General features: G+C 35.4%; 5 protein-coding genes and 1 pseudogene across 6 annotated transcripts; 3 read left to right on the top strand and 3 right to left on the bottom strand.

Moving 5' to 3' along the window:
• Positions 1-21,334: 21,334 nt before the first annotated feature.
• LOC130936446 (E3 ubiquitin-protein ligase At3g02290-like) lies at positions 21,335-22,444 on the top strand. The gene has a single exon (XM_057866514.1). The coding sequence runs from the start codon at positions 21,665-21,667 to the stop codon at positions 22,349-22,351; it is 687 nt and encodes a 228-aa protein (XP_057722497.1). The 5' UTR covers positions 21,335-21,664; the 3' UTR covers positions 22,352-22,444.
• Positions 22,445-23,742: 1,298 nt separating this feature from the next.
• LOC130932398 (U-box domain-containing protein 9-like) lies at positions 23,743-25,335 on the top strand (annotated as a pseudogene).
• Positions 25,336-28,746: 3,411 nt separating this feature from the next.
• LOC130932380 (ubiquitin-like-specific protease 1A) lies at positions 28,747-31,685 on the top strand. 2 transcript variants are annotated; one of them, XM_057861699.1, is made up of 12 exons: positions 28,747-28,959; positions 29,227-29,256; positions 29,376-29,444; positions 29,567-29,856; positions 30,046-30,141; positions 30,234-30,331; positions 30,438-30,522; positions 30,617-30,712; positions 30,818-30,907; positions 30,996-31,252; positions 31,356-31,425; positions 31,509-31,685. In XM_057861699.1, exons 5-12 carry the CDS (start codon positions 30,118-30,120, stop codon positions 31,638-31,640), a joined length of 852 nt encoding a protein of 283 aa, XP_057717682.1. In that variant the 5' UTR covers positions 28,747-28,959; positions 29,227-29,256; positions 29,376-29,444; positions 29,567-29,856; positions 30,046-30,117; the 3' UTR covers positions 31,641-31,685. The 2 variants fall into 2 exon arrangements, with proteins under 2 accessions (XP_057717682.1, XP_057717681.1); XM_057861698.1 differs by having other exon boundaries at positions 29,221-29,256.
• A 235-nt stretch (positions 31,686-31,920) lies between these two features.
• On the bottom strand, positions 31,921-33,168 carry LOC130936360 (auxin-induced protein PCNT115-like). The gene is made up of 2 exons (XM_057866423.1): positions 32,807-33,168; positions 31,921-32,503 (listed from the first exon to the last, which is right to left on the bottom strand). The coding sequence occupies exons 1-2, from the start codon at positions 33,017-33,019 to the stop codon at positions 32,306-32,308; spliced, it is 411 nt and encodes a 136-aa protein (XP_057722406.1). The 5' UTR covers positions 33,020-33,168; the 3' UTR covers positions 31,921-32,305.
• Positions 33,169-33,994: 826 nt separating this feature from the next.
• LOC130935193 (protein FAR1-RELATED SEQUENCE 9-like) lies at positions 33,995-37,506 on the bottom strand. Its single transcript, XM_057864798.1, has 6 exons — positions 36,523-37,506; positions 36,349-36,408; positions 36,073-36,234; positions 34,972-35,940; positions 34,791-34,884; positions 33,995-34,521 (listed from the first exon to the last, which is right to left on the bottom strand). Exons 1-4 carry the CDS (start codon positions 37,219-37,221, stop codon positions 35,896-35,898), a joined length of 966 nt encoding a protein of 321 aa, XP_057720781.1. The 5' UTR covers positions 37,222-37,506; the 3' UTR covers positions 33,995-34,521; positions 34,791-34,884; positions 34,972-35,895.
• LOC130935192 (protein FAR1-RELATED SEQUENCE 5-like) lies at positions 37,506-41,175 on the bottom strand. Its single transcript, XM_057864797.1, has 3 exons — positions 40,874-41,175; positions 40,280-40,400; positions 37,506-38,773 (listed from the first exon to the last, which is right to left on the bottom strand). The coding sequence occupies exon 3, from the start codon at positions 38,743-38,745 to the stop codon at positions 37,582-37,584; it is 1,164 nt and encodes a 387-aa protein (XP_057720780.1). The 5' UTR covers positions 38,746-38,773; positions 40,280-40,400; positions 40,874-41,175; the 3' UTR covers positions 37,506-37,581.
• Positions 41,176-72,089: the final 30,914 nt, after the last annotated feature.

Raw genomic sequence — 72,089 nt, 5'->3', positions numbered from 1 at the left:
ACCCAGTGTAACTGAACTCATGGGATTAGTCCACAGCCGCCTGGAACAATTAGAGCAGGAGCGAGAACGACAAAAGGAAACTGAAAAGAGCCTAAAAGAGGAGATGGAACGACGAAAAGAGTTAGAAAGAAAGCTCTTACAGTTGGAATCCTCCCTCAAAAGTCGCAACTCCCGCGACGAACAAGAAGAACCACCCCTAGGTGGGGAGGATCCCTTCAGCGAGGACATCATGAGGGCTAAAGTTCCGAGAAACTTCAAAAGCCCTGACATGGACCTCTATGATGGGACCACGGATCCGAAGCATCACCTGAGCAACTTCAAAAGTCGGATGTACCTAGCTGACGCTTCCGACGCTACACGATGCAAAGCCTTCCCGACCACTCTATCGAAAGCAGCGATGAAGTGGTTCGATAGCCTCCCCCCGAGGTCGGTTACTAGTTTTGAAGACCTCTCAAGGAAGTTTTTGATGAGGTTCTCAATCCAGAAAGACAAAGTGAAACATGCACCGAGCCTCCTGGGAATAAAACAGGAGATCGGAGAATCTTTGCGAGCCTATATGGAAAGATTTAACAAAGCATGTTTGGAGATCCAAGACCTGCCCACAGAGGCAGTCATAATGGGACTAGTCAATGGCCTCAGAGAAGGTCCCTTCTCGCAGTCCATATCTAAAAGACATCCCGTTTCTCTAAGTGATGTACAGGAAAGAGCTGAAAAGTACATCAATATGGAGGAAAACGCCAAACTAAGAGACTTGAGTTGGCGACCTGGGCCCCCTCCCTCAACAAAAGAGAGGGAAAGGGAAACCAAGAAAAAGGAAGAACTCGGTCTCGAAAGGCCAAGAAAATATCACTCTTATACTCCTCTGAAAGTCTCTATAGTGGACGTATACAGAGAGATTTGTAACACTGAGAGATTGCCACCCCCTAGACCCATTAAAAATAAAAAAGGGGGAAGCCGCAACGATTACTGCGAGTACCATAAGATATATGGTCACTCCACAAACGACTGTTACGACCTTAAAAATGTGATAGAAAAGCTGGCTAGAGAAGGTCGGCTTGATAGATATCTCATAGAAAGGTCGGACGGTCACGGAAAGAGAAAGCGAGACGACATGGATAGAAGAGACCCACCACCACAGACACCAGATAGACATATCCACATGATCTCAGGAGGGTTCGCGGGAGGAGGACTCACCAAATCCTCTCGCAAAAGACATCTCAAAAGAGTCTATCAGGTCGGGGAAGAGCCATCCGACCTCCCTACCATTTCATTCACAAAAGAAGATGGGCGAGGAGTAATCCCTGGACATGATGATCCAGTAGTGATAATCATGATCCTAGCAAATGCCCATCTCCACAGAACCCTGGTGGACCAAGGAAGCTCGGCGGACATCCTTTTTAAGCCCGCTTTCGACAAGCTAGGGTTAGATGAGAAAGAATTAAGAGCCTACCCCGACACCCTATATGGATTAGGGGACACGCCAATAAAACCACTAGGATTTTTGCCCCTTCACACTACTTTTGGAAAAGGGGAAAAATCAAAGACTCTGAGTATAGACTTCATAGTCATTGATGTGGGGTCAGCATATAATGCTTTAATCGGCAGAGCTACCCTCAATCGACTCGGAGCAGTGGTATCTACTCCCCACCTCTGCATGAAATTCCCGACCTCAGCGGGAATAACAACGGTAAGGGGAGATCAAAAGTTGGCAAGGAAGTGCTACAATGAAAGCCTAAACCTAAGAGGAAAGGGCAGAGAAGTTAACACAATAGAGCTCGGTGGCGCAAGGGCCAGAGAAGAGCTGCGACCACAACCGGGAGGAAAAACCGAGGAGATACAGGTTGGTAAAGAGGAAGGGAAGAACACTCATATAGGAGCCAACCTAGGGGAAACTCTAAAACAAGGGTTGACTAGGCTCCTAAGAGATAATTCCGACCTCTTCGCCTGGAAGGCCTCTGACATGCCTGGGATTGACCCCGAGCTCATGTCCCACAAGCTCTCGGTTTATCCAGGATCCCGACCTGTACAACAAAGAAGACGCACGCTCGGCCCAGAACGAGCCCTAATAGTGGAAGAACAAGTACAGGCGCTCCTGGAAGCTGGCTTCATCAGAGAAGTCAAGTACCCAACATGGCTAGCCAATGTAGTGCTAGTCAAAAAACAGAATGGCAAATGGAGAATGTGTGTCGACTACACCGACTTAAATAAGGCATGTCCTAAGGACCCTTATCCCTTGCCAAGTATTGATACCCTAGTAGACTCTAGCTCGGGGTACCAATACTTATCATTTATGGACGCCTACTCGGGATATAATCAAATCCCAATGTATGAGCCAGACCAAGAGAAAACATCATTCATCACACCCAGAGCTAATTTCTGCTACGTGGTCATGCCATTCGGATTAAAGAATGCGGGGGCCACATATCAAAGGTTGATGAATAAAGTGTTTTCCCCTCACTTGGGGAGTCTAATGAAAGTATACGTCGACGACATGCTGGTAAAAACAAAGAAAGAAGACGACCTCTTGACAGGCCTCTCGCAAGTCTTCGACACTATAAGGCTGCACGGGATGAGACTAAATCCCGCAAAGTGCGCCTTCGCAGTGGAAGCAGGGAAATTTCTAGGATTTATGCTAACACAAAGAGGGATCGAAGCCAATCCCGACAAGTGTAGAGCCATCCTAGAAATGAAAAGTCCGACTTGTTTGAGAGAAGTCCAGCAGCTAAATGGCCGACTTGCAGCCCTCTCCAGATTTTTGTCAGGATCGGCACTGAAATCCCTTCCACTATTTTCCTTATTAAGAAAGGGATGCCAGTTCGAATGGACTCCTGAATGCGAGGAGGCATTCCAGGAGTTCAAAAAGTTTTTAAGCCAACCTCCTATTCTAACCCGACCCGTACCTGGGAAAGACCTCGTCCTATACTTATCCGTAGCAAACAAGGCTGTCTCGTCAGCCCTAATAAAAGAAGACGAGGTCGGACAACATCCAGTCTACTTCATCAGTAAAGTTCTACAAGGCCCCGAACTAAGGTACCACAAACTAGAAAAGTTTGCTTACTCCTTAGTAGTAGCCTCGCGAAGGTTACGGCCTTACTTTCAAGCTCACACCATAAGAGTCCGTACAAACCAATCCATGAAGCAAATCCTCCAAAAAACGGATGTTGCAGGGAGAATGGTTCAATGGGCAATAGAGCTCTCCGAGTTCGACTTAAGATATGAAACTCGGACAGCGATCAAAGCTCAATGCCTCGCCGACTTCGTTGCAGAATACGCAGGGAATCAAGAGGAAAAACCAACTACATGGGAACTCTATGTAGATGGATCCTCCAACAAAACGGGAAGCGGCGCAGGCATAATATTGGCGGATGAAAGAGGAACCCAGATAGAGGTTTCCTTAAAATTTGAATTTTCGACTTCAAATAATCAGGCAGAATATGAAGCCTTGATTGCTGGACTAAAACTAGCAGAAGAAGTCAGTGCTACAAAGGTGATGATATACAGCGACTCACAAGTGATAATCTCCCAGATAAGTGGAGAATACCAGGCAAAAGACCAAAATATGAAGAGGTACTTGGAAAAAACTTTGGAGTATCTCAGGCATTTTGAGGAAACCGAGGTCAAACACATAACTCGGGATCTAAATAGCAGAGCAGATGCCCTATCCAAGTTAGCAAGTACCAAACCAGGAGGGAACAACAGAAGCCTGATCCAAGAAACCCTCCAGGAACCCTCAATAATAAAAGATAAACAAGAAGTACTTGAGGTAGGCGGTTTAAACCTCGGATGGATGAACCCCTTAGTTGAATACATGAAATTCGACATCCTCCCTAACGAGGAGAAAGAAGCTAAAAAGATCTGAAGGGAAGCACAACACTACACCTTGGTGAGAAATATCCTCTACAGAAGGGGGATATCAACACCATTGTTAAAGTGTGTACCGACCTCGAGAACCACCGAGGTATTGGAGGAAGTACATAGTGGAATCTGCGGAAACCATCTCGGAGCAAGGTCACTAGCCAGGAAAGTAATCCGAGCTGGATTCTATTGGCCGACCTTGCAGAAAGATGCCACAGAATTTGTTAAAAAATGTCAACCATGTCAAATGCATGCAAATTTCCACGTGGCCCCACCAGAAGAGCTTATCAGTATCACTTCTCCATGGCCTTTTGCAAAATGGGGAATGGATTTGTTAGGTCCTTTTCCCCAAGCGCCTGGACAAGTCAAATACCTGATCGTGGGAATAGATTATTTCACAAAGTGGATAGAAGCAGAAACATTGGCCACCATCACTGCTCAAAGAAGTCGGAGGTTCCTCTACAAAAATATCATCACAAGATATGGGATACCTTATTCCATCACTACGGATAATGGAACCCAATTCACCGATGCTACCTTCAGAAGCTTAGTAGCCAGTATGAAAATCAAACATCAGTTCACCTCGGTGGAGCACCCACAAGCCAATGGGCAAGCCGAGGCAGCCAACAAAATCATACTGGCAGGACTAAAGAAGAGACTGCAAGAAGCAAAAGGGGCTTGGGCTGAAGAGCTCCCTCAAGTGCTATGGGCTTACAGGACAACACCCCAATCCGCCACTGGAGAAACACCCTTCCGACTAGTCTATGGTGTGGAGGCAATGATACCAATAGAAATCAATGAGCAAAGCCCAAGGGTAATTCTCCACGACGAGATTGGAAACATACAGGGGCACAAAGAGGAGCTCGACCTGCTCCCCGAAGTCCGAAAAGATTCCCAGATAAGAGAAGCAGCGTTAAAGCAAAGGATGACTACAAGGTACAACAAAAAAGTCATTCGAAGAATATTTGCTCCAGATGATTTGGTCTTAATCAGAAACGACATTGGAGTCAACAAATCAGGAGAAGGAAAGCTCGCCGCAAATTGGAAGGGACCATACAAAGTCAATGAAGTTTTAGGAAAAGGTTATTATAAAATAATCGACCTGAACGGCACTGAGCTCCCGAGGTCGTGGCATGCTTGTAACATGAAAAGGTACTATAGTTAAAAGCAAACTCTACTCCCTGATGTACTCTTTTCCCAACTTCATGATTTTTTCCCAAAAGGGTTTTTTCTAGAGAAAGGTTTTTAACGAGGCATCATAGTAGAGGCTAAGGGAAATAGATTATCAAAACCTTTAGTAGCAAAAAGGTACCTCCCCGATTAATAAAGATCTTTTTCATCTACGATATCTCTTATAAAATCCTTTTCATTTTTTATTTTTTAAGTCTTTCTACGAAACGCGCCGACTTAAGCTCGACAAAACGTGAAAATCCCATGAACCGACCTAAAAGGTCGTCAGGATAAAACGACGAGGTACAAGTCGGTGTAAAGAGGTTATAAGAAGTCGATCGTAAAAACTCGGGAACAAATCCGACTCATAAGTCGAAACGAGATCCCGGGTAGAAAAGCTCGGAAATACTTCGATCCATAAATCGGAGTGAAGGACCGAGTAGAAGAAAAACGCATCGCAAAAATAACCTAAGTCATAAGAACTCACTAAAACTAAGTTGAGTATGAGGGATAACGAAAAGAGATAGGAAAACCTAGGAAGAAGTTTAAAGGCTGTCCCAAAAGTCCTTAAGCAAAAAAGCTTAGAAAAACAAACAAGCCAAAAAGAAAGGTTTTCAAGAAAAGGTCAAGGGGAATTCAGAAAATCAAAAAGACATACACGCATAAGGTAACCTAAACCCTTATCCAAAAAAGGGTATTTATTTTGTTAAGTTAAAACCCTTATTAAAAAAGGCACGCATAAAATATTTTGTTTACGGCCTCAAAGGGCCAAAGAAAATTGTTCAAACTAGAAATAAATAAAGAGTTTAAAAAACGGGGGCCCACAGGCCGGACCCCAAATAGCCACAAGTCATTTTTTAGAAAGATCACCACCACCGGAATCAGGAGGAGCGCCACCAGAGGTATCCATGGGAGATGAAGAGATAGGAGGAACTGCTGAAGAACTCGGAGCGTCTTTGGAATGAGGAGGGGACTCAATAATCCTCTGCCCCCGAGTCTTCAATTCTGACTCGGAAACAATTACGGGGGCAGGAGGATCCACGATGGCACCATCAATAACAACTTTGTCAGGATGTAAAGGAGAAAGATCCAAGTCGGGAGCAATCACCCTGACTTGCTCCAAGAAAATCCTCCAAGACTCCTCGGCGCTATCAGTAATTGAGTCCTCCAACTCATCATATGCCTTCCGAGAATTCAGCAGATCATTCTTCACAGACACAAGATCCTTGAATAAGCTTTGATAGCTGGCCTGCGCCGTTTTCCTCAACTCCATCTCCATCTTGTACTGGGCCTGCAAAGCCTTCCCTTTCTCCCGGAAGGTATCTCTCTCCTCCCTCAGCTTGGCAATCTCCTTCTTCAACTCTCCCTCATGCTCCTGATATGAGCGAAGCCTTCCCTCTAGCTCCTCGACCTTCGAGGTCGTCCCTAAAGAGCTGAGGGGAGCCTTCTCAAAGATATCCAAGAGCTTGCCACAAACCCCCGCCGCCTTGAGACTCTCCTCGACCATAGTGGTAAGGTGGCCCCGAACAGACATATCATCCATGCCTATACGAACATGGGGATAGATATTCTTTCGGACAAACTCAATAGCATCCGCCTTAACCTCACCAGAAGCACCAGACTCTAAAGTCTTGCGCTTCTTTGGATCAGGGGAAGGTCGGACAACGGGGAGCGACTGAGGGGGAGCTGAAGAAGAAATTACGATAGGCTTGGAAAGAGTCCCAACGTTCCGAGGAGGAGGAGGAGGAGAGATAACCCTGGCACCACCGGCCCGAGCGCGAGACTTGGCCTTAGCCTCCTGGACTCTTTGGAAAGATTCTTGAGCATTTGTCTTAGCCATTTCTGAAAGAGAAAAACAATAGCTAAAGAATCAAACAAGTCGGAATGATCAGTTGATAAGTCGGAAATTTAAAACAAGAAAAAGCTACCTAGCTGCGCCTGGACAAAGGTCGGAGACCCTTGGAGAAACTTCTTAGTATCCAAATATGGGGCCCTCCCCCACACTTCTCGGAGGAACCCCACAATGGCAGCCTCTACTTCATCCAGGTCATCCAGACCATATTTCTCACAAGGGGAGGCCTCCAGCCAATATAAGGGAAAGCGAGGAGAAGAGTTATCATCCAGAAAAAAGGGGTGGTGACCCTCTACAGCTTGCACTTTGAAAAAATAATTTTTGAAGTCATGGAAGGATTCGTCAAAAAGGGTGAAAATCCTCCGACCTTGTATGGCTCGGAAGGACACCCATTGCTGTTTGTTGTTTAGCCCACTAAAGGGCTTAGTCATGTGGAAAAGAAAAAAGAAAATCCTCAAAGAAGTTGGGAAGTCCAAAGCTTGACTAATAAATTGATAAATTTTCAGAAAACCCCAAGAGTTGGGGTGAAGTTGGGTAGGGGCAACCCGACAGTGGTGCAAAACAGACATTTCAAAATCCGAAAAAGGAAGAAAGACACCCAGACGGGTGATCATACATTCATACATAAAGAAGAAATGAGAAGACGCCTCATTGGCCCTCCCAAAGCAAACCCGGTCTTCTGGACCCGGGACTACCAACTCATACTTTGGCTCGTCATTCTCAGAAACACAAATCCTGTGGTGAGTACGAAGATGAGTAATAAACTCCGCATCAACCAAAGGTTCCTCTCCTAGGACTGTGATATCAACCCATTGAGAAAGAGCCTCTACAGAAGACATTTTCTAAAAACACGACGAAAACCTACAAAGGAAAAAGGAAAAAGAATCAAAAACGAAAGTCCCTAAGGGGATACGACAGCCTACAACGTCACTTCTCCCTCTCCAAAGAAAATAAAAGCATGCAATCACAAAGCATGTCATAAAAGTAAAACGCTAACCTTTATCCGAAACCGAAGGTTGAAAGAAGCAGAGGTCTCCGAATGCAAGAATGAAGCACGAACAAAGCAAGAAGAAATTTGAAAAATTGCAGAAACGAAAAAATGAAAGAGAGGGAAAGTATTTATAAACATACTAAGGGGCATAATGGTAAAAGCGGGGTAGTCATTAATGAGAATGCACCGTTACCAAAGTCTACGCACATCCCTAACGGACACGACGCTTGATTAGACGTAACCGTCAGAACCGAAGAGACACGGAAAGTCACGTCGGTTTCAGAAAATCACGTCGGTCCTCCAACAAGTCGACTACGATCCCGAGTAAAATACTTGAACCCAAGTCCTATAAAGATCTTGGGCTCAAGTAGGGGCACTGTTCCTACCCTGGCCCAATAATAAAGGCCCAGGTCCAAATAAAAGGCCTAGTCCAGAGGATTGAGCCTTACTAAATACCAACCTTCACACTTAGAAGTCGGTGTCAAACCCGACTTACTCCCAAGAAGTCGGGACGGAGAATAGTTGGCAGATAAGCACTCATTCAAATGAGTAACTGCCCCTAAAATCTCTCTAACTACTTTAAATCAAGCCATATCTTAACCTCCCTAAGATAATGGGACGGTTAACACCCTAAAAATATGGCACTACTCCAACGGTGGTTATTGGCTCACCACTACAAATACACTGACACCCCTCAGGTATCTCTAAGCCCAATACTCTCTAGACCTGCTCACACCCTTGCTAACTTAGGCATCGGAGTGTCTTTGCAGGTACCACCCCCCATTCACTCACGAGCACAAGTCGGAAGGAGGCTCCAACGTGCAAACCAGCTCGGAAGCCACCATCCGCGGACGATTGGGCCAACCAAAGCCATCCATCTTATTAATCTCCGGTTACCCATCGTAACACTATCCATACTGTATATACTTATGCAAAAAAAAAAATATTTATTTCCTTATATTTATGTATGAAATATATTTTAAAAAAAATCAGTGTATATTAAAATTAGTGATTGTATTTTTATATGTATATAAATATAAAAATTTAAAAATTGCAAAAACAATCGTCCTCACTAGTAGACACGCGCTCCTCCCTTCCAACACGCGCCAAATCACCCCACCTCTATTCTGAGTCGCGATTCTATCCGTCTCTCTATCTCTGTTGCCGGAAGAACCACTTGCACCATTTGGTTCCAATTCTTCCTTCGTCTTTCTCCTTTGCCATTGTCTCTTCTTTTTGCCGAAGTCGCTGCTGGTCGCCGTGCAAGTCGTCAACGACTTGCTTCTCATCACCGACTCACTGCTCGCCGCCGCTGGAAGCCACAGGTTTCCTCTTTCTGGTTCGTAACTTAATTTCTGTTCCAAATTTCCTCTATTTTAAATAAGAAAAAGAAAAAGTTTAGGAGCCAGCAATTTTATTGTATTTTGGCCAGTATGTAACTAGCAGAAAAAGGTGAGTCATTGGATGAAATCTCACACTAATCTCATACCATCAAATCATCATTGATAGTTAGTTGATGACTACCAATCATAAATGTTGCTGGCCCTAGCATTGCTCTAAGAAAAAACTCAAAAAATACTTAGATGGTACACACAAAAAGGATAATGTTAAAGGGCATTAAAACAATAATTCGAGTTCTAATGATACAAATAGTAAGGATGAGAACGGTTTTTGTAACAAAAAATCAAACGTTGGTCCAATCCAAAGGTGCATCAGCTACTAGATACAAGTCTTTGAGTTGATGCTGTAGGAGTAGTTGGTTGAAAACTTTCCTTGTTGGAAGCTAGCTTATCAATGTGTTTTGGCATATTTTACTTTTTTCTCTTTATATTTTTATAATTTGATTATTGCATGAGTTTGATTTTTTATTTAGATTCTTGAATTTGATTATTATCTTGAGCACGTCTGATTATAATCGAATTTTGTGTGATGATTTATAATATATTTGATTAATTATAGCATGAATATAGCATTAAACTTTGATTTGGATTCTTGTGTTTTATTATTATCGTAAATGTGTTTGATTATAATAAGGTTTTTTCTATAATTTGAACCGTGTTTTATTATAGTCTCATTATAGCATTGAACTTTGATTTTGATTATTGAGTTTGATTATTACTAAGAGCTTGTTTGATTATAATCGAATTTTGTATTATAATTTAGAATGTGTTTGATTATAATCTAATGCTCTATAGTCGAAGCTTTCGTGTATATGCAATTAGTATATATTTAGATACCTTTCTTTCTGAAACTAGTATACAACTGTATTTACATTTCTATGAATAATGTAATAAAACATAGAAGAGATACAAATTTTACATCTTAGCTATGGATTATGGCACAAATACGACTCTAGAGGGGTTCCTGAACATGTTGAGGAACCATTGACATCAGAAAATTCTAGGCTGCAACACTTTGAAAATGAGAGTTATCTGCACCCTGAGTTTCTCCATGTCATACCCCAATGGCTTAACCAAAAGTCTGTAGATATAATGATCTTCTCCAAAACTGCAGAATTAGACATCACAAATTCTACAAGACAAATCTCATGCTCATCTATATTGAATCCTTCAAACTGAACAACTTTGAAGCTTGACAGAAAACAATGAGGCACTAATGCTGAAGTCAACACATCTTTGTTTACAAAAGTACAAGGGTGTCACGTGTAATATCATGTGAACCTCAAAGGAGGTTAGTCAATTTTCTTTTTCCATTTTTCGTATGCAAAGAAACTTGCTAGCCATAAAAGTTTTGTATCAGAAACTAGCAAAATTGATTTTATTAAATAATCTTTAGTATCATACAGAAATTGATATTTAAAATGATGAAATTGTTGAACATGCAGAGGTCTTGGTTTTAGGGTGATTGATCAGTCATGGAGTATTACGCTTGACATACTCTGGTAAATGGTTGAGAAGCACGATATGGTACTTGGAAAAAAGAGACTCAAGTAGAAGGAAAAGTGAAAAACCCTAGCCAAACAACAACACTCAAGTAGAAGTAGAAATAGTGGTGTTCCACTGGCCAAGGAAGAGCTTTGCAAGCCAAAACTTCCTACCACGGAGGAGGAGCGGCAACGAAGGAGGAAGGACCAATGCAACTCAGTGAATCAGATCTAGAACCAGGTGAGGAGACCGAAACCAGCAGTCAAAGGGAATCAAAACAAAGGTGAAAAAGGAGGTGGTCCGTCATGAACAAAAATGAGGCGACAAGCGACGAAAAAGCAAAAACGACCTGGAGGAGCCGCGAAAAACCAAGAATGACCAGCGTTAGCAGCAAGCCGTCTGGCCTCCAGTGTGGCGGTGACACAGGGATGATGGTGGTCGGTGATGAGAGAGACTGAGGAAGCGAATATCCGAGAGAGGCGCCGACATATGAAAGAAAAAGGGAAGGCGCGTGAAGTATAACTTGTGTGGCAGATTTGTTTTAGACTTTTATATATATTAAAACAACAATGTTAGGAACCAACTCTATATAAGCCAAGAATCAGCCAACTGGTAAACTAGAAGCACTGATGACTTTAACCGGATGTTGCTACTGATAGGCACACGTATGTTTCTTTTTCTTGTAAATTGGAAGGTTTTGGATATGATTTCTATGTTTCATATATTACGCATTAATAAAACATAATTAATTACATGAAACCAACTAATGAATGATCAAAGTATCTGTTCCGTAGTCACAAAAAAAAAAGTATCTGTTACGTGATTCTCTCCTATCACTAGCGTATCTTCCCTCATGTTTTGAACATGGTCAACAATAATTTAAAAAACAAATTAAATTATAAATTAATAAAATTAATTATAATTAATTATGTTGTTTCATTCTTGGCTGATTATTAGTTGGTTCCGTATACTTTTTCTATATAAAAAGAGGAGTGCTAGAGCTAGCAACTTTTGTGATTTGTAGTCATCAAATAATTATCAATAATATTTTTAATGGTGTGAGATTTTATTCAATAGTGTGGAATTACTCATTTTTCTTTTACTAGTTACATGCTGGTCAAAATTTAATAAAGTTGCTGACTCCTTAGACTTTTCCATATAAAAATTCAAAAATAAGCTGTTATTGATTTTTATGGCTGATTTTAGTATTCAACTAGTATTTTTGTTTAAAAAAAAATATTAAACATATTTAACTTGTTTAAAATAATTTTATATTTTTTTATCTATATGAATATCAAAAATTATTTTTTATTTAAAAATAATAGACAATTAATGCAGATAAATATATTAAATATTAAATAATAAATTTGTAAATTTTTTAAAATAATAAATAATTTTCTAACAAAAAAATTTAAAATAAGACAAATAAAAAACTCAACTTATATTCGTCAAAATTATAATTCACTAATAATATAAAATATTTAAAATAAAATAAATAATTTTATTTATATTCGTTTAAATAATTTTCATATGAGTTATCGAAATCGTCACAATCATCCTCTATTTGAGAAGACCCATATGTTATTTTGGTGGCTGCAGGATAAGAAGGAGTGGTCTAGTTGAAGCTGTGCCTCTTTTAAAACTTAAAATATTTCAGAGATTAAAAATTACAAGAAGCTAAGTTGTATTATATGTTGCATAACCACAAAAATTCATTACTTTTCAAAAGGCAATGGCACACACACACTAATCACAATAATAAAGAAAAGAAAATGTTAAAATATAAAGACTTGTTTTATTTTGTCATTGCAGAGCGCACTTAGATTTAATTTGATAAAATTTTTATTTTTTAAAAATAATTTATAAAAATGAACTTTTAAAAATTAACTTTTTAAAAATTGTAACATTTGTATTTAATAAATTAAATTAAAAATAATTTTTAATAAACATAAGTAACAACAAATACTTTTAATAAAATAACTTTTAAAATATAAAATATTATAGTAGACATTAAATAAGATTAAATTTGAATATTAATTTATGTACAAAATTATATTAGACTTTTTAATTTTGATAAGTATAAATTAATTTAAAAAAATTTTTCCATTAGATACTTTTAAAAGCACCCTTAACTTTTAAAAACTACAAGTATAAGTATATGAAAGTTTTATTTACCAAAAATAAAACGAAGCGTTTATACTTTTAAAAAGTACAAGCATCTTTTCAAAAAATTTTACTAAATTAAGTTTTATTTTAGTTAAAACTTCACTACATATTGAACTTTTTGTTAGAGTAAACACTTTTTCCATAACACGAACAACAAATCTTTTTAATCCAAAATATCGATGAAAAAACTCGACTATAGATTATTCAACAACATAAAAAATCTCAAAATAAAGAATAATTTGCAACATCGAGAGCTTCGATGAAAAATCGATGATAACTTTGTCGATTTTAGTTAAAAAATTAACATTTTATCTTTTTATCTACATAATTCATTTAATTTTAAAAAAGAATCTCTATTGTCTAAATTTATCAACGATAAATATGTCGATATTATAAATATTAAAATAAATTACATATGCATCCATCGATTTTAAAGAAAAAGCATTCTCATTTCTCAATTCACTACCCGCAGTGCGACTATAATATAAAAACGTTTTAAGGTAGCTAAAATAATGGACATCATTTTATAAAGTCCAGCGTAGCATCTAATTATTCACGTCAGTTGTACGTCTAAAATTATTCTAATGGCTAACATGAGTCATATTCACAAAGCTTGAAACTAGCTAAATAGAAACAATTAAAATTTAGAGATTAAATTGAGATTTCTTACGTACAAATTTAGATACTAAATTAAGTATTATCTCTACCTTTCTCAAATTTTATATATTTTTAGTTTACAAATAAACTATTTAAAAAATATTTTTTGATATTTCAAAAACTAAGCAAATAATTAAAAATAAATTGATAAAATTTATAAATTATATTTATTATTTATTAAGCATCAACTCTATTTGATATATAGAGTTAACATTGTTTAGAAATTTTCTCAAAGTTTGACTATTTTGAAAAACTTAGCGAAAATGATAGTATACTCACTTAGAAAATTTCTTTAGTGTTGTGATAAGGATACTTTATCATCCTTACGTGGATGCCCATTTTCCATGATATGTAGTTTCTCAAGAATGACTTCATTTAATATGAAGTTGAAAATTTACCTCATGTACGTATATAAATAGAGGCATAAGCCTTTAACAATTACACACAAAAACAACAGCAATAAAAGAAAGCTAATATACTCTCTTTCTCTCTCTCTTCTTACGAATACTTCTCTCTTTTATGTTGCAATCAAATACCCTTCTTCTTATATTACTATTACAATTCTTTCTCTTCTTTTATTTTATAAGTATTTTAAATTCTATTTTCTATTACTCTTTACATATAATATTAATAGCAATATTAACCATCTTTATTATATTGAGATAATATCAAATGCAAATTTCTCTCTCTTTATTTTTAATACTTTTCCTTATCTTTGTATATATATACACAATACAACATATAATATTATTATATATATATAATACTTATTGAGCTAATTATATTAATAATAAAGTCTTCTATTTATACATCTCTATCTTTTACAACACGTTATCAGCACGAGACTCTGATCAAATTTTTAGGAAGACTCAGGTAACAATTTTTCATTATGTCGAAGCTCTCTCATCTTGAATTCAATGCTCTTGATATATCTGGAAACAATTATTTATCATGGATATTAGATGCTGAAATCCATCTTGATTCAATGGATCTTGGAGATACCATTAAAGCTGAGAATAATGCATCCCAGAAGGATAAAGCTAAAGCCATGATTTTTCTCCGTCGTCATCTTGACGAAGGATTGAAAAATGAATATCTCACATTAAAAGATCCTGCAGATCTTTGGAAAGACCTTGAAGAAAGGTACAATCATCAGAAAACGGTGATACTTCCTCAAGCCCGGTATGAATGGACGCATTTGCGTTTACAAGATTTTAAATCTATAAATGAATATAATTCTGCAATGTTTCGAATCACCTCACGAATGAAATTGTGTGGGGAAAAAATAACTGATCATGATATGTTGGAGAAAACTTTCTCAACCTTCCATGCCTCGAATGTGCTCCTGCAGCAGCAGTATCGAGAGAAAGGGTTTAAAAAATATTCTGAGTTAATTTCTTGCCTTCTTGTTGTCGAGCGCAACAATGAGTTGTTATTAAAAAATCATGAAGCGCGCCCAGCTGGCGCCGCCCCATTTCCTGAAGTAAATGCGGCAAATCATTACCCCAGAAGAGGTAAATGGCAAGCTTTTAATAACAAGAAAAATTATGGAAGGAAAAAGATTTATGTTCAAAAGAGAGGATCTCACCAGAAGTGGGACAAAGAAAGGAATATCGGGCAGAATAAATCAACCGAGGAGAAGTGTTTCCGCTGTGGTGGAAAGGGCCATTGGTCACGTACCTGTCGTACCCCAAGGCATCTAGTCGATCTTTACCAGGCATCTTTGAAAAAGAACGACAAAGGAAAGGAAACAAATTTTATTTCAAATGATGCTGAGAACTCCACCACTCATTATGATGTATCTGATTTCTTTGAGGACCCTGAAGGAAATATTGGTCATTTGATCAATGATGGAATAGTTTAATATGTGGGATTGTGAAGTATATATGTAAATAAATAATGTAAAGAACTTATTAAGTTTTATTTTCTATGTATTTAAGTTTCAAATGTGATGTACATAAATAATGAAATATTAATATGAATTTTGAAATTATTAAATGTGTCAAATTTTAAAATAAAATTTTAGTATATGACATTATTTTATGTACAGTGTTTCTTAGAAAAATAATTCTGATCAAGTATTCAATTTAACTGTGCATATTACTCATTTTATTATTTGTTTTTGAAGAATGGCAAGGATATGTAATGAAGATGTATGCCTTGCGGATAGTGCAAGTTCGCACACTATTCTCAAAAGTGATATATATTTTACCCATCTTGTGCCAAAAGAGGAATATGTTAATACTATTATTGGCTCAGGCAATGTGATAGAAGGCTCCGGAAGAGCTGTAATTTTGTTTCCTGGAGGAACAAAATTTATAATAAATAATGCACTATTATCTACCAAGTCTCTGAGAAACTTGTTGAGTTTCAAAGATATTCGCCGAAATGGATATCATGTTGAGACGATGAATGAGGGAAATCATGAGTATTTATGTATCACAACTCATGATTCAAATAAGAAAGTTATATTAGAAAAATTACCCTCTCTTTCATCTGGGTTGTATTATACCAAGATTAGTGCAATTGAATCACATGCCACTGTAAACCAGAAGTTTACTAGCCCAAATGAATTCATAACTTGGCACGACCGTTTGGGTCATCCGGGAACAACCATGATGAGGAGAATTATTGAAAACTCTCATGGACATTCACTAAAGAACCAGAAGATTCTTAAAACTAGTGAATTTTGTTGTGCCGCATGTTCTCAGGGAAAGCTAATTTTAAAGCCATCACCAGTAAAGATTGGATTTGAGTCCCCTGAATTCCTAGAAAGGATTCAAGGTGATATATGTGGACCTATTCATCCACCATGTGGATCTTTTAGATATTTTATGGTCCTCATAGACGCATCTTCGAGATGGTCACATGTGTGCTTATTATCTTCTCGCAACCTGGCGTTTGCGAGATTACTGGCTCAAATTATTCGATTAAAAGCACAATTTCCAGAAAATCCAATTAAAGCAATTCGTCTTGATAATGTTGGTGAATTTACTTCCCAAGCTTTTGATGCTTATTGTATGGCTAATGGAATAAGTGTTGAACATCCAGTAGCTTATGTCCACACACAAAATGGGTTAGCAGAATCACTTATTAAGCGCCTCCAATTAATTGCTAGACCCTTGCTTATGAGAACAAATCTCCCAACCTCGGTTTGGGGGCATGCTATTTTACATGCCGCAGCACTTATTCGTTTGAGGCCAACGAGTTATCATCAATTCTCTCCTATACAATTAGCTTTTGGCCAGCAGCCAAATGTTTCCCATTTAAGAATATTTGGGTGTGCGATATATGTTCCCATTGCACCACCTAATCGCACCAAAATGGGACCCCAAAGAAAATTGGGGATATATGTTGGATATGATTCTCCCTCTATAGTGAGGTATCTTGAGATACAAACTGGTGATTTGTTTAAAGCCCGGTTTGCGGATTGTCATTTTGATGAATCAAAATTTCCAACATTAGGGGGAGAGAATAAGCTTCCTGAAAAGGAACTTAATTGGAATGCATCATCGTTGATGCATTTAGATCCTCGATCAGGGCAATGTGAACTAGAAGTTCAAAAGATTATACATTTGCAAAGAATAGCAAATGAATTGCCTGATGCATTTTCCGATACAAAGAGGATAACTAAATCTTATATACCAGCGGAAAATGCCCCAATTCGAATTGATGTCCCAGTAGGACAAATAGCCACGGAAGCAAATACACGCCAGAAGCGTGGCAGGCCTGTCGGTTCCAAAGATAAAAATCCTCGAAAGAGAAAAGAGGTAAATAATATTCCTGTTGAAAAAGACATAGTAAAGACACCTGCAGTTGTCCAAAATTCTGATATAACGCCAGAAGACGTTCAGGTACCTGAAAATAGTGAAAATGATGAGATCTCGATAAATTATGTCTTTACAGGAGAGAAATGGGACCGAAATAAGACAATTGTCAATGAAATATTTGCATATAATGTGGCATTAGTATCATGCATGAAAGTAAGGATCTTGAGCCAAGATCAGTTGAAGAATGTCGACAAAGAAATGATTGGCCAAAATGGGAAGCAGCCATGAAGGCTGAATTAGACTCACTTGCAAAACGTGAAGTCTTTGGACCTGTAGTCCGTACACCTGAAGATGTAAAACCTGTTGGATATAAGTGGGTATTTGTGAGAAAACGAAATGAGAAAAATGAAGTCGTGCGATACAAAGCCCGACTTGTGGCACAAGGTTTTTCACAAAGGCCCGGTATAGATTATGAAGAAACGTATTCCCCTGTAGTGGATGCGATAACTTTGCGTTATTTGGTCAGCTTATCTGCATATCATAAACTGCATATGCATTTAATGGATGTGGTAACAGCCTATTTATACGGCTCATTAGATCGGGATATCTATATGAAAGTCCCTGAAGGATTAAAGATATCTAAACCATCCAATGAATATTCGCAAGGGTTATACTCAGTCAAATTGCAAAGATCTTTATATGGTCTAAAGCAATCTGGACGAATGTGGTATAATCGTCTTACTGAGTATCTGGCCAAAAACGGATTCAAGAATGATGATATCTGCCCATGTGTTTTCATAAAGAAATCTGCATCTGGATTCGTTATAATTGCTGTGTACGTTGATGATTTAAATATCATTGGGACTCCTGAAGAGATTCCAACAATTATAAAAACTCTAAAAGAAGAGTTTGAGATGAAAGATCTTGGAAAGACTAAATTTTGTCTCGGCCTGCAGATCGAGCATATAAAAGACGGGATCTTTATTCATCAAACAACATACACAGAAAAGATCTTGAAAATATTTTATATGGATAAGTCACATCCATTAAGTACGCCAATGATCGTAAGATCTTTGGATGTGAAAAAGGATCAATTCCGTCCTAAAGAAGAAAATGAAGATATCCTTGGTCCTGAAGTACCATATCTTAGTGCCATTGGAGCACTAATGTATCTTGCTAATAATACGCGACCTGACATATCATTCGCGGTGAATTTGCTAGCAAGGTATAGTTCCTCTCCAACCAAAATACATTGGAGTGGAATCAAACAAATTTTTCGATATCTTCATGGAACGGTTGATATGGGATTGTTTTACCCCTATGGATCCAAGTCACAACTAGTTGGCTATGCAGATGCTGGCTACTTGTCTGATCCACATAAAGGGAGATCTCAAACAGGATATCTGTTTACATATGGTGGTACAGCTATATCTTGGAGGTCCACTAAACAGACGATTGCTGCAACATCCTCTAATCATGCTGAAATACTGGCGATTCATGAAGCTAGTCGCGAGTGTTTTTGGCTGAGGAGTCTGATTCAATATATTCTGTCATCATGTGGACTGATTGATCATAAGATAGCTCCAACCGTCCTGTTTGAAGATAATACAGCATGCATTGCTCAACTTAAGGGTGGATACATCAAAGGTGATAGAACAAAGCATATTTCTCCCAAATTCTTCTTCACTCATGATCTTCAAAATCAAGGGACAATTGATGTCCAACAGATCCGCTCAAGTGACAATCTGGCAGACTTGTTTACAAAGTCACTCCCAAAATCCTCCTTTGAAAGAGTGGTACATGAGATTGGGATGCGCCGATTTCGAGACGTTAAATGATGTCGGCAAGAGGGGGAGACTGTACTCTTTTTTCCTTGGTCAGGTTTTTTCCCATTGGGTTTTTCTTGACAAGGTTTTTAATGAGGCAGTCACCATCACAAAGGATATTATACTCTTTTTCCTTCACTAAGGTTTTTCCCACAGGGTTTTCTTTAGTAAGGTTTTAATGAGGCAATAATCCTAAATGGTCATCCAAGGGGGAGTGTTGTGATAAGGATACTTTATCATCCTTACGCGGATGCCCATTTTCCATGATATGTAGTTTCTCAAGAATGACTTCATTTAATATGAAGTTGAAAATTTACCTCATGTACGTATATAAATAGAGGCATAAGCCTTTAACAATTACACACAAAAACAACAGCAATAAAAGAAAGCTAATATACTCTCTTTCTCTCTCTCTTCTTACGAATACTTCTCTCTTTTATGTTGCAATCAAATACCCTTCTTCTTATATTACTATTACAATTCTTTCTCTTCTTTTATTTTATAAGTATTTTAAATTCTATTTTCTATTACTCTTTACATATAATATTAATAGCAATATTAACCATCTTTATTATATTGAGATAGTATCAAATGCAAATTTCTCTCTCTTTATTTTTAATACTTTTCCTTATCTTTGTATATATACACAATACAACATATAATATTATTATATATATATAATAATTATTGAGCTAATTATATTAATAATAAAGTCTTCTATTTATACATCTCTATCTTTTACAACATTTAGAATGATAAATCTGTGTCTATAAAGTCAGATTTTTAATTTCTAGTTAATGAAATTCTGTTCACCGTAAAATAAAATAAAAAATCAAACGGATTCCAATGAAACAATTTTTCTCTTTATATTTCATTTTTGTATTTTAATTTATTACTTCTAATTTTTTCTTTTGGACTGAAATGAGTCAGGAGACATGAGTTATCTCTCAAAGAATAAAAAAAAGAGAGATTCATATTTAAATTTTTATTCTCCACATCTTATCTCAATAATATGTATTATTTCTTAGGAATTTTTTTAACAAAGAATAAAATTAGGTCAAGACTAAAAATTTATACTTAATGGATAACTTTTTTTATAAACTTTCTTTGATTCAAAAAAAAAAAATAATCTTTACCCCTTACCGAAACCTTTTTTTTTAACATAATATTACTCTAGTTCTAAATTCTAACACATTAATTCTTTTTTAGTAATCCGCAGGTGGAGGTGGAGGTTTTGAAAAGCAACATTTTTGGCATGACTTTGGCGACATCGAACGGCAGCAAAGAGTACACCATTTAAGACTTTCTCCCACGCCTTTCATGGAAATGGATCCTTTCTATTTTTTTAACACTTGATAAAATACAGTGTAATCTCTCACTTTTAATTTTAATAGTGAGACTAGAAATAAATAAGAGAGAGAGAGAGTGATAAATGGTTAGATTAAACACTGCACACCATCCAGTTTTTTATTCACCGGAGAGGATCCACTCCCCACCTTTCATATATCCGTGTCCTTCCAATTCATTTAATCTAATATTTAATTCCGATTTTTCTTCCATATATGCTGCAAATAGATAATAATTCTTTAAAAAGTTATTGAGAAATTAAAAGTACCAATTAATTTAGTAAATAATTAGAATTTTTTAATTAAATCATCAATATTCTAAAATATTGATTATTAAGAATTAATTAGTTCGGTTCAACCAAATCTTTGTTGAAGAACAAAAATATTATATACAACTAAAAAATTAATTATCAAATCAATCAGAATATATTTATATATAAATATATAAAATTTAATTTATTATATTTTGTATTTTATTATGTATATATATTGTTAATTAACTTTATAGTTAATATTTAGTATATATTTAATATGGTTGATTAAATAAATAGAAGTCGCTTAACAAAATAATTAATGATGAAGGTGATTGAAATATTTTGTAGAAATTATATTAAACTACTCTTTTATTTTAATCCATGACAACAATAAAAAAGTTTTGTGTCCCACAAATTCAAGCTAACAAAATACATAGATTCAATTATAATTTTAATTTTTATTATCTTATCTTATCTTATCTTTTTATTATTTTTTTATCTCATCTTATTTTTACTTTTATCTTTCTTTCTTTAAATTCCACATTCTCTCTTTCTCTCATCATCAATTCATCATCATCATTCAAAAAATTCTCTTTTTTTTCTCTGAGGTGATCAAGAGAAGAAGAGTTTGCTTATCCATATTGTAGATCGTCTTAACAGAAGAGGGAGGGTACTGGTTTGCGGAGGCATTTTGACTTCTGCGAGCTTAGAATCCTCTCTCCTTTGTGTATTTATTTGTGAATATAATTCATAGCTGTTGCTGTTGGAGGCTCCTTTCCTCAAGGGGTGCATGTAGCAGCATCAGTGTTTGGTGACCTTGTTTCAATTGATAATTTGGAGGAAATTTCAAGTTAAAAGAGAGAAAAAGATATTGACTATTGAGACTGGAATAATGGGTTCTGTTTGTTGTTGTTTGAGTGTTAATGATTTTGAAGATGATATGAATCCAAATAGTCCTGTATATAGGAACGGTGGGTGCATCAATTCCGTCTTACAGAACTTTTTGAATGCGTATGCATCAATATTCCGTAGAGGGGAAATGCAGGCAATTCCTTCATCTATACAGGGGGCAGCATCTATGACTTCCACAGCATCACTTGATAATTCTCTATATGACATGTACCGCTCTCCTCCAAGGCCAATGCCTTATGATGCAGACCCAAGGCATTTCCGCTCTCAGCATGATAGACTAGTTTCACGACGTGAGAGGGGTTCAAGTCATGTGAATGATGAGGCAGAACCTCTAAGAAGTGATCTAGATGAGGATGACCAACAATCTTTAACTTCAAGCAACGAGTGGCATGAACGTGCCAGTGAAGATGGATCCAAAGAATACCATTCTAAGTCTTTAATAAGGCTTTCATCAGCAGAACCTACCACTGGAGTTGGACTTGTCTATTCGTCCTCAGAAGAGGAGGATTGCTGTCCAACTTGTCTTGAAGAATATACTGAAGAGAATCCGAAGATAGTGACAAAATGCTCTCATCATTTTCATCTTGGTTGCATTTATGAGTGGATGGAGAGAAGTGACACCTGTCCAGTTTGTGGGAAGGTGATGGTATTTGATGAAACGATGTAATCTTGAGTTAAAAGTTTTGTGTCGTAGATGAAGTCAGCAACAAAGGAAAGCAAAGATACAAAAACAAATTATAGACATTGTGAATACTTCAGATTAAGCCTTGTCATGTACATAAGTATATATACGAGTTTGCTTAACCATTATTGTGAGTTCAATATCATCCATGTTTCTATTGCCAAAACTTATTATGAGAAAAAAGGATAAGGCAATTTTAGATGGAAACTTTCTCATGGTTTCAACAGTTTCTCTTTTCAAGAATTTCTTTCTTCTCTTTTAATTTGATCCCAGTGCTCTTGCAATTTTACATTTGACCAATGATGCATTTTGCAGATAAAATGAACTCTGCAAATTTTAGGAATAAAAAAAAATAAAAATAAAAAAAAAGATAAAATAAAAAGATAACATAAAAATAAGATAAGATAAGATAATAAAGACTAAAATTATAATTAATTTTATATATTCTGTTTGATTGAATTTGTAGATTACACAATTTTTTTATTATTGTTATGGATTAAAATAAAAGAGTAGTTTAATAAATTATATAAATAAAATTATTTGTATAGAATGATATATTATTTTTATTTAATCTTCATTTTCAATCAAGGGAAGAATTATGTATCACAGCAGAAGATATATATGTAAGATATAGAATAATGTGTCCAGGATTTAGAGCGTAAAAAAATAGATAGATAGCGAGAAAAAGATGTTATTGTGAAAGAAAAATTGGATTGTAAAAAAAAAAAGGTGGCCACTCTGATAAACACATCAAAAACGTCTTTTTTTAAAAACGGTATGCGTGTCACATTGTTATTGGACAAAATATTAAACCGGTCAATAAAATATTTTGATTAAACTAAAATAAAATCGGTTGATTATAATTATTAGATCCGATTTGATCCGATCGGTTTACATAATTTGAACCAAATCATATTTAAATTTTTCATCAAAATGACAAATATATCCTTAATTTTATTTTATAGACATTTAAATCTATAAAAATATAAAATTACAATTAAGTCCTTTTTTTGGTAATACAATTACGTCCTTAAAAAAAAAACCCTAACTCTTAGTAGCCCAAGCCCAAGCCAAGACAAACCCAATCTCAGTGGCTCACCAATTTCTCAATCTAACCCCAAAAAACCCCTAGCCCCAGCAATCAGCATCTCCTTCGTCTCCTTCGTCTCATCTCTCTGCTCACTATCGCGATCTCAAGCTTTCTCCCTCTCTCGTCTCGGGTCTCGCACTCAACTCAAGGTTTTCGTCGCTCTCCGTGTCGCCAGTCGTCACCATCTCGCACTCAGTCGCACTCGCACGCCTTCCATTAAATGTTTGATCCACGGTTCATGCCTACAAGCACGCATCTCCTTCAGCAAATTGATGGCTCCTGAAACATCCTTCCTTTTACACAGGCGGCGGAATTGAAGGAGAAGCTGAGGGGGCTGGTGAAGGCCATCGTGGAGGACGACGATTACACCACGCGCCACGCTGAAGACGCCATCGCCACTCTATCGACTCTTAGGGATTTGAAGAGAGCATCGCCCTCATCCTTCGATGATTTCAGCTTCCCCGTTCCTCCTGAATTTCGATGCCCCATTTCCACCGAGTTGATGACGGATCCTGTTATCTTGGCCACCGGACAGGTCACTCTTTCCTCCTTTCCCCTTCAATTTTATTTACTTTTTTTTTTCTCTTCACGCTGTTTTATTTATTTTTTTTTATGTTCTTCCTTTTTAGGCATCTAACCGCTTCCGCATGTTCCTTGCCTCTCCGACAACCCAATTGTTCTGTTCATTATTGTTCTGTACTTTTTATTTTATTTGTTGGTAAAATTATTTAGTTTTATCTGCTAATGGTAAATAGAACAGAGTGGTTCCCATTATTGACGTAATGCAGAATTATGGATTGTGCCTTGGAATCAAAATCATCCCTTTTCAACTCATTCCTTGATTTTTGATCCATTAGTGAGATCAATTTCATATTTTTTTGGGGTGCACTGGCTGCATGTTTAGTTCTTGTTTGGATTTGTTCATAGATTGAGACTAGGTTATTGTGTGCATTGGGAGAATAATGGCTCTGAGGCTGAGCTCTCCAATAGTTGTAACAAGAGAGTAGAAATCTGTGGTGGTGTTTTCATTCATTGATGTGTTGCCAAATGCAGACTTATGATCGGGCATACATTCAGAGGTGGTTGGATGAAGGGCACAGAACATGCCCTCAAACCCAACAAGTGCTTTCTCACACTAATCTTACTCCAAATTGCTTGGTCCGGGACATGATTGCGCAGTGGTGTAAAGAGCATGCAATTGAGATGCCAAAGCCGGTTCAGGACATCAACCAAGTAGTAAGTAACGCGGATAGAGACCACTTGGATTCATTACTTCATAAGCTGTCATTGTCTGTCCCTGATCAGAAAGAAGCTGCAAGAGAGCTTTGCCTCCTAACAAAGAGAATGCCTTCCTTTAGAACCCTCTTTGGGGAGTCCGTTGATGTGATTCCGCAGTTGCTCAGTCAATTATCTCCTAATACGGCTCATGTTCACCCCGATCTCCATGAGGACTTGATTACAACTATTCTAAATCTCTCAATTCATGACGATAATAAGAAAGTCTTTGGAGAGGATCCAACTGTCATTGCTCTTCTCATTGATGCCTTCAAATCCGGAACAATTCAAACAAGGAGCAATGCCGCAGCAGCCATTTTCACATTATCGGCTCTTAACTGCAACAAGCACATCATTGGAAAGTCAGAGCCATCAAACATTTGCTTGACCTTTTAGAGGAGGGACAGCCTTTAGCCGTGAAAGATGCTGCCATTATGTTTGTAGTCCAATAATTTAGAAGTTCCTTTTCCCTATGAATTTGTCTATTTTTAAGCTTCCTTGAGATTAAGATACTATAGCACGGCCTTTGTTCATGTTCTATACACACAGCTTCAGTATATTTTTTACTGATCCTTTAAGATAATTTAAATCTATACATTTATTATCTATTATCCAAAATATTGTATAACTATGTTTCAATTTAATTATGTGCCTAGCACAAGTAGCAAAATTGAATTGCAACTTGAAGAGAGGATGCAAATGAGGAGAGCAAAAAATGGGATCCATGAGGTTGATGGAAAAGACAAGAAAGCCATAGACATAGCATTGATTAGTATATATTCAGAGTAACTTAATATTACATAAAATAAATTAAATTCTATGAATCCATAGGAGATGATTTCACGTGACTTTACTAAATTCAATTGGATCAGTTGGAGTAGTTATAATATCTTTAAATTTAACATTTTATACGAAAAATATTTTAGTTTAATAATTTAAACCAATCAAACCTTTTCATTAAACAAAAAACTCAGTTATTTTTAATGTAAGAATCCTTTTCTTATCTAATGATTTTGCTAGTGTATATATCAATTTTGTGTTGTTTTACTTAAATCATGGATTATTAATTGAGATCCTTAATTACTTTTTTTTCTTTGAATGATGATCAATCTTTAAGAATGAAATCACATAGTTTTTATGTCAAAATTTTCCTTCCTTTTTCTAATGATATAATCAATTTTAACTATATATGAAATGCAAGATATATATACCTTTTCTTTATAAAAAATGACCAATATTCAACTAGAAGTGAAAATTTTTATTTTAATGTAAGTATAAAATTTTTTAAGATTAAAAAAAATTATTGATTAATGCAATAATAAAGATCTAAGAATAAAATCATATCATATCTAATACATTAGGAAACAAAATATCGGTATAACTATGTAAATTACATTAATCACGAGATTTTGAAGTATGAATAAAATTTAAAATATTATTCTATTCTCAAAATTCGATCTAAATATTATGTTTAATAACTTAATTCACTTAAATAGAGTATATTCATTAAAATTATTTTTGTAACAATAGCTAATGAAAATAAATTTATTCAGGATCAAATTTAAAATAAAATAATAGCAATTAATGTAAATTTAAATATTTAATCAAGTATTAAAATAAAATAATGATAAATTATTGTTGTATTAATATAGTGACATCATGAATTTGATTTATTTATGGATTTATAATTGAGTTAAGGAAGAACGATAGCCAACTCGAACTTACTTCATTAACAGTTTGATAAGTTAAAGTGATGATGTTGATGGCAGATTTTGAACTTTAATTTGAACTTATATATTAATGTGAATTTAATATGGTACTGAAAAAAATTAAGATCCTTTTTATGACATAAAAGACAGCCAAAGTAAGAAAAAGAGAAAACAAAAATTTTAGTATCTAGGACGAAGACTGGGAGACTGAGACTCGGTATCATGTTTGTTAGTTCAGAAATTAGTACTAAAATTTTAGTATCTGTTCCCAAAATTTTAGAAGTACCTCTAAAAAGTGGGGACATGAGACTGAAATTTGGTGGGACGAATACTGCAACTTTAATAACATTATACACCTAAAATATCATCATTTCAATTAATTAATTTCAAGTTTACTCTGTGTACAAATTAAATTAAAGCTTTTTATATAATCTCTGTCTTTCACTTTACACCAAATATAATACTGAGACTTATTTCAATTTCGGTCTTTCAGTTTCTACCTCTCAATCTCAGTCTCTCAGTCTTTGTCGCTCTTCCAAACCTTATCTAACATAAGCGCCGATGAAAACAATGGTGAATATTATCTTATCCACACTGTCATCGCATCGGATAAGATCCACACTCTAAAAGGATTGGTGTGATTGTAGGATGCGATAAATTTTTTGTTGGTCTAGGATGGATACCAATCTAAAGAGACTATTTTATCAATACTCTAAAAATATATTTGTCTCTTGAATATGATAGATAAATAGAAAAAAATAGGTTTAAAAGAAAGAAAGAAATAAAAAATAACCTAAAAATATTGACTTTTTACAAAAAAGATTAATATATATAAAAAAATAAAAATAAAAATGATAATTAAAAATATGAGATTTTGTTAATTGTTATAATATTATATGCTTTAAAAAAAAAGTAATAGTTTTGGGTTTGGTTTCTATAATTATGATTTTTACTTGTTAGCATTTTTTACATTATACCTTAATGACATTAATACATGTTTAAAGTATAACTATTCAAGATTTTTATTTCTCCACTGTACAACTGAAGTTAGAGTTTTTGTCCATTTGTATCACTGGATTCAAAAATTGTGTAAGATTCAATTTAAAAAATACGATAAAAGACTATTAGAGATATTTAATTATAAAAAAACCTTTAATATAAAAATTATTAAGTGAGAATAATTTTTATAATATTTATAAAAATTAATTTTTTAAAATTTCGAATGTATATGTAAACTATAGCCCACTTATTATTATTATTATTATTATTATTATTATTATTATTATTATTATTATTATTATTATTATTATTATTATTATTATTATTATTATTATTTCTTTGTTATTATAATTATTTATACATATTTTAAGTTAATGTTGCCAATTTTTTGTAAGGATTTATACATATTTTTAAGTTGATTTAATTATAGGATTTTACAATGTCAAATGTCAGATAGAATTAGTATGTCATAATTGAATTGAGTTCTTTTCATAATTTTTTAAAAATAATTAACAAAAATATATAATTTAGATGTAAATTTTGAATAAAAAAATACTTTATTCATTTGTATGTATTTGTTATATTTATTCATTAGTATTTAACTCTAAATTATAATTAAGAAAATATTAATTGCTATGTTTGATTATCTAAATCGATTAGTCGTGAATATGTATATGCAGATCTGATATGCAAGTCCACATATTCACACACCTAATAAATGAAGAGTAAATTATTTGTACAATTATAGTATAATTTATATTTAGTATAATTAGTAGTAAATTAGAATATTATCTTTTTCCGAATAATATAAGGGTTTATCTATCTTGTATTCATATTAAAGTTTAAATTAGAAAAAAAATAAAAAAATATCATATCTAATAATTAATTTATTTAGATATTCAAATATCAAATAATTTAATATAATAGTGATTATTTAATATTAATATATGAATTGGTAGTATAATTGATAAATAAGACAAAAATATTTAATTTAATTTATTTAATATTAACTATATAATTTGATTTATTTAAAATATAAGTCTTAAATGTTCTACTATTTTCATTCTATTATTATTATATTTATCTATTAGCATTTAATTTTAAATGATAATAAAGTTGTCTTAATTTAATTTTAAAATAAATATATAAATAAAAAAATGATACAGATATTTGGGAAATTATGAAACCCTACTGCTGCGCTCTTTGTTTCTCTTCTATACTCTTTCATTTCTTCATTTCTGCTTCACATTTTTCTCTTTTCCTTCCCCTTCCATTCACAGTCTTCTATTCTCTTCTCCAGGTCTCGCATCCCCAATGCCTCCCGACATTCTTTCGTGCCTTCTTTTTACCTCAACAATTGCAGCCACTGCTGTTGAGATTACGGAGATAACACAGCCTACGCATAACAATTGCAGCCACATCTCTTCGTCCCTTCTTTTGACCATTCCTGAGTGGTGGTTTGTGATTTCTCATAGCAACGATGGAGATTCGTGGAAGCAGGCCACTCTCATAACAAATGGGTAAATTAGAATTTCAATATAAAATCTTTAATTAGAATATGATATCGTAAATTGGATTAACTTTATTATTTGGAGAATTTTTTTTTTAAATTACTAGATTAAATTTGATTTTGAATATCAGATTTGAAATTAGAATATTGTTATTATTTATTAGGAAAACTTTCTAATAAAATTAGATTTCTGCACCTTTTTTGTTGATTATCGCTATAAATAACAGCGTTTTACTTGATGTTTTAAAACTAAGCACTCTTTTTTTGTCAGGCACAGTAAATTGGTGGAGCAAAGAGGATGAGTAAGGTAATCATACTTGTTTTTGTAAAACAAAAAATATGATTATCAATCTTTTGTAATATGTTTTTATCTTCTATTTTTCTTTAATTCTAATATCAATAGTGAAATTTATTTGGTTTGACTAGCAAACACCGACAGCCTCTGTAACTTCTAAGGGAGAATCGAACATGCACTTTTCTGCTTTGGATGAGAAGGTAACTGCTTTTTTAGCAAGTTTTTTTAAACATGTGTGTAGTTATCTTTTGTGATGTCTAGATTTGCTATGTTGTTACCTTATTATTTAGTAATGCATGTCTTATTTTATGGCATCTTGAAGCTTGGAAAGGATGTTGTTGATGCACTGTTAGCGATGATACGCGAAGCTGTTGTGGATGGAATAACAACGGTTCTGCCAAAGTTTGTGGAAATGGCTGGTTCTTCATCAAAAATTGAGAGTCATGGTGTCAAGCTTTCGAATACTGCTCCAGCTGTTACACCACCGTCAGACAGTTTGAAACGCTTCCTTGACGCCAACCCTGCAATGTATTTGGGTGACGAGCCAGTAACGAAAAAAGGACACCGAGGTGCAAAGGAAAAAAGCATGGATTACCAGTCTCTGAAGTTAAGGTTTTATATTTTTTTAACAAATGTCACAATTTATTTTTTATTTTTAATTATTGTTAATTTAAAAAAAAAACATTAACATCATTTATATTGTGATAATCAAAGCATTAACATCATTACCAAATTCTCTATTATATCTTTCATATTTGTTTTACTTCTTAAATTAATTGTTATATTTTTTTGAATTTGCAGAAAGAATTACATTTTGGGAAGAAACTTCCTCCAGGCTGTTCATGGCTTTATTACGATCATTTCAATCCAAACATGGACGGAGATGACATGCCACATGTAAGTTTCGGTCTTTAGGATAACATTGTTATTAATAGAATTTTGTGTGTACACTTTTGACTAAATAATTAATGTTGACATTGTTTTTATAGTGTTTGGACCTTTTATTTCGACCAACTAAAGAGATGAAATTTTTTGAATATGAGCTGGCCATTGCTGCTTACATTTTTGGAAACAATTTAGATCCGAAGTAAGTAAAATTAATTTAAATCTCATTTGAATTGTTGATTTGTCATGTAATTATTTTTTTAATATTTTCTACGACCATAGTATAATATTCTTTTTCATGATTTAAGGGAAGTGCTTATCCCAGACGATCATTGTATGGGCACACGCGAGACTCTTCTGACTATTATGCCCGGCAAGCCAATTATTGGTGATGTAAGAATTATTTCAGCATTATTTCTTTGTTATGCTTGCAAATTTATAAAATTTGGATTAGTGTAGCATAACTGTGATTGTCTTTAATCCATAGGTCCTTACCTTAGTTTGTTCGATGATGACCAAAGGGCCATTTGGGCCAAGTAATATCAAATTAAGGACCCAATGGTTTTTGCCACCGACATTCTCTGTAAGTTTATTTGCAATTCAAAATTTACTCTTCAATATAAATATATCTTCCTAGCTAATTTATAAATATAATAAGATTCCTCACTTAGTTCAATATGCAATGTAGCAAATTGTGTTAAGTTCGAAACAGAAATGTTCCGGCACAATGAAATACATCAAGGATAACTTTATGGGAGACCTCGGCGGTTTACATGAGGTTCGTTAATTCCGGTCAACATTCAATTAATTGGAATATTAATATTTCAATGCTATTTTTATTAAAAATTATTTTTTGAATGTTGTAGATTTTTGTGCCAATTCACCTTAATGATCATTGGTTTCTCATAGTGGTTAATCTGCTTTATAAGACCGTGAGGTATATGGACTCGTTCAAGGGCTATACATCAATGACAGTGCGTAAGGGTGTCATTGATGATGTGTTAACTTATCTTGAGAAGTTTGTATCCGACAAAAATTTCCAAGAAACACCTTCACATGAAAACCTTCAATTTTCTAAATATAAATTCTCTGAGCCAGCTGTCCCACAACAAAAAGCCAAGTCGTAAGTTTAGATATATGAATTTTCAGAGTACAAGTTAATTTGTCTGGCTGTTTGTTCTTTTATAATATTGCTTTGTTAATGTGTGCCTTGAATTGTCTTGAAGGAATGATTGTGGTATTTGGGTCGCTGAATGGATGATCCTCAATCACTATTGGGGCGTCAATAAGCCATGGGTAGGAAAATCGTCCATTGATTTTATAATGTTTAGTTTTTTGGGTTTATTTAGTTAAATAATATCATTGTTAATGTCTGTTAGGTTGTCAACGACTACTCAAGAATGCGATTGGCTGTGGATTTGGTGTACAAATGGCACAACCCGAAGCGGGATACGATAAAAGACCTTGCTGTTGCTGACTGGAATAAAAAGATGCAGCAGTCTGTCCTTTAAACTTAGGATTTTGAGACGTCTCTAGTTAAAAATTTATTAATCGTAATCGTGTCTCTTAAGAAAACATTTATTTAGTTAAGTTATGGATTGATTAGGCCATTTTAAACTTATTTGAAGTACACTTTATCTTTATATTTAAGTCTATAATAATTTATATATTACTGTTTTTGGACTATTTAGATATATATTGTTCTTTTTTATTTATAATAATTTATACATGATCTTCGTAGCATTTGTTTCATTATTATTGAACCTAACCTATATTTTAAGTTCAGTCGCAGTGGTTATGGTAACAACAATTACTATGCTAAAAATCTGAAGTGCATATGGCAAATATTGTGGAGGCAGGTACTTTTGCATTTTAGTAATAAGGAATGGTTAGGGTGAGTTAGGTAATTATGTTATGGCCATTATAGATTTTTTGCATTATAGTGTTTCTATTCAATTTTCTGTGTTACAACATAGTACTATATACTTATCCTTTGTGTTTGTGAGAAATCTTTTGAGTGCAAACTGAAACAGAACTTTGTGGTTGTGGCAGCCTACAATAAGAAAAAATTTCCGCAGCTGCTGCTAGCAGTGCTGCACTTTTAGAAAGGGCCCCATCTGTGGTAGTTATGGATGGACTGCACCATTTTTCTTGCAGTTCCTCTTTTGAAATTTATTTATTTATTTCTTGCAGTATCAACTCTGTGCTGGAAATAGAGATCAATGCAATTAATGTCAAGTGTCTTCAAGCTTCTTTCACAGGAAGCTCTCACATATTTTGGATCTCCATGGATCTCAAACTTCCCATCCTCAATAAAATTGATTGAAAACTTGGTTGCCAATTCAACCTTCTCTCTCAGCCCTCCCTTCAAAGCCTGCCCCAAAATTGAAATTAACTACAACAAAAGCACATGATATCTTCACATAGAAAAAGTAGACATCCCAAGAACATTTTTTATTTTTGTTTTGGTCACTCAGCATATCCACCATCAAACACAATGACTAATCCTCAAAAGACATGATACAAAATTTTCTGTCTTATTTTATCTCAGGAGATAGCAACTAAATACTATATGCAAATAACATTAGTCTAATTAAAACTAAGGAACTTCTCAGAAGAACGTAAGGAATCAAAAGAAAATCCAAAAGGGTATCTGAATCAAAGTTCAAGAAGGAACCTTTCCAATTAGAATTTCATTGGTGTGAGGGCCATAAACATCAGCAGTGTCAAGGAATGTGACCCCACTTTGAACAGCATGGTGAATGAGAGCAACCATGTCAGGCTCTGGTTTTGGAGGTCCATAGACAGCAGACATTCCCATGCAACCAAGTCCTTGCTGAGACACCTCCAAGCCCTGTGATCCCAGCTTCATTCTTCCAACTTTAGCCATTTTTGTGATGTGAAGATGGTAGTAACACTATGATATCAGTGATCAGAATATATAGAAGAAGCTGAATGAAGAAGCTTTGTGAATGTCTCTCACTTCTCAACTAAAAAGCAGCTCACACTTCATAATTCGTATATTATACATCTATAATAACAAAGGTGATGAATTTTAAAGAAAATATATATTTTTGTCAAATATTTCTCCACAAAGCATAAAGCTTATCAAAACCATTTACAGGAATAGTATTTTGTAAAAAGAAGAAAGTGTGTAATTTTCTTTTTCAAAAAGAAAAAAGGACTTCATTCACTTTTATTGGTTCACATAATATTTCTTATTCATTTCTTTTCTTTTATTATAAATTTTTTTTATTTTTTTATTCTAATGCACACATGACAATTTTTTTTTATATTCTTGATCATATAAAACACATCTTTCTGTCCTATTGATAGCATTCACTTCGAAAGGAATCAATTTAAAGATGCTGTTTTTTTTTTTTTTAAAGGAAAAATTATATACTGCTATAAAGAGTGTGCAAATGTTTTTCTTAGACCAAAGACTTGGCATATGGACATGGTATCAGTCATTATCACACACCTTTCTAATATTTTACTGGTCAAAGGTTCTGCATATGATGATAGTGTATTTTGTTTTTTGTTGTTTTAAAGTAAATATTTAATTTTGTTCTTAAAATTGTATTGTTGAATTAATTTGATCTTTAAAACTTTTGAAAGAAAAAGTGAGTTACATTAGTTTTGGTAAATACAAGGAGGAAGAATGAAAATAGAGTAAATTATCATTTTTGGTATATTTTGTCAAATTTTAATCATTTTTAGAAGGTCAAAATATTATTTTATTTTTCTTTCAACGGTTATTCTATAAAATTTTTTTTGAATCTTTTGATAATAAAATAGTAATTTACCCGTAAAAATAATATTATTGACTAAAAAAAATTGTTAGTCACCTAAATTTTCTCATTTTTTATTTTCCAAAAAAAAAAGTTCACTGAATCATTCAGATATGAAACTTTGCTTCCACCTTAGTCAAAGATTAATAGTATAAGCCTTATGTTTATTTAGACATAGAAACACACACATCAAGTTATCTGCAACAGAATTCAAACTTCAAACCACTTAATTAATTAAAAGAACAAATCAACAGCAAGAAAATTAAACATCTTTCCAAGAAGAGAGTGGTGGAGTATCAGAGTTCTTCCAGGTACTTAGATCGCCGGCGTATCTATCACCCTTGACAGTGTCCATGGCAGCAAAGGACTCGAGTTCTGCCATTTCTTGTGGTTCAAGTTTCACAGATAAAGCAGCAATGTGTTGGTTAAAATTGTCAACTTTGGTGGTTCCAGGAATGGGGCAGACATCATTTCCTTGGTGGTGAACCCATGCCAATGCAAGCTGAGATGGAGTGCATCCCTTCTTCGTGGCCATTTCATTAACCCTCTCGAATATAGTCTTGTTCTTCTCCAGATTCTCAGGTTGGAATCTAGGCAGATTCTGTAACAGAACACATAAGATTAACCAAGCTACTTTACTAGTTTAACTTTGTTGATCAAGAAAACTGTATTCTGTTTAATGTGTTCAGTTAGCAATCATCATTATTATATGAAATAATGCCAAGTATATAACTAAAGGAAAATCAATACAGAAAATAATAGTGAGTTCATGATTAAAGTTTGAACTAATGAAAAATTGTAAAAAATGCCAAGGTACACTTAATTATGAAAATGCTCAAGTAATTAGCACTAACTTGTGTTAACACAAACCTGTCTGAAGTCACCCTCAGATAAATTCTCAAGTAACTTTGTTCCTGATGAAAGGAATCCTCTCCCCTATGTTGCTCATGAACAGAATTGATCCCTGAAAAGTGAACAACATAGAAATGTCAGTGAAAAGAAGCAATGAAGTATATGCAGCAATTGAATGCACTACTCATTGAGCTGCTACCTGCTTTACTATGGTTACAGCTGTGCTCCCACTACAGAAACAATCCAGATTCGGATGAGACCTCAACTCTTTGTCCATGGCCTTATATGCCTTCATGAAAGCTTCTCTCCACATGGAATTTACTAACATGTGAAACCAAGTGATAGAATATACTAAAAAATATGTAGGATGACTGGTCCCTCCTCAAGAATCACATTGACATAATCAAACTCTGAGGCTCCTGACATTAATTTAATCCATAAACTATGCATTGGAAAACTAAACTTAAGTAGAAAAAGCAAAGAACACAAGAGGCTTCAATTTTCAAAAGGGTTAACAACTAAATTTCTATGCATTTTCTTTCACAGAACAGAACATAAATCTTCATAGAATAGAATATCAAAATAAAGAGCAAGGCAACACACTTGTGATAGTGTCCAAGTTTTCTCATTCCATAGCAAGGAGGAAGAATATAAGGAATAAAAACCAATCTTTTTTAGACAAAAAGCAAACAATTTTGGCCTAGAATATACAGACAAGAAAAAACACCAATTTATAAAATGTAGAAATGAGAAACAAAATACAAGATGAAATAGCCTTAAATAAATTAGCATAAGCATTGATAGAGTCACACCACCTATATAAATAAACCACATAATGCTATTTCATCCAGTAAATAAACCACATATTTAATCTGTTATTGAAATATTCATAGCCAACTAAGACAATACACCTGTCATGACAATTGGAAAGTAAAAAAGAAAATAAATCAGTTTAACAATCTGTTACTGCACCTATTTCAGAAGGTATTAAATTGCCTAAAATGCTCAGACAATGATTCAAGAAATAAAAAATTTTCATGGAGTACAACCAAACATTAAATTGCTACTGGTTTTTCTTTGATACACAGTCTAGCAGTCCCCATCATATATCAACCTCAATGCACTACTGGATCCCATTGAACTTCGGATATTGTCCTTGTTGTACAACCTGTTCGCCACAGCACAAACAAATTTGAGAGAAAAAGAAAGGAATTCAGCGAATCATAATGGATATCAAATAGAAAAAAATTTACTAATCTAAGTTATAACAATGCAATAATTCTTCTCTTATTATTGATACCTGTAATAGCCACTGATTACTTCCATATGGTGGGATGGGAGCCCCATGGCTATTAATCAATTCTGAGTCACCTAGCCCAAACCCAAACTGCACAGATGCATTTACTTCTATATTTGGCACTGCTGCTGTATCTTGAGAAGTCATAGGGTCCTTGAAAAGCTCCTAAGAAAAAATGATACATGCAGTCAAAATTTCTATCAAGTATAACTACAGCATAAAATTTACCAGTTTATTTTAATTCGTGTAACCACTAATGTAATATATTATCTTACTAACCTCTTTTATACCGAAGCTAGCTTGCATCCCTTGAGAAGCCATAGGGTCTTTGGGAAGCTCCTGTGACAAAAGAAGGCATAAACTCAAACTTGCTATCAAGTATAACTACGACATAAAATTTAACAGGTTATTTTAATTCAAGTAAAGCATAATGCCATTTTGAATTTGACTGACCTCTTCTGCACCAAAGCTAGCCTGTGTGCCACCACTAATCTTATCACCCAAATTGTCACCCTCATTCTTCACAGGACAATTCTTCTTTACATGACCAGCATTGTTGCATTTAGTGCACCTCCGTTTTCTACTCTCTTTTTTTCCCTTTGGTGCACCTTTTGTCTTGACAACTGAAGGGTCACCAACAAAGTTCGGCATGGGAGAATCTCTTGTTCCTCTTTTCAAACACGACTTTTGCTCTAGTGTTTTGGTCAAACGAGAGACTTCATTCATAGTGTCATGGAAAGAAGGACCATCTTGAGCTCCTAAGAATACCATCCACGTAGCTGCCACTGACAATGCGCCATAGCGCATTAAAAAATCTCTTTCTCCATCTTGCACAGTGCTTCCAGCTGAACTTTCATCCGGATACTTTTTGGCATTCTTGGACCATCTTCTCAAAAGAAGACTTTCTGGCAACTTCTGTAAACCTAGCCTTTTCATGGCACAAAACATGTGGCTACAGGGAATGCCTTCACTACTCCACCTACTACATTCACACTCCATATTCTCGGTGTTGCGCTCATAAAGTACGGTGTATATATGTTGCCCTCTGTCATACTCCTTAACTTTTAAAACAACAGTAGTTGATATATTTTCCTCATTTATAACATCTAATGCAGCCACTCCTTCAATTTCTGTTTTTACTTTGCCAAACATCTCCCGTGTGTAAAAATTTGCAGCACAAAGCTCCAATGCAGCTAAGCGAGTTGTTAACACAGGCTCTCCGTAGACCGTCTTAAATTGAGAAACTAATTCGTTATGTCTATAATCCCTGAGAGCATGTTCAAGATTCTGGACTAGCTCTAAAAGACTTTGACGAATGCCAATAAACCTCTTGATGAAGTTGTTTATCCCTTCACACCTTGATGTTGTTCTAAATCCAGCACAGAATTTATCTCGCAAGTAGGCGCTTGCCCAGCTTTTCCTCTTTTGATACTCATCTAGTACTCATTCATTTTCCTCCAACCCATATTTTTTTATCATATTCTCCCAATATCCTTCAAATTCATTCGGATGTCATGGAGCATACAAACATCTTCTGAAGTCATCAGAAAAACCTTTGCTTTTTATGTTTGCTGTTACATTTCTCTGAATGTGCCAACCACATAATCGGTGAGTTGCATTTGGAAAGATTTCTTGAATTGCTGCCTTCATTGCCTCATCACCATCTGTGACCACAACACTAGGAGACTTGTTCAGCATGACATCTAAGAAGTTTTGCAACAACCACGTATATGTTGCTGTTTGTTCGTTCTCTATCAAGGCAAAGCCAAATATGCATGTTTGACGGTGATGGTTACAACCCGAGAAGATAACCAACGGTCTTCTGTACTTATTTTTCCGATAGGTTGTATCAAATGCAAGCACATCTCCAAAGCACTGATAATCCGCCCTACAAATGCCATCTGCCCAAAATAGATTCGCCAGCCGACTTTCATCAGTAGCACTGTACCTTGCAATGGCCATGGGGTCAACATCGGCTTTTCCAAGTAGATAGCTAATTGTTGCATTAGAATCCCCACCAATGAGCTTTGCACGACGAGTTCTTTCAATGTGGTTATTCAGATCCTTCTTTGTGAACCCGACATTAGCATAACCCCCAGCTTGGCCTACCATTAGTCCCATTATCTTAGAGCTTGGAAGACCATTATCGTGCATGGTGTTTGCCTGAGCTTTTTGAGCCTCATTCATCCCACGGTGGTTTGGAATTAAGTGTACCAAGCATTGGGGGACAAGATCGTGGTTGTGCTTCTCAACTAATTTTTTAACTCTCCAAGCTGAAGTTTTGGCGTCAAAGTACACCGCAAGCATGGCTTCACAACCCGTACGAGTTAGCGCTTTATGCTCCCTTTTCCTGTTCAAATTAGAGATGTATTTATCGGCTCTCTTTCCTTCCTTGTTGCAAAAAAATCGCCTTCTGCGTTGTGTTCCATCTTTTCCACGTGCTATATCACCCTTGCAAACTCCGAACCCGACACACCTTGCATAACGCACATACAAGTTATAAGCTGCATCTGATGTTTCAAATGTCTGGTTTATAATATCATCGGCCGTCACAACAACACACTTGCTACTGCTGCCACCGCAATCACAAGTGCAATTTACATTCTCTTCCACACCGGTCATCAAGCAATCTTCAACGTTCTCTTGTGAATTGAGTGGCTCCGAATCAACATCCATTGCACCCAAACTCGTTTTCTTTCTAATTCTATATATGTAAAAAATTGAAAATTTTTTGCATAAACAAAAATAGGTAGAAGTAGGAGATAGCTTCATAAGACATCTTAACCTAAACTAAAAAAATAGACTAAAATGGAAGTTAACAAGAGCTTTGTATGCAACTCAAACTTTAAATCAAAAATTGATAAATTAAAACCAAGTTAATGAGAGAAAACACAACATACAAAGAGGAATTGTTAACTGTTACACCACAAATATTATGAAGTTAGTGTGATTCAATATAATCTTTTTCTTGCATAGGTAATTTGCGATTCCTACACACCACAGGGTGAGCCTTTCCCTACAAACAAGAGACATAAAGCTGTCGAAATTTTCAGTAACCCAAAGGTCCAAGCTGAAGTTCCATGGTATATATTATGCTCTTAAAAGAAAGATAACCAAAAACCAAATATTTTCTTCTTATGTTCAAAATAATTTGGTATCTACCTATATATATATAGTTTCATTGCATTTGCATGAAGCAACTACTATCATCATTCTATTGGTAGGTGTTGTTAGCATATCATCATCAACGATGGGAAGAGCTCCATGCTGTGAGAAAGTGGGGTTGAAGAGAGGAAGATGGACAACTGAAGAAGATAGGATATTGACTCAATACATAGAAGAACATGGGGAGGGTTCATGGAGGTCGTTGCCCAAGAATGCTGGACTCTTAAGGTGTGCTAAGAGTTGCAGACTCAGATGGATAAACTACCTCAGATCAGATGTCAAGAGAGGCAACATCACTCCCCAAGAGGAAGAGATCATTGTCAAGTTGCATGCTGTTCTTGGTAATATATATATATATATATATATATATATGTTGCCTCTCTCTAATCACAAGTTGATATGTTTAATTAAATTGTTATTTAATACGTAAAGATAACTTTTCCTGAATTTTCGCCCTTTAATTACAATACTACTTCTACTAGTTTTCTATTCCCTTTCCTTAATTATTTTATATTATCATTGCTGTTCAAAACATGCATGAAAAATTACTATCATAACAGTTTATTGTAACAGTTTAGTCTGATGATACACGAATATAATAGTGATATGCTTAATTAGCTAGCTTTGAGTGAATCCATAGAAGCTAGCACTACACATATAGAAGGAATCTGATATAGTGGAAAAGAAACATCAATTATATTCCTAGATAAGACTAATATGAAACATTAAATTAATCAAAACTGAAAATAAAATGATAATTTTTCCAAAGTTAAATTTTTCTCAGTTGTAAGTTAATAACTTAATAATAACCAACCAGCATAAGCTAATGTTAATGCAAGAGGATATGCAAATTAGCATGTGTTTACAGTTTTAAAGAAATGAATAAATCATAATTTACCAAAGTAGTTTCTTGTATCTGAGTGGGAAATAGTTAATTCTATTTTGATGATGTTTTGTTTGGTATGTAATAAATGTAGGTGGTCAGTAATAGCAGGGCATTTACCAGGAAGAACATACAATGAGATAAAGAACTATTAGAACTCACATTGGATCAGGAGTAAAATTTATTGCTTCATGAAATCTTTGAATGATTATTCCTCCTTCCCTCCCACCATTGACAATTGCTGCATTAAAAGCTTCCAAGAGAAGAGCACCTACTCGATCTACTGCACCTAATAAGAACTTAGAATTAAGGGACACAAAAGAGGTGATAATGCTTCAACAACCAAGCATTCAAAAGAATAATGCTGATCATGACAAGAGTGATAGTGATTGGAACACTACTAGTGCTACTACACCTCCAAGTTCTTCTTGTTCTTCTTCTTCTGTGAGTTCTGTGTATGATTGGCATCTTTCTAACACTTTAAATTCGCTACTTCTTATTTCAAAATCCATTTTAATTTTAGTTACCAGTTTTTTGCATAACCCATTTAATTTTGTTTGATCCCAATTATACAATTATTAATAAAATAGTAAAAATCCCAATTTTGGCTTCAATCATTCATACAGTTCATCTTTTTATGAATACCCATGTGCCGATATTGGTATCTTCACTCAATGTGATTATTTTTGACAAAAAAAATCAAACACAACAACCAAACACAAAACAGACGAAGAGGAAAATTTGTTGAAAACTCACCAGATTGGGACCAGGTTGTGCGAAGGAGGCCGAGGAGTTGCTGAAGGCGAGGAGGAAGTCGGGGACCTGCTGCTTCTGTCTCGACGTCGACAGGCGCAATGACGGCACGAAACTGATTGCGAGGCAGCGACAAGAGACGGAGCAGCGATGACGTCCAGGTCGGGGAGCTGCTGCTACTGCCGCCAGTGACAACGAGGGCGAGGAAGGCACGCGAGATCGGAAACTGGAGGAGACCGACGACGAGCTTGTCGGATGATGCTGATAGAAGGAGAAAACTTGGGTCGATGAGATATGAGAGATGAGGGAACTTCTATGAAAGTGAGGTTAAGGGAGGAGAAGGGATTATGAAACGGCATCCTTTGGGAGATTGAAGAAAAGGGCAAAAAAGGAAAAGACTCGGATCGGTTTATTCAAACCAGCTGGGTCGAACCGGATTTTAAGCATCTGGTTTAAAAATAAATTTTATTAACCGGTTTTATAAAACACCAATCATAGAATGACACGTCAGCAACTTTAAAAAAAGTTATTTCGGCCATCTTTATGTGAGTTTCCCCCAAAAAAAAAGGACACGCGTCATCGCATATCTATTGGTTATTTACTAACTACTTTATGTATAAGGTGTGTTTTGGAATACTGATTAAGGTATGTTTTGGAATACTGATACATTAAATTTATTTTAATAATTTTTATTTGGAATAAAGAATTATATTAGTTCTTAATGTTTGAATTAAATTTTAGTTTTGTTTAATGATCTATATAAACGTAACACATTTAATAAGCACATAATTATTTTTTTCATTTTAAACATATCTATTAGGATTCTTAACTTTAGTTGTTATTATTCCTTTAAAGATAGTTGCCAAAAATAGTTGTCAGTGATTTTTCTGATACTTTCTCTGGTTATAAAGCAGGTGATCAATTTGCGCATTGCTGTATGTGACTATTTATTAATAATTAATCTGTATCTATATATTGTTAATAAATTATTAATAAAAAATCACATACAGCAATGCGCAAATTGATCATTTACTTTATAGCCAGAGAAAATATCAGAAAAATCACTGACAACTATTTTTGAAGGAACAATAACAACCAAAGTTAAAAATCCTAAAATGACTATTGAATATTTTGAAGTCATTTTTAGTAGATGAACTAACATTAGATGAAGAAATATGTGAAAATGATCAAGGGGAGGATAGTTTATATAGAAGAGGAGAAAGACCACGAGGACGTGCATATAACCGGGAAAAAAAAGTCAAAAGAGTAAATACTAAAAACTATGCTAGTCAAATTTGTAATTAATACGTATACGTTAAAATTATAAAATTAAACATTAATTGGGAGAAAAGTCAAATTTGTAATTAATACGGATAAAATAGATTATAAAAGAATAATTACTCAAATTAATTTCTAAAGATTTTAAAAATAGATATTTTAGTTCTAAAAAAAATTAATACACAGATTAATTTCTAAAATTTTATTCCAGCAGACAAATCAGTTTACAATTTATTTTTCGGCAGAATAATTATCCAAATTAGTCCCCAAGAATTTTAAAAATTGACATTTTAGTCCCAAAAAAAATTAATACACAGATCAATCTCTAACATTTTTTTCTGTCAGACATAACAGTCTCCCGTCCATTTTATTTTTACTATATCTCAACCTTTATTATTATTATTAACTTAGCTTTGTGCATGTGGATGAGAATTTTTTTCCGTTATAAATTATTAAAAATAATTATTTTCTGGAAACCCAGTTTTGATCTTTATTTACAGGAATGCACGTTTTTTTTAGTAATTTACGGCAAACTCTATGATTTTCTTGGAGTTCGCCTTAACCCCCGGCGAACTCAATATATATTATATAGTCCCTCCCGGTGAACTCTATGCGAAGTTTCCCCATAAAATGACCATAACACAACGAAGTTGAGTATCAAAATTTGTTCTCGACAATCATTTAGGTTGTTGAATATCTCAATTTTTTTACAATGACAAGAAATTTACTATTATCCATTCATTACGATGCAGAAATAGTGTATGATAAAGAAGGTTCTATCGTTTTTAGATCGAACCAACCAATATTTACCCATTTGACAGCAGAAATCAATTGTTTAAAACTGTTAAAGAATCTGGTATTACTTTTCGTTGGGATGCAAGAGACAAAGAAGGTGAAGAAAATCTACTACAGATATCCAACCGAAATAGATGGTACCTTAATTTATAAAAGGTATGTCACAGCTGTGTTGTTTATGCTATTGGTATATTTGTGTGAAAACGCTTGTGATAAAAACGTTATGTTATTTTGAATCAGGTATCGTTTGCGCGATGACGAAGACGTACGTCTTATATGGTCTTAGCACAATCACTGGGCAAATGTTCATCTGTTGGAGTTAGCTGTGTTCCTCGTCGATTTGGGTGGCCGAGGATCGTCTGCGGATACTGTCGACGAAAGTCCGTTGAGTGGGGCTGTAAGACGAAATATCAGGCGGACAATGGTGGATCTGAATATGGCTCCTGAAGGTAGTCAAGAAGGGTCTAATGTTGAAGTGGACAATACTGAGTTGGATGACGGCATTGAAAGTCACGATGGTTCCGCTGTGAGGGATCCGATGATGGATCAGTATGAAGCTAACCCCGATGATGGAGACGATGCCGAAGAAGAACCAGCCGAAATTCCTGATGATGGTGACGATGAATAAGAGATGAACTTTTACGGTGACACACAAATTGCCCTGACACAACCCGCTATTTTGCAACCGTATGATCGCCCAGACCACTTCTCTAGGTTGAATCTCGAGGCAATGACGTCCGATTAGTCATTTACCCAAGGAGGCCCTGAAGATGATCCAAGGAATGAGTTCGAGGTTGGAGAACATTTTCAGAACAAGGAAGAAGTCATTTAGGCTGTTAAGACGTACAACATCAGGAGGGCTGTGGAGTACAAGTGGCCATTCATGCTCGAACTCAACCATGTAGGCCACATACTCAAACCCGGCTCGTCTGAGATATGGCCTAATCGCCTCCAGTGGCCTCGTCATCAAATTCTGCCTGGTGCGCAAGATCCGAGATGCCTACCAAATGGAAAGATAAAATTAAAAATAAAACAAAAAAAAAACGCCAACTCTAAACAGCACAAGTTCACTGTTTCATAATTAAAGAGAGATAAATGACAATGATATTGAATCATACCACTCAATCAAGTTTGTTTGCTAGCAATGTCCTCGACCTGTTCTAATCTGTAGAGGGTCCCCTCATATCCCAATAACTACTGCTCCATCTAATCACAACCAATTTAAATAACATAACATGCATTTATTAGCATTTATTTCACATTAACGGAATTTGTAAACAAACGTATTTGATAAACCCTAAACTACCTCACTTTCACTAAAACCCTAGGCAACCTTAACCTATTACTCACTTAACCCTACATTCTAACTTAATTTTATTAAGATTTGACTAACAACTTCAACCCATTTTTTTGACTAAACTAACAAAAAATAGACTAATAGCATACTAATTCACATGTTAAAAACATTCAACAACCACCGAATAACATAAAATAAGGAGTAAACAATAACTCTAACTATAATTAACATGCAACCACTAAATAAGAAATAATAGTTAACTCTAACTAATCTGAGAAAAATTACTCAAACTAACATATTAATTACTAACTTCAAACTGCTGATGCTGTAAATACCGAATCTCTTGAATGCCGGAATACAGAAAGTTCTAACAGAATAAAAATTGGGAGAAGGTGTGAAAAGAAAAGGACAAGGGACAATGGTCCCACTTCCAATTTATAATACGCCGAACTTTGCATAGAGTTCGCACGGGGTACGGCAAACTTGCTATAATTACCAAAAAAAACGTTCATTCTTGCAAATAAAGATCAAAATTGGGTTTCTGGAAAATAAATATTTTTAATAATTTATAACGGAAAAAAACCTGTGGATGATTATACTAACATATTAATACATATACTATTTTCATTAGAAACAAATAAGGTAAATATTGATATTTTGAAATCTAAATTAAAATATTATGGTACAATATTATTGTACAATTAATTATTATTATTATTATTATTATTATTATTATTATTATTATTATTATTATTATTATTATTATTATTATTATTATTATTATTATTATTATTTTGGACGGATGACTGATTTGTCTGCTGAAGTAAAATCTTGGAGATTGATCTGTGTATTACTTTTTTTAAAGAGTAAAATGTCTGTTTTTAAAATCTCTGTGGACTGATTTGTATAATTACTTTGCCGGAAAGTGAACTAGAGACTCATTTGTCTGTTAGAGTAAAATCTTAAAGATTAATCGGTGTATTAATTTTTCTTAAAAACTAAAACGTATATTTTTAAAATTTTTAGGGACTGATTTGAATAATTACTCATTATAAAATTAAATATTTGTTGAGATAAAGAAAATTCAATTTTGTATTAAATGATAACTAGTGCATACACAACAAATATTTATTTTTTTATATTTTTGTTTGAAATATCACTACAAAAATAATCATTTTTAGCGGCCATTTATTTTACTTTTAGCGGCAATAAAAATAGCCGCTAATACATTTACCGACAATTAGATATTAGCCGTCTTATGCTTCGCCGCTAAAAGGTTTTAGTGGTCATTATAACATTTGCCGGTAAAGACCATTTTAATGGCCGCAAAAAGTATATAACTTTTAGGGGCAATTTTCTTGGCAATTTATATGGCCACTAAAAGTAGTTCTAAGATGGAAATATTGTTCACTTTTAGTTGCCATTACTATTGCTGCTAAAATCCTTTTTATTGACAATTTATATGGCCACTAAAAAAATTCTAAAATTATAATATTATTCACTTTTAGCTGCCATTACTATTACCGCTAAAATTTTAAAATTTTTTTATAATTATACTCACTTTATTAATTAGAACTAACAACCTATATCTTTTCTATAATAATAATAATAATAATAATAATAATAATAATAATAATAATAATAATAATAATGATAATTTGCATTTGAATTTTGATCAGAAAAATTTGAAATAAACTTTCTATTAAAATGCTCTTTTTGACAAACTAAAATGTTAAAAGTGATATTTGTCAATACATAATAGAGGTTTGTTTGTCATTTCATTGACTTTGAATACATTTTGCAGAAAATAAAAAAAAGAAGCCAAAATATACTCAATTCTTCTAGACCAATGCTAGAGAAAGCCACCAACTATGAGTCCCACAACAGTGTAACACCATCTGCATAACAAATTGAAATTTAAGTTAAAGTTAATGTTCTAATGCATGGTGAGAAAAGTTTGAATAAGAAACAGGTGCATTATGTGAGAACAGATTCCATTATATCTATTTATTACAAGTGTATAAGTTCAGGTACCTCATCTGAATGGGAGAACAGAAAGCGACAACCTAGGAAACAAGGCATGTCTGCAAACCACGTGTTGAAAGATTATCACAAAAATAAAATAGAAAGTTTCTTTAACAAGAGCCAGGCAAAATTTTTGATAATTTTGGACTTCTTTGTCTATATGCACAAGGCACTAACTAAAGCGTGCTGGATTCAAATAAATACTATTTCTGATAATTTTAATGAGCAGTGATGACATGTCACCATGTCATGTTTTTCTATGCTTTTTCATACAAGAAATTTATGATTAGTGCTTAAATATTGCATTCTTTGGTGCTTAAATGGTACATTTCTTTGATCTTTTGATTTGATAAACTTTGTAGGAAATAAGAAGAAAAAGAAGCAAAAAGAGCACAAAATAAGCTAAAAAAAAGAAAAGAGGAATTTTGGGCACACTTTGAAGTTGGAGCACACTTTGGAGGCTTAGGCCACGCTTCTAAAAGCGTGACCCATGACCAAATCAAGGAAGAAAAGCGTGGCCCAAAGGAAGAAAAGCGTGGCTCAAAACAAGGAGGAAGAGAGGACAAAAAGTTTTGGGTGAAAAGTTTGCGCCAACGTTAGACCCCTAACTTTTGGGCTAACGTTGGCACATGAAAATACCCCTGACCACCAAAAGTTTGCGCCAACGTTAGACCCCTAACTTTTGGGCTAACGTTGGCACATGAGAAATACAAAGGGGGAGCAAAAGTTTGCGCCAACGTTAGACCCCTAACTTTTGGGCTAACGTTGGCGCCACACACCACAACAGCTTGAAGGGGTATACTTCCAACAAGAATAACTTGAGCTACAGAGCTCTAAATGAGGTGATTCAAGAAGCATTGGAAAGTAGAAATCAAGAGCTTTCCAAGCATATACGGCACTGCATGGTGGACACTAAAATTAAGGGAGAAAACTGCCCCGAAATGTGTATAAACGAACATGGTGGTAACCTGCAGTGAGGCCAACTGACCTCTGCAACTTCAACGGAGTATAACTCAAGCTGTAGAGCTCCAATTGATGCGCTTCCAATGGCAATGGAAAGTAGACATTCAGAGCTTTCCAACCATATATGATAGTCTATATTGGGCATAAAATTGGCAACATGACAAGAGGACAAAGTTGGCACCATAAATGTACAAAGGGAGGCCAACGTTGGAGCAAAAGTTAGACCCCTAACTTTGGCACCAACGTTGGTATCAGCAGATTATGGTAGCTGATATGAAAAGTTGGAGCAAAAATTAGACCCCTAACTTTTGCTCAAACTTTTACTCAAGCTTTCATGATTTCAACCCCGGTTCACTTCGGTTCCTCTCCAAACTCCAAGAGCAATCAACCAAGGCCTTTATCAACCCAATTCCATCAAGAGCAAGGGCCCATTATCATCACTCAAAGGCACAAGAGATAGATAAAATAGGAATTTCATTTAATTGTAATTTGTTTTAATTTCAATTTCATTTTCATTTCCATTTTGTAAAGCCTATATAAGGCATCATTTTCATATTGGTGAGGAGGCTGGCTCCACTAGGGAGCACTAGGAGTAGCAGTAGAGAGCTCTCTCTTTAATTTGTTTTTGAGCCTTGGGTTGGAGAATTGAAGAAATTCTGTTTCAATCTCATCCTAAGATCTCTCTGCTTTATTTACTGCACACTTGAATTTCAGTTTCGGTTAATTGCTTCTTCATCTACTCCTTCTGCACTTTACATTTCTCTAATTTCTTTGCAATTGCTCTTGTTGGATCTAGGAAGGCATTGAGATCTAGACTTGGTTATCTAGTCTCTTGGGTCCTGAGATCTGAATTCCAATTTTTCATTCTCTGTTTAATGCTTTTCATGTTTATTTACGTTTCTGTTTTTTTTATCCGATTCAATCAAGTCATTCCAATCTTCTAATTGTTGCAATTTACTTTTCCTTGTTTAAATTCTGCAAATCCAATTCCCAATTCCCTTTACAATTTCATGCAATTTATAATGCTTGCAATTTAAGATTCTTGCAATTTATATTTCCTGCTCTTTAAGTTACTTGCCAATTTACATTCTGCAACTTTAAATTCATTGTCCTTTACTTTCTGTTGGTTACAATTTCACACAATTCACATAAATGTTAGCTTGACTAAACTAATCACCCACTAATGTTGCTTGATCCATCAATCCCTGTGGGATCGACCTCACTCCCGTGAGTTTTTATTACTTGATGCGACCCAGTGCACTTGCCGGTTAGATCTGTGTGTTTTGGTAGAAATTCATTTTTCCACCAAAATATCTCATCAAGTTTTTGGCGCTGTTGCCGGGGATTGATTAGATCAACAATGATTAAGTGGGTGAGAAGTCTAGATCAAGCATTTTCTTTATTTTTGTTCTCTGTTTTAAGTTGAAACCAAGGTGTTTGAGTTATTGCCTCACTAAGAAATTCATCTCTGAGATATGAATTTCAATTTTCCTTGGTGTTGTGTTTTACAAAATTCAAATGGAGTTCAACTCATCTTATGATCAAACAAATTTTATGGGATATTACCCACCATCACCAATCTCTAATGGTGGTTGGGAATATCACCAAGAAACTTCAAATTCTGGGCACTCCAATTCATGGAGCTATGCTTCAGAAACACAAGATGAGCAAGAAAATCATATGGGATACCAACCACCACCACAAAATGATTCAAGTCATTATTCTGATGGTGGCTGGGAGTATCACTAAGGAATGAAAGAGCATTCACCCTCACGTCCCAGTTTCTCAATTGACAATTCTTCATCACCTAAATATGCCTCAACACAAACCTCCACGAGCCAAAGACTCTCAAAACTTGAGTCCATGTTTAACAGGATGGTGGAGGAAGGTCAACAATCTTGGAGGGAACTAGAAATCCTTTCTCAGGAGACAGATAAGCAATTGGAGGACACAGATAAACGCTTAGAACTACTAAGCAAGGAAAATAAAGACCAATTGACGGATGTGAAGGATAAAGTGGAAGAGCAAGATAAGGAGGCCACTGCATCAAGTGAACTTTCAATGAAGAATGAGGTGGTTGAACCTGAAACTGCACTTGAGATGACAAGAGAACATGAAGACTCACAGCTCTCACAAACTCCCCTGGACCAAAACGCCTCAACACTTGACTCCATGATTGAAAGGTATGAAGAGGAGATGAAGAAATGTTGGGAAAATCGACAAACCTTCCCCATGATAGAGCTATTAAAACAAATGTTGGGTGCAAAGAAAGGAGTGGAGGAGCATGAAAGTGAGGAAGTCATTCCAGAGAATTCACACTCAAGTGAGGAAGAGTTCATGGAACCACCGATTCAAAAGGCTCTGGATGAATACAAAACTCCAATAATCACACAGCAACCAAGACTTGGATTCAAAGAAGTGAAGGCAACTAACAAAAGCACCGATCCTGTCCCTAATCCAGTAAGCAAGATCAATCGAGCCATTTGCAAAAGGAAGCTTGCTGAGGAAAAGCCAAGACAAGGGACAGTAGCTGAAACTTCTCCTCCTTTGAAGTCATTTCTCTTAACAAATTGGAAGAAGAGGAAGAAAGTAAAGAACAGGTAGACAGTAGGTACATTTCTTCTCCTTGCTTTGTTTAAAATTTCAATAAATTGGCATATGATCACATTCTAAGTTTGGTGTTGCGCTGCAACAACCCGTTTTCCATCTTCATGGATGATTACATCAATTTTGCATGGAAGTGTCACACTAAGATTCTAAGTTTGGTGTGCCACTTAATTTTCTATGCAAGTCATCCAGCAGCACCACTTGTTTGCATAATCACAATGCCTCTGCAGTTTTATTTTTCTCTTTTTAACACCTTTTCATTCTACTTAGTTATTTTTCTATTTTTTTTAATGCTTTCCTCTAGTTTGCTTATTAACTGTCTTTGTTAGTACACTACCAAGAAATCCCCATTCATGACAGATTTTTCACTTGGTGATTGTAGATAACAAATAACAGTTTCACATGCTTAGTTTTAATTCAAATAAAGTGACATATGGTTGCATTCTAAGTTTGGTGTTGCTATGCAACAAAATTTGGTTCCAATTCTTACAAGATACTTGCATTAATTCCAAGTGAAAGTGTCACACTAAGTTTGGTGTGCCACTTATCTTTTATGCAATGTATTGTGCACACCTTCTTATCTATGCAATCAAAATGTCTCTGTCTCTTGTGCCTTGATTATTATCTTTAATTTTGCTTGCTTAGAACACATGTACTACTAACTTTTCATTGTGTAAGACATTCATGATCCATCTTAGCCCCATAGCCATTGTTCTAATTGTTGCTTGAGGATGAGCAAGCATTTTGAGTTGGCAAGGGAAAGAGGAAGAATGGGAGGAAAACGATAACAATAGAGAAGATGAACTACAAGGTTGTAAAGTTCCTCTTCCTCTCATTTGTTTCAAGCACTATAAACTGCATGATTGTCTTTACCTTCTCTGTATGCATGTGTGTATGAAAAGGCATAGTTTGATTTCTAAATTGCAACATGGTGCTATGTCGTTATGATTACCAACTTGAGTTTTGTGAATTCAAAAGCAACAAAGTATCATGATCATAAACAAACAAGGCATTAAAGAAGATTTTAGCATGTGCATAAAAGTATTGGAAAGCTAGTATGTTTGATTGTTGCTTAATTGCATTGGATTTTATTTAATTGAAGTTTTCATCTAGGACATCTTGTGAAATCTTTTGAAAATCATGAAAACCTTGAAGAGGCAAATACAATTGAAGTAAGAAAAGAAAAAGGGAAAGAATGAGAAAGCTGAAGGCTCTGAGTACCAATGGCAATTTATTTGTTAAATACTTGTGGTGTTTATGTATCAAGCCAAATGCTTGAAAACAAAACACTTAGAAGTCAAGGCTAGGCTCAAAGTGCAAAAGCACTCCCTCAAAGCTCAAGGCTCTGAGCATCAATAATTAGAGAGTCAAGAAAAGAAAAGAAAAATGAGCTTAATGAAGTCCTCTAATCAAATGCTTGTGGTGCTTATGTATCAAGTGGTAATACTTGAAAACAAAGCATTTAGAAGTCGTAGCTTTGTTATCAACTCATGGGGCAAAGCACCCAAAAGGAGAAGCTAATAAGAAAATCAAAAGCTGCTTCAAGGAAGAAATATAAAAGAAAGATTTCATAAATTGAGCTAGATGGAAGCATCAATCATTTACATTTCTTTTGTGATTGTAGCATGCGTAAGAAACTAGCTTACCATGAACATTGAGTTGCTATTCTTCTTGCCTTGGATTGTCAATCTTTATTGCATGATTCTTTTCTTGCTTGGGGACAAGCAAGATTTAAGTTTGGTGTTGTAGTGACATGTCACCATGTCATGTTTTTCTATGCTTTTTCATACAAGAAATTTATGATTAGTGCTTAAATATTGCATTCTTTGGTGCTTAAATGGTACATTTCTTTGATCTTTTGATTTGATAAACTTTGTAGGAAATAAGAAGAAAAAGAAGCAAAAAGAGCACAAAATAAGCTAAAAAAAAAGAAAAGAGGAATTTTGGGCACACTTTGAAGTTGGAGCACACTTTGGAGGCTTAGGCCACGCTTCTAAAAGCGTGACCCATGACCAAATCAAGGAAGAAAAGCGTGGCCCAAAGGAAGAAAAGCGTGGCTCAAAACAAGGAGGAAGAGAGGACAAAAAGTTTTGGGTGAAAAGTTTGCGCCAACGTTAGACCCCTAACTTTTGGGCTAACGTTGGCACATGAAAATACCCCTGACCACCAAAAGTTTGCGCCAACGTTAGACCCCTAACTTTTGGGCTAACGTTGGCACATGAGAAATACAAAGGGGGAGCAAAAGTTTGCGCCAACGTTAGACCCCTAACTTTTGGGCTAACGTTGGCGCCACACACCACAACAGCTTGAAGGGGTATACTTCCAACAAGAATAACTTGAGCTACAGAGCTCCAAATGAGGTGATTCAAGAAGCATTGGAAAGTAGAAATCAAGAGCTTTCCAAGCATATACGGCACTGCATGGTGGACACTAAAATTAAGGGAGAAAACTGCCCCGCAATGTGTATAAACGAACATGGTGGTAACCTGCAGTGAGGCCAACTGACCTCTGCAACTTCAACGGAGTATAACTCAAGCTGTAGAGCTCCAATTGATGCGCTTCCAATGGCAATGGAAAGTAGACATTCAGAGCTTTCCAACCATATATGATAGTCTATATTGGGCATAAAATTGGCAACATGACAAGAGGACAAAGTTGGCACCATAAATGTACAAAGGGAGGCCAACGTTGGAGCAAAAGTTAGACCCCTAACTTTGGCACCAACGTTGGTATCAGCAGATTATGGTAGCTGATATGAAAAGTTGGAGCAAAAGTTAGACCCCTAACTTTTGCTCAAACTTTTACTCAAGCTTTCATGATTTCAACCCCGGTTCACTTCGGTTCCTCTCCAAACTCCAAGAGCAATCAACCAAGGCCTTTATCAACCCAATTCCATCAAGAGCAAGGGCCCATTATCATCACTCAAAGGCACAAGAGATAGATAAAATAGGAATTTCATTTAATTGTAATTTGTTTTAATTTCAATTTCATTTTCATTTCCATTTTGTAAAGCCTATATAAGGCATCATTTTCATATTGGTGAGGAGGCTGGCTCCACTAGGGAGCACTAGGAGTAGCAGTAGAGAGCTCTCTCTTTAATTTGTTTTTGAGTCTTGGGTTGGAGAATTGAAGGAATTCTGTTTCAATCTCATCCTAAGATCTCTCTGCTTTATTTACTGCACACTTGAATTTCAGTTTTGGTTAATTGCTTCTTCATCTACTCCTTCTGCACTTTACATTTCTCTAATTTCTTTGCAATTGCTCTTGTTGGATCTAGGAAGGCATTGAGATCTAGACTTGGTTATCTAGTCTCTTGGGTCCTGAGATCTGAATTCCAATTTTTCATTCTCTGTTTAATGCTTTTCATGTTTATTTACGTTTCTGTTTTTTTTATCCGATTCAATCAAGTCATATTCCAATCTTCTAATTGTTGCAATTTACTTTTCCTTGTTTAAATTCTGCAAATCCAATTCCCAATTCCCTTTACAATTTCATGCAATTTATAATGCTTGCAATTTAAGATTCTTGCAATTTATATTTCCTGCTCTTTAAGTTACTTGCCAATTTACATTCTGCAACTTTAAATTCATTGTCCTTTACTTTCTGTTGGTTACAATTTCACACAATTCACATAAATGTTAGCTTGACTAAACTAATCACCCACTAAAGTTGCTTGATCCATCAATCCCTGTGGGATCGACCTCACTCCCGTGAGTTTTTATTACTTGATGCGACCCGGTGCACTTGCCGGTTAGATCTGTGTGTTTTGGTAGAAATTCATTTTTCCACCAAAATATCTCATCAAGCAGTTGGTATAATATTATGTATGGTATTAGTTAATTAGTGCTGGATTCAAACAATAATAGAAGATATAGTCTTTCAAAAAAATAACTATTAGCATCAAACCTGATTTCAAGTGCTGGATGGTGCTAACTCATGACCACTGTTAACATCAAAAACCTAATCAATGCAGTAATGTCAAATAAAAAAAAATAGCTCACAAGAAAAAAAATTTCAAAAATTACCTGCATAAAAGAATTTTCATTGAAATCTTGAGTCATAGATGAACCTGTTGAAACAAACTTACACAAAACTTGTCTCATAAAAGATAATTCAGCCAATATTTTATTTTAATTTTCTTTCATCAACTTCATTTCTTCTTCATGTTTCTCCTTTAGCACCTTTATTTCTTGTTGTAATTTTTGAGCAACCTCATTAGCAAAATCATCTTAAGCAAATTTACCATAAGATAATTTATTACCCCACAATAAAGAAGGTGTTGGACCAAGTCCTAAACCTCGTACGTAACCACTTCTATCACTTTCCAATACTTGAGAATAAACATCTCCTTCCCAAGCAACACCATTATTAGATTCTTCATTAGATAGCTCGCCATTGTTCAACTTCTCTTCATTTAGTTCCTATATAGAAAGAACTAAATGTCACAATTGAGTGAAGCTAAAAAGGAGGATACATGTATGTTCCTATTTTAGAACTAAATGCATGATTTAGTTCCTTTATACGTTTCAATCACAACAAGAAGATACAAATTCATAAATTTTACCACCGCTTTTGCAGATTCCTCATCCAATGGTCTACCATCCTTACACCTTTTATGAATTTTGAGAAAAATCTCTGCTTGTGAAGGTTCGATTCCATCCTTCGCCTAACAAAATGACAAAGTCAAAAGAAAAGTGCAAATGTGCAAATGTTCAATCCATCAATGTTGCAGAAAACACTGTGCATTGTTTCTAGTAGGGTATAGCAAATACTGTGCTGCATCGCTAATGGTTCCAGAAAAAAAAAACAGTGCATGATTTTATAAAATATCTGAAATAAAAATTATACATAAGTACCTGTTCATCCATCAATGTTGCAATACTTTTGGATCCTCCCGTGTGAGGCATTTTTTGCTTTGCCCTATTAATCCTATTTGCTTGGATACGTTTCTATCATAACACATTATGGATTAGTAAAATACACTACTACACACGCATGCCATTATTTCTTTATTTTCTTATTTTCTATATCTATACAGTTTCAATAAAATAGTAAGTTCTATACAGTTTCAATAAAATCTACTTTGGCCTAAGTAATTTGTTGCAGTTATGACAGAATTAGAACTAAAAAAAAATAAGAAAATGCTAATAAAACGAATAAAGACAACCCTTATCAGATTCAGTAATAATATTTATCTTATATTTACATGTTAGTTAAGGCTTTCAAAGTACCTTTGCTTTATCAAAAAACCAATATGAGACAAGACCAATCCATTGATCTCTTGGGATTCGTTCTGGTCTATTCTTCAATAAAACATCTTTGGTTTTGTATTGTCCCAAATACATACGCTTTAAGTCACATTTATAATCTTTCCATTTCTTTCTAATTGATCTTTTACAAATTCCTCACCACGTATTGGGATAGAAAACTTCTTCTACAAAACATTCAAGTAATTTCTTAATGAATCAAATAAAATTAAATTAGAATCCATTAAGAATAATAAATTTTTACCCTCACAATTTTTAGCAACTTATATTTCTCCTCTTTATCATAACATCTCCAGTCATCTATGTTTAAAGGCATTATTGAAGGAGTTCTAGCTAGAATACCAAGAAAACTAGCAAGTTTTCTGCCTTCTTTTCTTATAGCTTGGTTGCAGTTATTAAATTGCACATCAATTGTCTTTCCATGAGGCATGTTCCATTTTCAACAATGTAGGTCCGCTAACCCTCTTTGTCTTTGGATGACCTAACAAAAAAATGCAATTATTTAGGGAAAAGAAATATGAAAATATAATAATATCATATTTAAAGCAATAATAATATCACTTAATTCTTCATCTTACTCAGAATTTATACTATTAGAAATAGTAGGAGTTTGAGACAAATCCTCATCATTCAATAGTTGCTCCATAAAAGGCAGTACTTCATCAGCATAATTTTTCTCTTCAACAAATCTCACACGATTCTTTTTAGGCACTCTTAAATCTGTACTTGAGACAGCACTCTCAAGATCATTATCCTCAATAAGTTTGTGTCTTTTGCTTGCCATTGAAGCATTCATTACTTTCAATCTCTTTCTCTTCTTTTTTCTACTGGTGAAGCCCTCTTCTTCCCAATTCCTTGTAGCCTCTCCATCAATTTCATGCCTTCTCTTTCTCTTCTTATGTTTCCCCTTTTTATTTGACTCTAAATTATTTTTCAAATTATTTTCTTCAATATTTGACTTTTTATAGTTCTTCTTTGATGCATCCATATCCTACAAAGTCAATAGAATTTAAAGTATAAAACCTTTACATTTAACAAAACAAAACAAAAAACAGATTATGGAAAAGAAAAAAATTATCAAAAAATAGAACCCAAGGATTCTAACCTGAGTTTACAAAGCTTCCATATAATAACAGGACAAGAGTAAAGTGAATCAAGTTATATTATACCAGCTTTATCAAAGAAATCAGATTCTTACTAACATGAATGTCATTTCATGATGGAGAAAAGAAAAAGATAAAATAACATATAAACTCCCTAGGTCAACATTAATAAACAGAATAAGTAACCAATCTTAAGACATAAAAGATCCTTCAAATTCAAAGATCAAAATTCAAAACATCAAAGTAAGAGCTATATATCAAAGTAAGGGCTGCATCTGCTTCTCCATGCGTGTACCAACACCTCTCCAAACGAGCATGTGCAGAAAAATACAAGTCACTTGGTACACCTCTCTAAATAAAAAATATAAACTTAATAAATAATAATAATAATAAGAAAAATACAAAAAATGAGAATGCAAAATGTAAAAGTTCTCAAAATATTACCTAACTTACTCAAAATTGTCATCAGTTTGATTTGGTGAATATCCATGATCAATTACTATACCATTAACCCCACTTCAAACCCAATCATTATTCTCATCCTCAAAGTGACAAATTTCCTCTAACGAAGTTAAGTCACCATTATAATTTTGCATTAATTGTTCAAACTGCATAATTTTCTTTTCTCCCATATTATATATGTCTCGAGGACTAATTAGCCTAGGGATAAACCATTCATGATCATGAGGATCTTTCATAATATCATTTGTTGAGCTTGGTTTGCAAATACAAAAGGTTCATCACTCTCTTGATCACCGGTATGTATTAAGTGTGAAAAGTTTACTAGTGTGAAACCCAAGTCATCTTTCTTAACTCCTCTACCTTTGGTTATGTCAACCCAGTCACATTTAAACAAGACAACCTTAAATTCTTCAAAGTAATTTAACTCTATAATATCAGTCAATCTTCCATAATAATTGATATTTTCTGACTTGGGAGCATTGTCACTTGCACTTGCATAGCTAATCACCTTTGAGACAACCATGACACCAGAATTTTGTGTTGCCTTGGACTCTTCATGCTTCTTTGTTCGAAATCGACACCCATTGTTCAAATCAAAACCTTTGAATCATCTTGCAATGTAACTTGGACCTCGTGAAAGGGTTCTTATATCACTTTGGGTACCAAATGTGATATCCAACTTGTTAATCTAACCAGAAAATAATATAAAAGCTATAAGCTTTTGATAAAGTAATATGATATTAACCAAAAAATAATAATTAAATTCTTTACTTACTTCATCCTTGAACCATTCATAAAATGAATTAAAATGCAAGCTATCAAGTTGATGTGGAGAAAGGCGACGTTTGTGATGTGTTCTCTTGATCTCACTAATATATTCACTGTACATGATACCCATATATATGTCACTAATAATGTTATATATGGTAAACAATAAAAAGAGCTAGATGATCACTCACTTTCTATAATATTCAACCACTTTAGAATCACAATTGAAGAGCACATATCGATGGGTTTGCAACCATGTTTTATCATCCATTAGAAATGCTTCTTCTTTGCCAAATGGTTTCCCAATAGAAGGAAAAAGGTATCCTTCTTGACCAGCCTCATGCTCAATCTACATAATTTTCAAACTGCATAATTTTCTTTTCTTTTCTGTTCAGGTGTAGAAGTGGCTCTAGACCCCCAGACAGCAAAACCAATGATACCAAGAGGAGGAATAAATTGATGTAAGAATTACACAATGAATTTTCATGCTATAATGCACTGTGGCTTACATAAATTTAAAAATAAATTAGTTAAAAATATAAGTATGTTTACAAAGATTGTGTTCTGCAATAAATAGGTGATAAAGGAAGAGATATGCTGAATTCAGCACTAGATAAAACTCTTGTGGCATTGCTGCTCTATATCAATCATCATAGAGTAACTTAAGAGTATAATATGCATCATGCAATGAAACAATGAGTAATTTAAGAACTCAATTTTTTTTACACGAATACCTTTGATAAAAGTATGCCAATTAATTAAGCATCTGAAGACATCATTAATGTTATTAAAATTTTATATACCTAGATCATATTTCTGCCATTTACCTATATTCAATTATTATTACAAAGAAGGCATTTTGTTTATTCCCATTACGGAAGAAGAAAAATGAAACAAATATGAATACAATGATTTATGAAAGGATAAAAGTTGCTTACAATTCTCAATGTAAGACCGGCAAAAAGCAGTATGGATAAGCAAAGAGCAAGAGAGAGGTAGTCCAGGCAGCCCAAAAAACTGTTATCGCAACCAAAGCAAGAAAGTGATTAGGATTTAGGATTGTGTTGGAGCAAATCAAGTACAGGAATATGTAGTTGGGTGCATAAATATTTTTCTCTTACAATAGACATACTTTTTTATCCTAAAATCACAAAATTGTCCACAAAATTACTATTAAAATTGTCCACAAAATTGTCCAAAATTCATAATATATAACTACCTCATAAATGAACTTACTATCAAAAGACAAATTTATTAAGGTATACAAGCCCAACAAATTTGATGATATCCCCTGTGACCAAAGGGCTTCTTGCCAGAACCAAAAGGGATGGTGCACTATTACCATCACCTTCTAAAACTGAAACTAAGGTAGTGCATCACAATTAAACTTATAGTTATAATTTAAAATATGAGATGAAAAATAATAGAGTATGAAACAACGAAATTACCAAATGCATGCATTTACCCAAGAAGTATCATGAGGCAAATATATTAAAGCACACGTTTTCTTATTGCTTCATTTAAATATGCATTATATTATGGATTAGTTTTGTGATGAGTATAAACAAAAATGAACTAATTAATCAAGTATGCCATCTCTTATTTATATTAAAGTAAGGAACAGGTACAACAAGAAATTGTCGCTCTGCGGATGGATCACCATAGCAGGAGCTGCATGACCAAAAATTATGAAAAAAATAATTGCCTTGAAAATTTAGAAATCACCAAAGCTAAGCAATTCTATCTATGATCAAAACATGTATGAAATTCTAAGAGGACAAATCGAGTTCATTCTTTCAAACTTCAAAGTCACAAAACCTTGACTAATCAAAATTAAGCTTAACAAGGACACACGATGTAACCTTTGAATCTTCAAATTCCAAAAATAGACAAGAAAGCACAAAATCTTTTACCACAAAATAAAAAATCACCTGAACAATTTTTCTAAAACCTTCAAACGAAGCAAAAACAGAAAGCAATTTGAGACCTAATTAATAAATGAAGAGAACTTAACAAATGAAGAGAAATTATGAAATTATATTGAACTAATGAAGCAACTAAACACATTATCAATTTGAATAGTGAGACAGAGAGAGTGAATTTTCACTTCAAACAAACACAGAGACATAAATCAAATCATAAAACAAACCCGGATCTGAGTGGATCTGGTGCGGATTCGACCTAGATCTGAGGCAGAGCGTGTAAACAAGAAGACAGATGTGCGTGTAAAGCGATAGGCGGCGATGGCAAGGCCTGTGACGGCGGTGGTGGGCAGTTGTCGGTGGAGAATGTTGAGATAGAGTGGATTTTCAAGGAATGATTATCTGAGTCAAGGTTCAGTGGGATATCTGAGACAAGGTTCTCTCTTCCTTGCATAGGTGTGTAATTTAAGAAATTAAAAAAATATTATGATAAAATTTTTAGTGGCAATTAAATAATGGCTGGTATTAATTTATAAAAATTAAAATTAAAAGTAAAAATAAATAATAATTTAGTGGCAATAATAATAATTGCCATTATAATATATAATAATAGTGTCAAATATATAATTGCCACTAAAATTTGTTTTTAAATTTTTTTTATGTATTTTTTAGTGGCAATAAAAATAATTGCCATTATAATATATAGTAATAATGGCAAATACATAATTACCGTAAAAAGATAACTTAAATTAAGAAATTAGTGGCTATTATGTTATTGCCACTAAAAGTTTGTCGCTAAAACATATTTTTCTTGTAGTGTATATTTTAAAAAAATATCATACATATATAACTTGTTTAAAATAATTTCTTAATTTTTTTCATCTATACGAATATCAAACAATATAATAATAATAATAATAATAATAATAATAATAATAATAATAATAATAATAATAATAATAAAAGAATATATCAAGACATCACTATAATGTATAAAAGATTTGTGAATTATTATATTGATTGTATTTTCAATGTCTTAGACGATGTGTCACAAAAATTTCTCCTATTAAAATTATCCTACAAACATGTGACTTTAAAAAAATACATTAGTCAATTAATGATACAATAATTTGATTATTTAATTTTTGAAAAACGTATGTATAATTATAGTACAATTTATATTAATCATCTCTAATTTAATTAATAATAAATGATAATATTATTTTCTTAATAATATAATCATATAATTTTTTTACATTAATTGATTTAAAACATTAATGCACACATCACAACTTTAATCATATATAAATCTTATCATTCATGTACTAATATATTAATATACATATTCTTTCTATTTTATTATATAATAAATTTATACAATATATTAATATATACTTATTAGTATTATAACAACAACAACAACAATAAAGTCTTATCCTATTAGGTGAGTTTAACTACATGAATCAAGTAACGCTATTGAGCTCTATCATGTATCATGTCTATAAAAAGACCGTTTACATGTAGATCTCGTTTGACCACCTCATGAATGGTCTTCTTTGGTCTTCCTCTACCTTTCACTCCTTGTCCATCTTCCATCTTATCCACCCTCCTGACTAGGTGTTCTGTCGGTCTTCTTTTCACATGTCCGAACAACCTGAGCCATGATTCTACCATCTTTTCCACAATAGATGTTATTCCAATCCTCTCTCTTATGTCTTCATTCCTTATTCTATCCAATCGCATATGACCACTCATCCATCTCAACATCTTCATCTCTGTCACACTTAGCTTATGTTTGTGCTCCCCTTTGGCCGCTCAACACTCTGTACCAGAAAGTATAGCTGGTCTGATAGCAGTGCAATAGAATTTATCTTTAAGTTTTAAAGGCACTTTTTTGTCACATATAAAACTAGACGCACTCCGCTATTTTGACCAACCTGCTTGGATCCTATGATTTACATCCGGTTCAATCTCTCCATTATCCTGTATGATGCACCCAAGATACTTAAAACTCTTCACTTTTCGTAGGATGTTATCTCCAATCTTCACCTCTATATTAGGGTTTTTCTTTCGCAGACCGAACTTACATTCCATATATTCCATCTTGCTACGGCTTATGCGCAGAGCATACACTTCTAGAGCTTCTCTCCATAACTCCAACTTCTTATTTAGGTCATCCCTTGACTCTCTCATAAGGACGATATCATCGGCAAATATGCTCTATGAGTACCTCCAAGACTAATGTGAAAAGGTATAGACTTAAGGATGATCCCTGGTGTAATCTTATACCAAAAGAAAATTTCTCTATCACACCACCTTAGCTTGAGTCTTCACACTAGTTGTAGCTCTATCATACATGTCTTTAATTGCACAAATATATGCGATTCTTACTCTCTTCTTTTCTAAAATCTTCCATAAGACCTCTCTTGGCACCCGATCGTACACTTTTTCCAAATCAATAAACACCATATGTAGATCCTTCTATTGTCCTTCTTAACATGTATATCGCTTCAGTGGTGGATCTGCCTGGCATAAAACCAAATTGGTTCTCTGTTACATGTGTCTCTTATCTCAACCTCCGTTCTATCACCATTTCTCATAACTTCATGGCATGGCTCATGAGCTTGATCCCTCTATAGTTTTTGCAACTTTGTATATCCCCTTTATTCTTGTAGATAAGTACCAAGTTGCTCTTTCTCCACTCATCTGGCATCTTCTTAGACCTTAAAATCTCATTAAAAAGCTTGGTTAACCAACTGACGCCTTTCTCTCCAAGGTCCTTTGGTGCACGAATTTGTGATTCGCACAACTAACCAGCAAGTGCACTGGGTCGTCCAAGTAATACCTTACGTGAGTAAGGGTCGATCCCACGGAGATTATTGGTTTGAAGCAATCTATGTTTATTTTATTTGTCTTAATCAGGATACCAATAGGATTCTTTAGCCTCGTATTTTAATGAAGAAAAGGGCATAAAATAAATGGTTATTACTTTAATAATGGAGAATAAAAGCGTTACTTGTTGTGCAGTAATGAGAAATATGTTGGAGTTTTGGAGATGCTTTATCCTCTGACTTCAACTCTTCCTTGAAATCCTTCTCCACACGCAAGTCCCTTCCATGGCAAGCTCTATGTAGGGTGTCACCGTTGTCAATGGCTACTTCCCATCCTCTCAGTGAAAACGTTCCTATGCTCTGTCACAGCACGGCTAATCATCTGTCGGTTCTCAATCAGGTTGGAATAGAATCCATTGATTCTTTTGCGTCTGTCACTAACGCCCAGCCTTCAGGAGTTTGAAGCTCGTCACAGCCATTCAATCCCAGAATCCTACTCGGAATACCACAGACAAGGTTTAGACTTTCCGGATCCTCATGAATGCCGCCATCAATCCGGCTTATACCACGAAGATTCTGATTAAGGAATCTAAGAGATACTCATTCAATCAGATGTAGAACGGAGGTGGTTGTCAGGCACACGTTCATGGATTGAGGAAGGTGATGAGTGTCACGGATCATCACCTTCTCCATAATTAAGCGCGAATGAACATCTTAGATAAGAACAAGCGTGTTTGAATGGAAAACAAAGGAATTGTATTAAATCATCGAGACGCTACAGAGCTCCTCACCCCCAACAATGGAGTTTAGAGACTCATGCCGTCAAAAAGTATGTAATTTAGATCTGAAAATGTCATGAGGTGCAAGATAAGTCTCTAAAAGTAGTTTAAATAGTAAACTAGTAACCTAGGTTTACAGAATATGAGTAAACTAAGAAAATTGGTGCAGAAATCCACTTCTGGGGCCCACTTGGTGTGTGCTGGGGCTGAGACTAAAGCTATCCACGAGTTGAGGCCTTTCTTGGAGTTGAACTCCAAGTTATAACATGTTTTGGGCGTTCAACTCCGGATGATGACGTTTTTCTGGCGTTTAACTCCAGACAGCAGCATGTACTTGGCGTTTAACGCCAAGTTACGTCATCTATCTTCGCGCAAAGTATGGACTATTATATATTGCTGGAAAGCCCTGGAAGTTTACTTTCCAACGCCGTTGAGAGCGCGCCAATTGGACTCCTGTAGCTCCAAAAAATCCATTTCGAGTGCAGGGAGGTCAGGATCCAACAGCATCAGCAGTCCTTTTTCAGCCTAACTCAGATTTTTGCTCAGCTCCCTCAATTTCAGCCAGAAAATACCTGAAATCACAGAAAAACACACAAACTCATAGTAAAGTCCAGAAATATGATTTTTGCCTAAAAACAAATAATATTCTACTAAAAACCAATTAAAACATGCTAAAATCTACATGAAATTATCCCCAAAACGCATATAAAATATCCGCTCATCACAACACCAAACTTAAACTGTTGCTTGTCCTCAAGCAACTAGATAAATAAAATAGGATGAAAAGAAATTAAGAAACAATAATATCTCCGAGTTTCAAGTGAAGCTCAGATTCTAATTAGATGAGCGGGACTAGTAGCTTTTTGCTTCTGAACAGTTTTGGCATCTCACTTTATCCTTTGAAATTCAGAATGGTTGGCATCCATAGGAACTCAGAATTCAGATAGTATTATTGATTCTCCTAGTTTAGTATGTTGATTCTTGAACACAGCTACTTTATGAGTCTTGGCCGTGGCCCTAAGCACTTTGTTTTCCAGTATTACCACCGGGTACATAAATGCCACAGACACATAATTGGGTGAACCTTTTCAGATTGTGACTCAGCTTTGCTAAAGTTCCCAATTAGAGGTGTCCAGAGTTCTTAAGCACACTCTTTTTGCTTTGGATCACGACTTTAACCACTCAGTCTCAAGCTTTTCACTTGGACCTGCATGCCACAAGCACATGGTTAGGGATAGCTTGATTTAGCCACTTAGGCCTGGATTTATTTCCTTGGGCCCTCCTATCCATTGATGCTCAAAGCCTTGGATCCTTTTTACCCCTGCCTTTTGGTTTTAAGGGCTATTGGCTTTTTCTGCTTGCTTTTTCTTTTTCTTTCTATTTTATTCCTTTTTTTTCGCACAAGCTTTTGCTTTTTCACTGCTTTTTCTTGCTTCAAGAATCACTTTCATGATTTTTCAGATCATCAATAACATTTCTCTTGTTCATCATTCTTTCAGGAGCCAACAATTTTAACATTCATAAAATTCAATATCAAAAATATGCACTGTTCAAGCATTCATTCAGAAGACAAAAAGTATTGCCACCACATATAATTAATTAGAATTTTTCTTATTAAGAACTCGAAAAAAAATATTGCCTCTTTATTCTAAAAATCTACTATTTTATTCATGTTTGATGATGATGAGAAAAATAAATTATAACTTAATTGGAATTAAAATCAAAGTAGAGATACTAATTACTACTACTAATATATAACTTCTAAGGTAAATTTCTAATAAGAACAGTTATCACAGAGTTAAGGCAAAGATTAGAACTCAACGACCTGTATTTTGGGAAGTGGATGTTCCTCTAGTCTGTGGGGTGCCTTCAAGAATTAATTTCTGACGCTTCAGCTCCCTTAAGTTCACATCCTTGCTCTTCCTGTTCCCTTAGGTGCCATGATCTTAATGAGTTTTAGCTCAGTGTTCATGGCAAATCACACCAAACTTAGAGGTTTGCTTGTCCTCAAGCAAAAAAAAGGAAATGAGAGGAATAGAAGGAGAGGCAGTTTCGAAAAAAAAAAAGATAAGATGAGTTGAGAAAGATATGAGAAGAAATTAAAAAGATTTGAAAAAGAATTGGATTGGAAAAAGATTTGTGTTTATGAATTAAGATACATTTGATATTTTTGAAAAAGGGATTTTAGAAATTAGGATTAAAATTTTTGGAATTTGAAGGATGATATTTTGAAACATGTTTATGCAAGAAATCATGAATTGAAACATAAAAATTAGAAAATTTGTGAAGAAAAACGAATTTTACCTCCTCCCCACCATCCTGGCGTTAAACGCCCAACTGGTGCATGTTTTGGGCGTTTAACGCCCAATTGTTGCTTCTCCTGGGCGTTCAATGCCCAGCTGATGCTTCTTTCTGGCGTTGAACGCCAGGAAGTCCTTTGTCACTGGGCGTTTTTCTGAACACCCAGGACGCTGTCAATCTGGCGTTAAACGCCCAGAAGGTGCTTCTTTTTGGCGTTCAACGCCCAGAAGATGCTCCTTTCTGGCGTTTAACGCCCAGATGGCTACCTTTACTGGCGTTGAACGCCCAGTGGGTGCTTCTTTTGGGCGTTCAACGCCCAAAATGTTTCTTACTGGCTTTTTCACGCCAGTGAGCTTCCAAATTTCCCTGTAACTCTGTGAATTCAATCAATTGCTATTTTTACCTTTTGAAGATACTTGGACTCATACCTGTAAAAAAAGGAAATTTATTTAATTAGTAAATAAACTTTGTAAATGGCTGGGTTGCCTCCCAGCAAGCGCTTCTTTATTGTCTTTAGCTGGACTACTACTGAGCTCTAATCAAGTCTCAGTTTTGAGCATTCTTGCTCGAAGTTACTTTCAAGATAATGTTTAATTCTCTGTCCATTAACAATGAACTTTTTGTTAGAGTCATTATCCTGAAGCTCTACGTATCCATATGGTGATACACTTGTAATTACATATGGACCTCTCCACCGGGATTTTAATTTCCCAGGGAATAATTTGAGCTTAGAATTAAATAGCAGAACTTTCTGCCCCGGCTCAATGTAACACCCTACCATACAGAGTCTTATGCTTAAGTCATAATTCAGAGATGGCAAGGTATTACGACCTCTAAAATAAAAAAATTAGTACGTATAGTAGTATGAATGATTGATTATAACTAGGAGCCTTTGTAGAAAAAGGAGTAAACAAAAACCAATCGCAACTCAAAAGCGCAACACTCCGATCGTTAACGTAACGTACAAGGATAAACCAACGCGAGATTGTATATAAACAAAGGAGTGTCAAAAACAGGAATATCAAGACTCAAAATCCGGCTGCGAAGAAAACCGGTCCGAGCATAGTAATATATACATATGATAAAATAAGGAAACCCCAAAGGAAACCCAAAGGGACACAAATACATAAAGCCTATTCTCCAAAATCTCCCATAAGAGGAGTCATCACAGTTTGTATTATTTAATGGAGATAAAAGTATCTAAGCAAAACATATAAACCAAAACATAGCCCCGAGAACAAAGGATCTTCGCAACTCTAGAAGTCTCCAGCATGCCTCAGCGGGAAACCTCACGTCCTGCATCTGAAAACCACAAAATCCGCATGGGTGAGAACCAGAGGTCCCCAGCATGGTAACAGCTTCCACATATATAATACATAATAATGGAGGAAAGCCAAAGGCAATCCTAGAACTTCCTCCAGATAATATCAAAGCTTATAGACAAGCTAAACCATATAAGGGCATCTGACTAAAGATTCTTCAGTCTAACTAATACTTCCCTTTCCAATTCCTTCTCACCTCCCAACCACCAGCAGGAGTATAATGTAGCAAGCACAGTTATATCAGACAAAGAATATACAAATAGGAGCAGTTAAGGCATTTAGACAATTAGCAAATAATATGCAGTCAAATAGGCAATCTCAAACAATTCACATAGTATGCATATGATGAATGCCTGTCCCTAGTGGCCGATGATATCATCTTGTCGGTTATAGAGCCAACCCGACAAGTCCTGGTCGCTAACCATTGGACTGTCCCTCTGTCGCGCATCCCCAACTCGAGTTATACTCGTTATAAACTTGATCATAAACATGATCCATATCCATCACCCTCACTGGTGAATATTTCGGGGGCGAGCTCATCCGGGTCTTTCACAGTGCCCGGCCACACTTACGACATAGGGTCAACAGAGTATCAAGCCTCAACCTGGAGCACGTGGTGGCTAGCCACTGCTACTACCCAGGGAAACTCGTATCTCTGATAGTGGAAGTGCAAATCACAATTATCAACAATTCAGCATAAACATGCATGAATCCTCATCCATGGATCAACATCCATATCAGCCATTCCGGCTCACGGTTAAATCCATAACCAGCCAATATTCATAGCATACACAGCTATTCCGGCTCAGGGTTCAATCCAGAACCAGCCAATTCACAAATAATCACGGCCCTTCGGCCAATGGCATAACAAGCACTTCCACCACCATCCTCCGCATCTCACTTAATCATCTTTGATCCTCATTGATCATTCATTTTCCCTTGCTTCACTCGCAAGTTACCTCATTCACTAGCCCCTTTTTAATAGCTAGGCATGCCATAATGATTTAAGACATAAATGGTGAGATCGGAGGCTTAGAAGTATGAAATTTGGCTTTTAAAACTCAAAAATCAACTTTGGGATGAAAACAGGGCCACGCGTATGCGCACTCCACGCGCACGCGTGGATGGCCTCAAAAACCCATCGACGCGCAAGCGCCATGCACGCTAACGCGTGGATTCAAAACTTGTCAATCGACGCGCACGCGTCAACCACGCGTACGCGCGGGTGTTCTCGTGCCCCAGGCACAGCGCGGGCACAGTTCTGGCATAACTCTCTGAAAAATGGCTGGGCATTGGGTGCCGCACAATCGGCGCGCCCGCGCACATCACGCGTACGCGTGGATGGCACTTTTCGGAAGATCGGCGCGTACGCGCCAGGTGCGCCCACGCGCAAGGGGTCATTCTGCTAAAAATTTTCTAAGTTAAAAGCTGCAGAATTTCACAGATTTACACCCCAATCTTCCAACAGACATAACTTCCTCATTTTAAATCGTTTTTCATTTCTAATTAGATCCGGCATGGACATCCCGGATCCAATTTCATTTCTAAATAGATTTGGTACAAAACGGAGATCCGTAGTCCAAGTTATGTCCCGTCAAAAGTATGCCCAAATACCATATTTTCATACAAAACCACAATATGCCATTTTCAAAACAGACCATTTTCAACTCTTTTCAAAATCAATCAAAACCTGCCAATTTCATCCCTTTTCTTTGAAATCAATCAAAATGTATCAAATTCAACATCAAGCCTCCTCAACTCACACATTGACACATTACCACAATTTACCAAAATCACTATCTCATCATTTTACCCCACTTCACCCAAGTGGCTCAAACTCAAACACATTGACATATCATATATTATTCCTCATGCCAATTCTCAACAACACCAATTCCAATAAATCATTATTGTACACAATCAACATCATACTCACCATCAACATGGTTCAACCCACAATTCAACCATAACCAATCATCAAGCATATATCACAACATGCATATTTCTTATACATCATACCACCAAGGCATCAATAATCATCATCACATATATGACCACATCATATATCTCAATCATTCAACAACATCAACAATTCAATGCCTATCTTAGGGCCTCTAGCCTGAGTATTTCCTACCACATTACATATTAGATACGGAAAACCGAAACCATACCTTAGCCGACTTTCCCAAGCTCCACCGGAGCACTTCCAAACCACTTATCCACAAGCTCTCAAGGCCTCAACACCTCCAAGACAGATTTTTCACCACCAAACCCTTTCCAAGCTTTTCAAAGTCACCAATTAAGCTCCAATATTCACATATACACAACCTAAGCCACAACCATCATACCCATACACAACATCTCAAAACCCAAACATCATAAAATAACAAAATACACTAGGGTTGAGAATCTTACCACATCCAAGGTCCAAGGGGACAAGGTTAACCTTCTCCTTCAAGAGAGTTGGGTCCTATAACATCAAAGAACCCCAAAATCTCAACATTTCACCCATGAAACTCGAAAATAAGGGCTGGAATTTCGAACAAAAACTTGTGGCTTATCTCAAGATTACTTGTATGGGTTTTGTAGAGCTCTCCGCGGTGAACGCGTGGCCGCAAACGGAGCGGCAATCGGAGCTCTAGATCAAAAGTTATGGTGGTTTGAAGATCAAGTGAGAGAAAGAAGTTGAGAGAGTGTTCTTCCTCCCCTCTCTTCAATTTCAGCGTGTTTTTGTGTGTAATGAGGAGAGAGAGTGCTGAAAACTAGGGTTTTGGTTAAGTTATGTTGGGCCAAGGGCCCACTTTGGGTCCGGTTGGCCCGGTTTGGCCCGTTCGGTCCAACCTTGGTCCGAATTCTATAAAATTGGTACCAAAATTCTCGTCTCAGTCTCCTCTATCACATTAAGCCATAAAAAATCACCTTTTAGGCTTTCTAGAATAAATTCTCATTTATGGGTTAATTAGCCGTTAATTAACCGGGTTTTACATTCTACCCACCTAATTGGGAATTTTGCCCACAAAATTCAAATGCAATTACCTGAGAATAAATGCGGATAATCCGTTCGCATCTCCGACTCAAGTTCCCAAGTGTGTTCCTCAACACCGCCTCGACTCCATGCCACTTTGACTAATGAAACCTCTTTTTCACGCAACCGTTTGATACTAGTATCATCAATTCTGACCGGAGCCACTGGAAGCGTCAAATCTTCCCTTAACTGAACCGACTCAGGTTCTAACACATGGCTAGCATCAGGAGTGTACTTCCGAAGCTGCGACACGTGAAACACGTCGTGCAGGTTCGAAAGATGAGGTGGTAGAGCCATCCGATACGCCACCGGTCCAATCCTCTCCAGGATTTGAAATGGACCAATGTATCGAGGATTCAACTTCTTTGCTTTAATCGCCCTACCTACTCCCGTGGTCGGAGTAACCTTAAGGAAAACATGGTCTCCTTCCTCAAATTCTAAGGGCTTTCGCCTCTGATCGGCGTAACTCTTTTGACGACTCTGCGCCGTAAGCATCCTATCACGGATTTTCTTGACTTGTTCAGTAGTCTCAGCTATCATTTCCGGTCCCAACAAGCTTTTCTCTCCAACCTCATACCAACATAGTGGAGATTGACATTTTCTCCCATACAAGGCCTCATACGGAGCCATTCCAATGCTCGCATGATAACTATTATTGTGTGCAAACTCCACTAATGGCATATACCGATCCCAACTCGCCGGTTGGTCCAAAACACAAGCTCTCAACATATCCTCTAGTGTTTGGATCGTCCTCTCAGATTGACCATCTGTTTGAGGATGGTAAGCCGTGCTCAAGCTTAATCGGGTTCCAAAAGCCTTCTGAAATGCACCCCAAAACCTTGAAGTGAAACGAGGATCTCTATCAGAGATTATAGTAGTAGGTACACCATGAAGTCTCACAATCTCCTTTATGTATAACCGTGCTAGCTCCTCAAGGGTGTAAGTCATACGAATGGGTAAAAAGTGAGCTGACTTCGTCAGTCGGTCCACAATCACCCAAATAGCATCAAAACCAGCCCTAGTCCTTGGCAATCCTGACACAAAGTCCATCGCAATACTTTCCCACTTCCATTGTGGAATCTCTAAAGGTTGCAACATACCGGCGGGCTTTTGATGTTCAATCTTTACCTTTTGACAAGTTAAGCACTTTGAAACATATTCCGCCACATCATTCTTCATACCCGGCCACCAAAACATCGCTTTTAAATCATGGTACATCTTAGTACTTCCCGGGTGAATGGAGAATCCGCTTTTGTGTGCCTCCTTTAAGATATCTTGCCTCAAAGTGCCAACATCCGGCACAATGATTCTACCCTTGAATCTCCTTAACCCATCTTTTTCTTCCGACACTCTCCACTGTTTTCCTTGCTCAATGGCCGGTAACACTTTCCATAACGCTTCATCATTTTGATGAGCCTTTAGGAGTTCAGACTTAAAGTCACTTGAGATTTCTAATCGGCTCAAACACAAGGTTCTGGATACTTCTCGAGCACCAATTTTAAGACTCTCGAATCCCTTGAGCAACTTCTCCTCTTGAAGCATCATCCAAGCCGCATATAATGACTTCCGACTTAACGCATCTGCCACTACGTTTGCCTTTCCCGGATGGTAATGCAACTCAAAGTCGTAGTCCTTCAACAATTCCATCCACCTTCTCTGCCTCATATTAAGCTCTTTCTGATCAAAGAGATACTTCAAGCTCTTATGATCAGAGAAGACTTGGAACTTAACCCCATAGAGATAATGCCTCCACACCTTCAAGGCAAACACAACCGCAGCGAGTTCCAAATCGTGCGTAGGGTAACTAACTTCATGAGGTCTCAACTGTCGTGAGGCATACACCACCACATTACGATGCTGCATCAGCACGCACCCTAAACCCTTTAATGAGGCATCACAATACACCTCAAATGGCTCATTCGGCTCGGGTAACACTAACACAGGTGCAGTAGTCAACTTTTTCTTCAATGTCTGAAAGCTCTCCTCGCACTCAGGAGTCCAAACAAACGGAGTGTCTTTGCGGGTTAACTTTGTCATTGGTAACGCTATCTGTGAAAAGCCCTTGATAAACCTTCTGTAGTAGCCAGCTAAACCCAGAAAACTCCTTATCTCTGTTATGGTGGTTGGTTGTTTCCAATCCATCACCGCCTCCACCTTAGTTGGATCTACTGCTATTCCCTTCTTACTCACCACATGGCCCAAAAACTTCACCTTAATCTTCCAAAACTCACACTTAGACAGTTTTGCATAAAGTTTCTTCTCCTTTAGAATCTGCAACACGGTCCTCAAGTGTTCCGCATGCTCTTCTTCAGTCTTGGAATAAATCAGTATGTCATCAATGAAGACAACAACGAATTTATCCAGAAACGGACGGAAGACTCTATTCATGTAATCCATGAATACCGCAGGAGCGTTCGTCAACCCAAAAGACATCACAGTGTACTCGTAATGACCATAACGAGTTCTGAAAGCAG

Source organism: Arachis stenosperma, chromosome 6 (genome assembly GCF_014773155.1).
Source record: "Arachis stenosperma cultivar V10309 chromosome 6, arast.V10309.gnm1.PFL2, whole genome shotgun sequence".
Taxonomy (NCBI): domain Eukaryota; kingdom Viridiplantae; phylum Streptophyta; class Magnoliopsida; order Fabales; family Fabaceae; genus Arachis; species Arachis stenosperma.
The sequence above is the reverse complement of the archived record's forward strand: the minus strand, read 5'-3'. Positions and strand labels throughout refer to the sequence as shown.

Coding starts and splice junctions, on each gene's coding strand:
- LOC130936446 (XM_057866514.1), top strand. CDS start 21,665: ATGGGTTCTGTTTGTTGTTGTTTGAGTGTTAATGATTTTGAAGATGAT.
- LOC130932380 (XM_057861699.1), top strand. CDS start 30,118: ATGGACGGAGATGACATGCCACAT. Junction 30,713..30,817: donor TTTTGCCACCGACATTCTCT/GTAAGTTTATTT, acceptor TATGCAATGTAG/CAAATTGTGTTAAGTTCGAA. Junction 30,908..30,995: donor ACCTCGGCGGTTTACATGAG/GTTCGTTAATTC, acceptor TGAATGTTGTAG/ATTTTTGTGCCAATTCACCT.
- LOC130936360 (XM_057866423.1), bottom strand. CDS start 33,019: ATGGCTAAAGTTGGAAGAATGAAGCTGGGATCACAGGGCTTGGAGGTG. Junction 32,504..32,806: donor ATGAAATTCTAATTGGAAAG/GTTCCTTCTTGA, acceptor ATTTTGGGGCAG/GCTTTGAAGGGAGGGCTGAG.
- LOC130935193 (XM_057864798.1), bottom strand. CDS start 37,221: ATGTTTGGCAAAGTAAAAACAGAAATTGAAGGAGTGGCTGCATTAGAT. Junction 36,235..36,348: donor CTAGCTTCGGTATAAAAGAG/GTTAGTAAGATA, acceptor ATTTTTTCTTAG/GAGCTTTTCAAGGACCCTAT. Junction 35,941..36,072: donor GTAATCAGTGGCTATTACAG/GTATCAATAATA, acceptor TGTGGCGAACAG/GTTGTACAACAAGGACAATA.
- LOC130935192 (XM_057864797.1), bottom strand. CDS start 38,745: ATGGATGTTGATTCGGAGCCACTCAATTCACAAGAGAACGTTGAAGAT.